The 72,089-nt window shown below is 35.0% G+C and overlaps 3 protein-coding genes across 3 annotated transcripts; all 3 read right to left on the bottom strand.

The window, feature by feature from the left end:
* Positions 1-1,076: 1,076 nt before the first annotated feature.
* Positions 1,077-4,563, bottom strand: LOC18102338 (mitochondrial outer membrane protein porin of 36 kDa). The gene is made up of 6 exons (XM_006378092.3): positions 4,314-4,563; positions 4,164-4,231; positions 3,390-3,500; positions 2,583-2,669; positions 2,106-2,314; positions 1,077-1,653 (listed from the first exon to the last, which is right to left on the bottom strand). The coding sequence occupies exons 1-6, from the start codon at positions 4,360-4,362 to the stop codon at positions 1,347-1,349; spliced, it is 831 nt and encodes a 276-aa protein (XP_006378154.1). The 5' UTR covers positions 4,363-4,563; the 3' UTR covers positions 1,077-1,346.
* An 11,327-nt stretch (positions 4,564-15,890) lies between these two features.
* LOC18102337 (uncharacterized GPI-anchored protein At3g06035) lies at positions 15,891-18,394 on the bottom strand. The gene is made up of 2 exons (XM_006378091.3): positions 18,173-18,394; positions 15,891-16,670 (listed from the first exon to the last, which is right to left on the bottom strand). Exons 1-2 carry the CDS (start codon positions 18,255-18,257, stop codon positions 16,147-16,149), a joined length of 609 nt encoding a protein of 202 aa, XP_006378153.1. The 5' UTR covers positions 18,258-18,394; the 3' UTR covers positions 15,891-16,146.
* Positions 18,395-25,278: 6,884 nt separating this feature from the next.
* On the bottom strand, positions 25,279-39,458 carry LOC127905840 (uncharacterized). The gene is made up of 4 exons (XM_052456294.1): positions 39,205-39,458; positions 38,897-39,101; positions 38,211-38,797; positions 25,279-25,564 (listed from the first exon to the last, which is right to left on the bottom strand). The coding sequence occupies exons 1-4, from the start codon at positions 39,456-39,458 to the stop codon at positions 25,279-25,281; spliced, it is 1,332 nt and encodes a 443-aa protein (XP_052312254.1).
* Positions 39,459-72,089: the final 32,631 nt, after the last annotated feature.

Below are 72,089 nucleotides of genomic sequence, written 5' to 3'. Positions count from 1 at the left end.
CTGTGTGGTAGTTGGTGCTGCACACCGTTTAGCTTTACTTTTTTCTAGAAACAAGAATGAAAAAGACAAAGTTAGTTATTTCGTCTTTTCTTGGGACAATATGAGTTGTCGTATAGGTGGTTGTAACAGAATGAAATAAAGCATGGAAAATGAAAAACCAAAACGAGTAAATGGGAGAGTTGGATTCGGGTGAATCTCTCTAGCAACCGTTTAGTATTTTTATGTATAAACTTTCGATATTGATTATGTTCTTGAATTGATTGCTGTGTTAGTGTGAAATCTTCAATTTAAATCTAGAATCCCACTGGATTCATTGTTAACCGGTGAAATCTCCATTTCACTTGCAATAGAGGGGGAGGGCTGCGGGTAGTGAAGATCAAGAGAGAAGGGGGGGGCGATGAAGGGGGAGGGTGCGTGATGCGAGCAGCAGTAAGGGTGCATTTTAGGGTTTGAGTTTTGAAGAAAACTTTATATTTATACCCTGTTAAGTTTTCTTTAATTTTTGGTTGAACCTGAACAGGTCTATTTTGATTCCGATTTTTTTTTTTTTGGATTTCTAATTGATTTTTTCAGGGTTTTTTTTTTCTTCTCATTTTAATCAGTTTTTGACTCACCCTTAACCGTACACGCATCAAGGCAAACCCAGTGACAGGTATTACCAATAAATTAAGCAATTGATGACAGCCAAGTTTTAACGCAAGCAAATAATAGCATAAGCCACTACAAATTACGAGCGTTAGATGACAGCCAAGTTTTAAAGCAAGCTAGTAAATAGCATAAACCACCTATGTTTCTTTTCACTCCGGCTAATGGTGCACAGCTACTCCCAACTCCTAAATAGCATAAACCACCTATGTTTCTTCACTCCGGCTAATGGTGCACAGCTACTCCCAACTCCGATGAAAAATACAAGCAATTTTCCTCAACAATTATTTATCAAGGGACCAACATAAAGAATAAGTTCCTGCATGACACCGGACCACTAAAAAATGTGAATTCGGGCTACAATGGATCTTTAGAGATCCAACCCCACAGTTTTTGGGGATAAATAAACAGGAAAAGATGCTCGGTGAAACTAGATCAAAAAAATAATTAATCTGGTTAAGCAAATACACAAACGCACTAATTTCAAAATTAAAAAGAACAAATTGGTGATGTTACTGACACCATCTAGAATTATTTTCCAAGAAACCATAACCACCAAATACGTGAAACCCAAGTATATCAAACAAACAGATGAAACGTCCACTTGAAAAGGAGATTTCGTGGATCCTTCCGTACTTTATTGTTCTCTGCTACTAACAAAAGAACCGAGTTCCAGTCACACCCAACAGAAGTTGCTTGTTCTAGGGCTTGAGAGACAAGGCCAATCCAACCTTAGCACTCTTTTCAATTGCCTTCGTATCAACCTCCCCTGAGATTGTGAATAGAGACTTAGGGCGCCACTCATTCTGGATAAGAGCACTCACTTTCCCATAGTTGTTCAACCGAGCCTTCACTGTAGTCAGCGGGTCAAGTGCATGCTGCGTGCCAATGGTCAATATGTTTTCATTGCTTGAAAAGCTATGGGTCAGCTCCGCACCAACAGCTGTACTAGTCAATGGACTCACTGTGTGGTAGTAGGAAGCACTAAGGGTGTCTCCCTTATCATTACTGTGGGCATCAACAAAAATCACTTGCATCAGAAAAGGGGTCTTCATCAAATCAAAAATATGCACAAACAGCAGAAATCACTCCACTTCAATATTTAACCAAGACTCTAATCCTATATTCGAGTAAAATACATTGTCCTGGATGATAAAAGAGAGTAAAACTTCAATAAAAAAACTCAAGAAAAATTTGTTCACTGAGCATCTATAGCAATACTGCCATAGAAAAAAAATTCTTCACCAGCAAATGCCTTCAAAATTAGTCTTTCTCTGCATTGAATCACTACTCAAGCTTTTTAATGGGGTGGTGCCAGCAAAAGAATTCCCAAGCTGGTCTTTATATTTGTAGTGCTCAATGCTCAGTGAACATAATCATTCAAAGCAACAAGAAGTATCCGGTTTTAGAGTAATTATCTTAAGAAATAACTACTTTCTCTGTATTGAACTACTACTCACACTGTTAGGGAAGCAATTAGGTCAGAATTCGTATAACTCAACCCTGCGTTGCATTTAGTGAAGTTCCCAGTGGCAGTATCAAATGAGAGATCAGTCCCCAGAGCAACAACATTGCTCCCAACCACACCTGAGAAGTTAACAATGGGATTGGCAGTCAACCCAAGGCTAGTACTAATTCCAGCATACTCATGCTGGTACTGGAGTTCCACCTGTTACCACAAACAATTAAATCGGATCATAGTAGCAAAAGACCTCATTAACACTGGCATAGCATTAAATACAGTAAGAAGTTCAAAATGGACAAGGCAAGCATGACCCCAAGGTTTAACTTCAACAACAAAAATTCAGACCAGCAATCAACAACCGTAACAGCAAGATATGATGGTCCCATCAATGAAACAGCCAAGCAAATCAGAATGTAGAAACAATTATAAAAGACAAGATGAAGATCATCGACAAGGAAAAGAGCCATTTTACCTTGCCAGATCTCTGATCAGGAACTTTGAAGCTAAAGATTGTCTTGAGCCCAGGAGCAGGTTCGTCAATAGTAATAGTTGTGAGAAGCTACAGATGAACACACCACTATCAACTGGGCAATCAAAGCATCATATTACTAGAAATAAAATTATCCAACGAATGTTCACTGCATCAAAAAATGTTAGTCTGTTAACTTATACAAATGCCATAAGAAAATTTCACATTTTGAAAAGACCATGGGCAAGCTAATTTACAACCTGATATGGGCGTTGGTAACAGTACAGGCATGGGGTGTTGTTCTAAAGAACAATCTAAGAAATAAGACAGCAATGCAAGTAATATAAAACTAATAATTTGCTATCATAGTATCTCACATCTACAGTCAACAGAAAGTAAATACTGTATTTAAACAGAAAAGAAGATATTGAATCATGGTGGCATACTAGAGAATTAATAAGCATATTTAACAGGTATATGGAATTTCCATACGGCAATTCTCCAAACCTGGGATAAGAGACTACATATAATTCAATTTGTCAACATTATGAAATGAAGTGTAGATTTATGATGAATATAAGAGTTCCATCATATCACATTATCTAGGGATTCAAACAATTTTGGCCAGCACTCAAGAAATGAGTGGACTTTGCAGTTCACCAATGACCAACCCAGAGTGCAAAAAAACAAACAGGCACCTCAGAGAGTTACTTGAAGTCTACAAACAGGCACCTCAGATACATAATCCATAAGCACAGATGATTATCATATGTGTCCAAGAAAGAGAGCAGGCAAGCTTTCATGTCTTACATTGGAGTTTGTGTCCACTTTTACATCAGTTGTGATGTTCTTGTTCTTTAGCTGACTGCTGATATCCGCTAAAAACAGCTCCCCTTTCTTGATCCCAGTTGAAGTAATGGCCTGGAATTCGAAATAAATATAATGTCAGAAAATAACATCACAACAGTTTGTTTTCACAAAAAAAATAATAAATAAATAATAATAACAACGTATGCTGAACCAAAATTTACTTGATAGAAAACATTGAAACTAAACATCCAAACAAATGGATTGCACATCCACACATCCAAAACAGATGACCATTCTCGGGTGCAATTATAATTGAGAAAGTGTTCCCATTTTTCCTTTTCTCCCTCCTAGCTTCAGGCAACACATGTACGCTTTTTTCCTTAATTTTACCCAAATGAAACCCATAACAAACGTCTAGGATTGCTAATAAATTCACTAATACGATCAATCGATGATCGAAGCCGTAAATCCTTTTTTACCGTTTGTGAATCGTACAAACAGCACAATTAAATCATCAATGCAGATAAAAATTATCAAGTAAAGAAATCCACATGTTACTTAATCCTAGGAAGTTAATTGTCCAACTCTTAATACTGCAGATTGATCGATTCATTTTATTATTTACTTTTTGAAATAAAACAACTTACTGTTTTTTTAGCCCTAAGATTCCAAAATCAGTACCAAGATTCGAAATAAGACAGAAATATGTTTTAATCCATGGCCAAAAAAATATAATTAAAAATAAGAATAAAAGGAATGGAAAAAGAAAATTACAACTCCAGCGGAAGTGTAAGTAGTGACAGTGAACTTGTGGTCGCTCTGGTAATCCTTGTAGAGAAGATCTGGAAATTTCGAGAAATTAAGGGGAAAACACAAAAATGGAAACAAATTAAAGAGTGCGAAAATAATCATTCGGCGTGTTACCTCTGGCTTTCTTGCCAATATCGAAGTAGAGACCTGGGCCTTTTCCCATGATTTTTTTTCGAATAAACGGTAATCAAGGAAACCACAAAAAGGAGAGAGCTTTTGCTTGCTGCAGTCGTGTATTCTAGAAAGAAAAGGAACCAACAATAAAATATTGAGTGAACCCTACCTCCGCTTTTGTGACCGGTTGATATGGACCGTTGGATCTCGAGAGAAGGAGTGCTACGGTGTTTTCTGGACTAAGTATCAGCATCAAGTATTAAGTATAAAGCTGAAACGTGCAGGATTTTCTATATATTTATATATTTATTAGTACCGTGGATTATAATAATAATTTTTATTTTATTTTTTTTATTTTTTTTGTTATTAATTATTTTAAATTTAGTATATGATGTGTTCATGGAAATTTAGAGTTAATAACTTATTGTTATAATATCAAAAAAATATCCTAGCATCGGATTGGTATCAGAAAAATATTTCAGAATCATGGTATTGTTTCTTTAAAAAAAATTAGTTAAATAAAAAACTATTTTGAAAAAAACTAGGTTTTTAAACTTTGTGGAGTCAATAATCCAGTTTGCGAGTTTGGTAAAGTAACTCAGTTGCCTCAGTTTGTGGGTTTAGTAAGGTACTTTTTTTTCTAATTAAACTCAAGTATATGATCGTCTATTTTTCTTTTTATCATATAGTTAAAAAAATAGATTCAGGAAAAAAAACATGTTATTAAATTTTAGAAAGCTCATGTGCTTGTTAACGGGTATAACAAGTTTAACTTTTAAAAAAAAAATTCATTTTTTTTATTTCTTCATTTGTTATTGAGTTGATTGAGAGTTGAGTTTTATAATTTGTTTTGTTTTTCTTTTTATAAGATTATCATAGTCTTAAAAAACGTTTTAGTATTGATTTGATGCTTGATTTTGTAATTATCTATGAGATTATTATAGTGTTGACTCGGGTTACCCGATTCACGGGTTTAGCAAGTTTACTCATCAAACCTGATATGGTCTTTTAATTTTTCTAATTATTTTTTTATTTCACTCATCTTCAATATTGAATTGGTTGGGAAATGAAATTCATGATTTATTTCTTTCTATTTTCTATAAGATTATCATGATCTCAAATAAATATTTTTTTTAGCGTTGATGCTCGATTTTACAAGCATCTAATGTTATCATAAAATTAAATAAAAATAATTTATAAAATAATAAAGTTATTAAACATATTGAAGTCCATGACCTAGGTCGCAGGGTGATCAAAGTCGATCCAATCCGGCATCGTCTCAATATTAAAAAAAAATGTTGTCTTAAATTTTTTTTTAAAGTTATGTTATGTTTTTACCGGTCATCCAAGTTGTCCTTTGACCTATTAAATTGAATGATTCACTTTGGATCACCTCTCACGTTGTCTAATTAGAAACTCAAGTCAGGCAAGGAGCCGCGTTGACATGTTTCAAGATTGAACCACTTGATTGAATTTAATAATACTACAAAAAAAATCTTCATACTCTTAATATTTTTTTAAGCATAGAAAAAGAATAGCTTGACCCGCAATGGAGTGCAGGCGAATGTACTAGTATTCGGTTATTTGTGGTTATATTTTTATCTTATTTTTTATTTTGAGTTTGACAATATATAAGAACTTTACAAAATCTTACAACTAACTTCATTTAAGAAAACTTATCTACCATATTTTACAAAATAATATTAATTATAGTATTATATAGTAATATTTTTTTAGAAAAATAACAAGATATTCTTAACATAATTAAAAAAAAAATAGCAAGGTTATAAGATTTTTGGAAAAATAATGTTTCAATTTTTTAAAAAAATAGTGTTAAAAAAGGTAAATTGAAATTTCTTGTTTAAAGACAATATTTCTCCATCTAGATTTTTTTTAAAAAAATTGAGTTTGAAAACATACTTTAAAAGTTTTTTTACAGTTTTTCTTTACAAGTTTTTCATTATATTTACTAAAAAATAGAATGGGGTGTGAATAGTTCATTTAATGTAGTTAGATATATTTCAATGTGAATTATAATAGTAAAATTACAATGGTATATCCTAATCAAATATCATTTGGCCACCTTATAGGTGTAATAAGATTTTTTTCATGAACATTAAAAATACTAGAATACAATTGAAGACAAACTAAAAAGAAAATGGGATGGAAACAATTCATTTATTGTAGCACCAAATGCATTTCACTACATATACCAATAGTAAAATTATGAATTTGTCCCTTATTCAAATAACATTTGGCCTATCTTATAGGGGCAATAAGGTCCTTCTCTTTTGTATAAACAATAAAAATACAAAAACAATCCTTAGAGACAAATAAAATATGCATTGGTTTTTTTACTTTTTTGAATGCATAGTAAAATTATTTAAATGTCCTTGAAGTAAAAGTAAAAAAAAAAAAAAAGCCTTGGGTAAAGGGTTTTTTTTGTCTTTTCATGTTGATTTTTTTGTTATTTAATATTTATTGAGGGCATTATGGTCTTTCAATTAAATTAAATAATATTAAAATTGGAAAAGTTATTAGCACGTGGAAGGCACCTGCGCATTTCAGGCGGCGCATTTCAGGCGGCGCCTCCAGGTGATCAAAACTGCTCTTTTGTCATGATGTTAGAAGCGCTGCTACATCTTTTCCTCCTGGTATGGTGCGCGTTGGTGGAGGTTGTGTGGTTTGTCCCTTGTAGATCTTTCCTTTTCTTTTCTCTCTTTCCCCCTTTAAATTGCATGTTGGTCCTTTTTGTCTTAGATTTTTTAGCTTTGATCCTTTTTCTTTTGATTTTTATTTTTTATCCTTAATCCTATTGTAAAATAGCAAAATATTTCTTTTCAATTTGAATTTGTCATAAATTAATTTTTTTTTCAATTATGTCATCATTCTTTTAATTTTTTATTTTTTTTGGTCCATTTATAAAAGTTTTATTGATTTTTAATTTTACCTTTCAATCCAAGTTTATGGTGTATCTTTTTTATTTGGTCTTCATTATTTTGATTATTTTTTTTCAATTTAACTCTCCAATAAAAAAAAATTTAATTTCCCTTTGATTTATTTCTTATTTTGGTTTTCACCCTCTTTCTTTTAATTATCATTTTTTGTTTTAGATCTTTTTATCTAATTATTTTTTTCTTGTTGATATTATTCTTCAACATTTGATTTGTTGCGGATTGTGCTTCACGGTTTTTCCATATATAATGTTTATGGTCTAATGACACAAGTCAAGGGTTTGAAAAGTTATTGTGGGTCGACATATTTTTTTCTTTTCCAATTTCATTATTTGACATTAGTTTTTTTAGAAAAAAAAAATTGTGTTTGTGGTTTTCTTCAATTTTTTTCTGTTGGGTTATCCCCATATCAATACCTAGACCGTGGATTTTGCTGATTAACACAGGTTGACTCGTCTTATTACCCAAATTACATGTTTATCGCATTACCTCGGGTTGACTCGGGCCATTTGTTTTTCTCTTTTTTTTTACCTAATTTTGTACTTTTAGATATTTGTTTTCCAAAGTATCGTGATGTTTTTTAATAAAAATTATCCATTTACTAATGTTGCATATTCTTTTATTTTCTAATTAAAATAAAATCAGCTTATTAAACCCGGTTGGTGTTATAACTCAAGTTGTTGATTTCTCTTATTTTTTTGAAATGCGCTCATGACACCTATACATCATTTTTTATGTAACGAGAAAATGCACGGTATAGCACGAAACCATATCTAGTATTTGCTTATTCATGGCTTTGTTTTTATTTTTATTTTTGTATTTTGAGTTTAACGATATATAAGAACTTCACAAAAATCTTAGGACTAACTTCATTTAAGAAAACTTGTTTACCATATTTTACAAAAATCTTAAGGCTAACCCGACCAACCCTAGTCATGCACTTGGTCAATTGTTTTAAAAATTAATTTTTTATTTAAATACGACACTAAAAAAAGTGACATCCACAAGAAAGCCACCACATAAAATGTAACACCTTGCATTTTCTCATATATTTTTACTTAATCTCTATAACTAAGTACGTAGAAATCCGGGTAATTGTTTTTCCATTCATATATATATATATATATATATATATATATATATATATATAATGTATTATATCTCTTATTAAAGATTACATCCATGTTAACTATTTATAAGTTTTTTTTCCTGAAATTACAAATATCCTTTATGTATAATATTAGGTAGCTTGGTGACCCTGCGAAATGGATGTCATCAAAGGAATTCACCTATAACATACATAAAATAAAATAAAAAATCATATTAAACATTTGCATCATCTCAGTTACTAATGTTTAACAATTATATGATCAAAATCAATTTCATAAATTTTTCTTTAATTAAGAATGTTGACCTCATATCAATTTTCAACATCTTATATTTTTCATTATTCCCTGGAAAATTTTCTTCCCATCATTTTATTCATCACATTATCACTCTTTCATCATGATAATTGTTTCATTTGTAATCTAGTTTAACTTGTCATTATACGATTTATTCCTTACAACTTTAAATTTGACTAGTCTCCTTTAAACACTTTCATACAATGTCTCTTTTCATATCGAGGTTATTTCTTAACTATTTTTACTTCATGAATATATTCAATTTATATTAATATTATTATTTCACAACTTATGAAATTTACCCAATAATTTATTTTCTCAACGCATATAAATCATATGATCTTTTCCTCTCTTAACCACCCTTAACCATCTTAATACATATTATAACTCATTATGTAAGCGTGTCTAATTCACATCGTTATTTAATTCACAACATATTTAATTCATGTCTCCTTTTTTATTTCCCAAGTTTTTATTTCATCTATGATACATCGTACTTCAATCCATATAACACATTTGTTATATTGAGAAATTTTCTCTATTCATTATTCATTTCACTTATTTCAAGTCCATTTGTATTATTTATAATTTATTACATAACCTTCCATTACTTTTATACTTGCAAGACGTGCTCAAATTATCTTTTTTTTTTCCGTTAAACTTTGTTAGTAGGGCTAATTGAATACTCAATCATTAACCTGTCAACACAACCAGACTTACGTACATCTTGCTCCATTACATGTTATTGTTAATACCAAATACATGATCTACAACTCAGCACAATGTTGCGAGGTATTTGAAAACTTATTTAATACCAAATACAATCAGCTTTATACACAATAATTATTTGTTATTATATCTTCTATAAATTTACCACATCAATTTCTAAACAGTTAATTTATTATTTTACCCTTAACCTTACAAATCAGTATAATTAGCATAATTTAAAGACATATCAATGTCCTCTCTTACCCAAATCGAACATTTGTTTCATTACTAAATTAACGAGTTTCTCTAATTGTTCATTTACAAGGGTACTAGTCCCATTAATCAGTGTAACTAGTTTCTCCGATTGTCCATTAACTAGAACACTAGTCTTAGTAACCAGGATAACTAGTTTCTCTAATTGCCTATTAACTAGGGCAGTAGTCCTATGAACCAAAATAACTAGTTTCTCCAATAATCCATTAATTAGGGAAGTAATCTTGTCAATCATAATAACTAAGTTCTTCAATATCCCATTAACTAGAGCACTAATCCCATTAAACATGGTAGCTAGTCCCACCACCCATTACCGGACACTAACCTCATTACCAGGTAACTAGTTCCACACGTATTAATATGAAAATAAGAACACACCATATTTAATGTATTTGCCATTACTTTGCATAATAAATTTGTTAAATAAGGTATCAAGGTGTCAAACACATTTTCCACGATAATATATGTTTACATGTAACCTATCTCACATGTCACAACAATATATGTCACATTTTCCACAACAATATAGTTCCCGTCACTTATATTTTTCGACATTATTTTTTTTCGTTGTTGTGGTCAAATGTAAATTACACGTGATTATTGCTGTTGTGATCAATAATAGTTCATACATAGGGATTCCACTGTTACGGTCAAAAGCCAATTATAAATATTTTACCGTCGTTGCATTCAATCACACTTCATAACATGCTATGTATTTTCGCCTATGCAATTTACTACAAAACACATACCACTTTCTGCCTCAAAGGCATAAGCCTTCAATTAATAATTACAACTAGTATATTGGATCGCACTCCGCAGAGGGTCTATATCTTTTTTTTTATGTAAAAAAATATTAAGATTATAGAGAATGTTTTAAACCCACCCAAGCAAATTAGGTATGGCGGCCATGCTAGACCTAGGAGCCAAACATGATTGTCAAACTCAAGGCTTTTGGGTCTGACATTGTTGCCAGACCCAAAGATCTTGGGTCTGGCATGGTACTCAGACCCAAGTAAACAACAAACAAACAGAGGATAATTGTGCACATTAGTTGTTAAGAGAGAGAAAAGAAAGAAAAAACACAAACAATCGATCACTGACGGCAATCCAACCATGATGTGTCTACATGCGCCGCACCATGTGGAAGAGGGCACGTCTGTGCATCTATCTAGATGGTGAATGACTAGATTTGGCCACTGGAAGGCGTCTCACACGCCTTCTTAATGGCGCGGGTGCTGCCCATGCGCTGGGGCATGTGAAACACGCGCCAACAACTTTTTAAATAAAAAATAGAAAAGACAACGTGAAAAATACTAAAATTCCCCCATGGTTCTCTTAATTATACACCATATCCAAGTAAATTTCATTGTCGCAATTCACAGTAATCTATGTCTAGAATTATAATAAAAACCTCATGCCATTTAGCTTTCTTTATAATAATAATATACAACACAATTATTTACCATTGTAAAATCTAAAAATCATAAAAGCATGTTTAAATAAATAAAAAAGGCAAGGGAAGCTCAATCCCTTACCTTTACTCTTGTTATTCAAGCTCCTAAGAAGTTGGGTTTCTTTCCAAATGTTTCTCTTACAACTCTAGACCAAAGAACCATTACTACTTACACCATAAATTTAATTAAATCGCTAGCATATTTATACATCGTAATAACGTTTCCATGTAAATAAACACACACTAAAATTTTCTAATTTCCTTAATATATGCCCTACACAACATCACAACCTTATAAAATTTCATACTCATGTTTCCTTAACAATGAAACACATCATTTCAGTAATATCACATCATCTTCTATACCTTCCCATTAATAGAATAACTTAATACAATTCCTTAATTCTTTCTAGTTTCTCTAAACTAACAATTTGGTCAATTCGAAAACATCTTTCTCATTTTTCCGTACATCTCAAAATCATTAAAACAAGCATTCAATTCCAAGTCACTAAGATTAATTGCTCCTGGTTCCTTCCATTGACTTTACAACATCATTGCATATGCCTAAAGTTTTGGTATTAAGATTTTTTTTTAACCAATCTCATTTAAACATCATATTCATGCTTGTAGTTTCAGTTATGAAATTACACATTTACTTTGCATCTTATAAAATGACTTATTTCCTACTGTTATTTTATTTTTATTTAGCCAAAACCAAAAGCACCCAAGTTGTTAAGCATTCTTTCCAACTCTTACAACATTTTCCACGTGTTCGAATTAATACAAAGTCTCATAACTTTCTCCATTCGTAGTTCACAATATACTTTGCTCAATTGCACATTCACATTAAAGTTTTCAATCATCCATGTATTTATATACGTAACACAAAATTGGAAAATTTCTCCCCCAAACATCTCATTTGGCCGAAACCTAATACTCCCATATCATCAAATATTCTTTTTAATTTTATTTATTTATTTCTCATTAAATTTCACATGTTTTCAAAATGAAAACCTATGTTATAACTTCTTCTTCTTTTCATTTCTTATCACCTATCACCTATCTTTAATTTCACAACTTGATTTAAAATACCTCAAACGGATTCTCTACATTTAGAGTCACTTATTCATGGTTTGAAATGTTAATTCCATTCATGAGCACACAATTATACAACCAAGAATTTTCTCCGTATTTTTCTTCACTTCACCGAGACCTAATTCCTTGTCCACTTGATATTCTTTTTTTTTTTTAATTCGATTTGAATTTAGAATACTTCCAAGCTCTCTCTCTCTCTCTCTCTCTCTCTCTCTCTCTCACACACACACACACCTAAGAAACCCTTAAATTTTTCCCCATTTGGCCAACACTTGTGGCCTTCCTTTTTCCTAAACTTTCTTCATTAATTTTTTATAATTTTTAAAATTCCATAAAGTATTTCACCTCTATTTCACTAGTTTATTACTTTCTTGCATTTCCCTAAAAAATTGAATTAAGAAACCTAGTAAAATTTTAAAAGTATTAGTAAAACTTAATTGAAATCAAAGTAAGTTTGGTGGATTAAGTACACCTTCCTTGTCATTTTGATGTCAAATTTTAAACTCAAAACCAGATCTCTACCTTGAATCTCTATTTTCCTTCCATTTCTTCACTCTCTCTCTAGTGTTACACCTTCTCTCTCTCCACTATTTATTCTAAGTTTGATGTTTATATTATGGTTTCACTCTTCCAACTAAAGTATTTAAGTTTTCATGGTTTTGTCTCGATAAAAGGGACGAGAGAAGGCTTGAAATGACAACCTATGTTATAACTTCTTCTTCTTCCTTTTTCCATTTCTTATCACCTATCACCTATCACCTATCTTTAATTTCACAATTTGATTTAAAATACCTCAAATGGATTCTCTGCATTTAGAGTCACTTATTCATGGATTGAAATGTTAATTCCATTCATGAGCACACAATTATACAACCAAGAATTTTCTCCGTATTTTTCTTCACTTGACTGAGACCCAATTCCTTGTCCACTTGATATTCTTTTTTTTTTTAATTCTATTTGAATTTAGAATAATTCCAAGCTCACACAACAATACACACACACATACACACACACACACACACACATAATTCACACCTAAGAAACCCTTAAATTTTTCCTCATTTGGCCGACACTTGTGGCCTTCCTTTTTCCTAAACTTTCTTCATCAATTTTTTATAATTTTTAAAATTCCATAAAGTATTTCACCTCTATTTCACTAGTTTATCATTCTCTTGCATTTCCATAAAAAAAAATGAATCAAGAAACCTAGTAAAATTTAAAAAGTATTAGTAAAACTTAATTGAAATCAAAGTAAGTTTGGTGGATTAAGCATGCATTCCTTGTCATTTTGATGTCAAATTTCAAACTCATAACCGGATCTCCACCTCAAATCTCTATTTTCCTTCCATTTCTTCACTCTCTCTCTAGTGTTACACCCTCTCTCTCTCCACTATTTATTCTAAGTTTGATGTTTATATCATGGTTTCACTCTTCCAACTAAAGTATTTAAGTTTTCATGGTTTTGCCTGGATAAAAGGGACGAGAGAAGGCTTGAAATGGTGAAAGAACACTTGTTCTTCTTTGCTGCTACTTTCGGGTGGCTTTAAAATGAGGAACAAAATGTTCTTCTTTAGATTCAACCTCCCATTTAAATAGGAGTTGACATGTTTCTCTTTTTTCTTTTTTTACAATGTGCACCTAATTATACTTCTTAATATTGTTCAAGGCCGATAATTCCATATGATTTTTAATACTGATTGACTAAAAAATTTTATTCTAGATAAAGCAACATGTCAAGAAGTTACTCGTAAAATTTCAGTCTGATTTAATGGTTGTATTGAGTTAAGTTTAATAACATAAAACTAGACATCAAGTAATTTTTATGCCAAAAATCTGAATTTTTCAATGTTTTATTTTCTTAAATCATTAATATTTTTAACTAATTCATTGGGCACTTCTATCCCTATTTATAATACAAATTTTCCCCAAATTTCATTCCCTTCCAAGTTAAAAACTGAAAGATTGCACACATGTTTATATCGACGATCAAAGTCATTGGCGCGTAAAATCATATACTAATTTGTTTTTTTTAAAAGAAATTCCAAAATATTTTTCTAAATATTTTTACCCTGAATTTATAAAAGTTCTCCATATTTATCAATTTTTTTTCCTACAGATCTACATTGTACCTTTTATGTTCACTTAGTTATATTTCTCAGATTTAGACGTATTTTTAATATCGATTTTAAATAGACTAGATCAAATTTCATTAAATTATATCTCAGAACATCGCTTTCTCTTTTTATCTCTTCCATTTGGTTTTTATTTGCTTTTTTTTTTTTTTTACTTTTCCACCATTTTCATATTTTTATTTTTAAGTTAACACATGTAAATTTGATTTCAAATTCCCAACATCCAAAGTTACCTTTTTAATTCCAATACTTGATATACTCACTTAACATAATATTTTTCATTATTAATTTTATGGATTTTATCCATGGTTTACAAAAAATTTCAGGAAAAAAATCTTAAAGGTTATACAAAAAAATGTTTGCTAATATTATAAAAAAAATACTATAATCTTATTTAAAAAAAAGTAAAAATTGAACGGTTTTTAATAAAATAATATCTCAATCATATTTCTGATTAATTTATTTTAATAAACCATAATGTAAATTGAAGGGGAAAAAAAAGCCTAGACCTAGATGATTCAATGCGTATAGTCCATTAAAAAAAAGGATAGGTGCATAGGCTTATAAGTTTAGGGTCGTGTGCTTGTCTTTTTTTTTACTTAGTCAAAGGGAAGGATAATATGTTGTTCTCCCTCTTTTTTTTAAAAAAAAAACAACAACGCGACGTTTGCCTTTCTAGATTTCGATCACTAAACATGTGTTCAGAAATCAAGTTGGGATTTTTTAGATCGAAAAAACCATTTTCAACATGTTTCCATCTAAAAAATCAAACAAACACCCTTGAAACTTCAATAAACTATTTTTTCAACTCAAACACTCATTAATTGGTCTTAAAACACAAAGTTCAAAAAAAAAAAAAAATCTTTTCCAACAAACTAATTATAAAAAAACACATCAACATAACTCATCTAGTCAAATGAAATTCATTAACATCAATAATATTTTTTTTTATTGTTAGAATATGGCCGGCCTACCATTTTCTTCTTTCTCTTTAATTTTTCAATAACTTTTTCTTTTCTTTCTAAAATTTAGAAACTAAAATGTGAAAAAAAAGTTTTATATCAAAATAAAAAATCTCAAAACTAAAGAAACCTAAAACAAAGTAAACATAAAATATGGAGATTAAAGATAATCTTTTCATGCGAATTTCAGTAGGCCACCATGTTTTCTCCTTTTCTTAGTTTGGTATTTATTTTTTTAATTGTCTTGACACCACAAATTAAAAATATATCTCATTAAATTAACCTACAATTAAAAGCTTTAATAGTTTCAAAACCTTCATATTTCAAGGAAACACAAAATATAAATTGTCAACTGAAAAAAAACATAGAAAAAAAAGGATGAAATAAAAAAACTCGGTGATTAAAATGAAAAAAAAAAAAAAACACTATTGTAATCCCTATTGAATTTTAAGAGCACGAAGGACATTACACTTTTGCTATGTAAAATCATCATGATGATGATGATATCATATGGCGATGAGATATACTGAGGATACGATTGAAGAGAGAAGCAAAAAGAATTCCCATAATGTTCGACAGGTAAGAGCACATCAAATATGGTACACAACAAGTTTTATTCTCTTTTCTTTAGCTCTTGTCTCCGTATGAATAAGAAAAAAAACAGTGATACAAATAATCAGTCCACTCTGAAACATTTTTCTCAACGACAGCATTACAAATCAAGTTAGAACCAAGTGAAATCAAAGGGAGCAGGTAAAATTTGCATAAAAGAAAAGAAGCTGCCCTCAGCTGGTTTGTATCCGTGTAAAATCGAATTGCATTCAGGCGTGCTAATGGTAGCCATCCACTTAGTTTACAACAAGAAGAGAGAAGCCGTCAGCAAAAACAGCAAGTAGATTAGACCGATATTCTTGTCTGTCAAATTGGCTGCATTGTAATCCGAACTGTCTGCCTTAGAAGTCACAAAGCTTCCCTCAGGTGTGCTTGTGGTCAGAACAACAACAATCCAGTTACCATCAGAACCTATCCCAGCTCCCGTAAACTTAGCATCATCAAGGCTACCCGAGTATTGAGTCTGCGTGAAGTTAGTTAGCACAAGACTCGGATCCAGGTTGGGAACACAAGCGGGCATCAAAGCTCCATCCCTTGTGTTGGATACATTCAGATGGCATTTGGCTAGAAGGCTTGGGTAATTGGGGAACTGCGTTTCAGTGCCTGGTACTGTGTTGGAGCCCGTGGCATATGTACAGGGTTGATCCTTAAACTGGTCAGCTAATTCCCCAGCAAGGCACTCTGCATTATCATTTTTTGTGAGGGCAGTCAAATTCAAGGATGTCCTATAGTTGTTAATGCTTTGAAGAAGGCCATCCTCCTGATCTGCACATAAATGGTGGAATGAGAAGCTCCGCGTCAACATTTCAGCCGGGGGAGAGAATTTTATCATGGAATAAATGTCAACTTTTTGTTGTTTCTTGGAAAAGAAAGCCGCGGAACACTAAGTACCTCAGAAAATTCCCAAATTCTTGTGCATTCTAAACAAGCAGCAAAAGTAGCTTTTAATAGTATGGGCTTGAACCCAAGGGAACTTAGAGGACACTAACTTTGAAAACCATTTTCTTGATCTTAAGTATCAGCTGCTTGCGTAAAAAAGATTTTGACAGCAAAACAGATAAATGGAAAGAACAATTCTAACACGGAAATAAAATTAACAATGAGAGAAACCAATAGCAAAACAAATATTACTGAGGCAATCTTATCAAAATAAGAGGACATGCATTTGAATTTGTGGAGCAGAAATAGCACAGGAATAGAATCTTACAAGTAAATAGCTGGCTCTAAAACCTTCATAAGTAAAAGCCACATACAAAAACAAAAGTGCTTCATTTTGATGGAAACATACAACTTTTGGGAGAGGATTTTTATTGGCTAAACCCAAAAGATGCGCCTCCTATGATAAGAAACAATTTGTTCTGGAATTCTGAGACTTCTTACTCCAGCTTTCTTGGGACTGCCTAATTATAATTTTCTAGGAGATGGTTAAGAAATCATGAAGATTGTAAGCGAAAGCTTGAAAAACAAAAGATTCAGGGATCAAGGAAAACATAAGCTGGTTACTGATCAAGGAAAATCATGAAAACAATCTTGCAAAGGCAAATTCACCAACGGCCCGTCTGGAAACATTAGATTTGGGGTAGAAATGAAATGAAATGAAATCAATTCAATACCATTTACCAATTACAGGGTTTCGGAAAGTCCTGAGCAATATAAATGAATTCTACATCCCATTAAAACCATATATTTCCATAAGACTTTAAATCTCACCAAGTGGGGTGCGATTTGGGTAGAAATGAAATCAATTCAATTCAATTTATGTGAGAATTGAAATCAAAATCAGAAGAATTAAAGAAAGTAATTTACCAGCAAGTCTTCCTTTTATTCTTTTTAGGAAAGGTCTCCAATCAAGATCCATAAACCACGCTATATTACAGTGGATTAATTGGCCATAAATAATCTTAACTAAATTCAAAAATAATAAAATGTGGGTTGTTTTAGATCAAGTCAGATAAGCAATCTTGTTAAGGTAAATTCAGTAACTAAACTAGAGACCAAGCTAAGAGTTCTAATAAGATGACAGACACCATTGGCAGCAAAATCAATGAAAGAGCATATGGTAAATAAGTCCTGGATAGAGCAATTGACCCAACATGTGCTAGTAACAAATGCTGCAACCCAATTACCAAGTATCCAGATTAATTAATATAACCACCAAGACTAATTAACAGCTAATCAGATCTCGCAAAAATTTGGCAAGATCAAGTAAAAAAAAAACAAATTAGCTAAAGGGCATTTAAGAAAATAAAAGAAAAAGGATAACCTACCGTCACAAAGGACAGGGTGAGAGATGATGCAAAGAAGGAAGGAAACAAAGAATGGGAAGAGGAGAGAAAATCTTGAAGATGCCATTGCTTAATCTGTTGCTGCTGCTAAAGCTACTGTTGCTGTTGTTGTTGAATAATAATATTAATAAGAGAAGGAAGGAAGGAGCGTAGTGGAAGATAGATAGATGGATTGTTGCTTTCTTGTTTGTTATGTAAGGTAATTACTGGTGTAATACTGTTAGTATAGTGCGTCGGCTTGCTATCTTTCTTTTTTACATTATGACATCGTTTGAGTTTGAGCTGCTAAAACATTTTTTAAAAAAAACATTGACCAAGAATAAGATAGATAACTAAAGGAAAAATGATTTCACATGATGGTTTCAAAAAGTTTAATTTTATTTTTACACTTTAAAAATTATATATATTTGGTCTCTTAATATTTTTAATTCAATTTTAATATAAAATTTATTTTTTATTATTTTTAGTTTTTAATTTGAAAGTGGAGGAGAAGTCATCGGATTTTGATGGTAGAAAGAAAAAGATGTTGTTCGCATTGATCTGAACCATCAAATGATTGATTTTTTTTATGTTAAATGGTTCCATTTAATGAAGAAAGTTCATATTAGATGCTATTTTTTTTACTTTGAAAATGCCTCAAAAATATATCTGACTTTAGAAAGATTTTTTATTTTAGGTTAATTTTGGGCTTTCAGATGGTTTTTTGGGTTTTTCTTTAGATCAAAATAGATTTATCAAGATTTTTAGGATGTTTTGGGTAAATAATGAATTGAAAAATGAGTTTTTGGATTAAAAAACCTTTAACCTTAATTTTTTGGCCACTGTAATAATCGAGATCTGAGTGAAATCAGACGACGCATTGTCTGATTTATTTATTTATTTGAAAAATTAGGATGGATAACATGTTGTCTCTCCCAACTGAAATAAAAAAAAATAAAGGCCCAAGCACGCGACCTCTAATAAAATGGGTCAAGTAGGCTAGTCTGACTTCCTTATTTTTTTTAATTTTTAAAATTAATGTTTTTTTTATATTTTTAATTATTATTACTTTATTTATATTTAGATTAATACACATTCTCTCTTTTATTTTATTTATATAGCCTCTTTTAAATAACAATTATTTTTTAGTTATTTTGTGTATATTTAATTTTTGAAGAGATTTGTTTTATTTATCTATTTTTTTAATTTTTTGTATAGATGAATTTTATTTTTTAAAATAAAAAAAATTATTTTTATATAATATTTCTATTATGTACAACCTTGCATAATGTTTTTTTTAATTTAATTTAATATGTGTCTATTTTTATTATCATTTAATTGAATAAAAAATGTATTTTTATAAAAATATTTAGCAAACACAACCACTTAAATGTCCCGTCCAACGAGATTAAATATCTTGATTTAGACTTGTCTTTCAATTTTTTTTAATTTTGTTTTTAGTTATCGTTTATGATTTTTATTTATTTATTAACATATAATTCTTAATTTATTTGATTACAAATATATATATATATATATTTTTTATTTTTACTTAGATTTTTTTAACTACAAAAATATATCGAAAAAATCAATATATATAATTTTTTAATAAAAAAAATCTAACTTACAGCGGCGAAATAATAGTCAAATAACTATTTCACAAGCATTGCCCGACCCCACTTCCATGGCTGTATACGATGCCGTTTTAAAAGTCAATGATGAGGTCTAAGTCACACGATTTTCAGACATTCTACCCACCTATCCACCGTAACCATGTCCTAGCGTGCGCGTCTCTCTTCTCTTTCTTAAAACGACATCGCTTTCTACTCTATATCAGTGCAGTTTGACGTCCAAACTCAAAAGCCGACGCTGTTTTTTTTTTTTTTTCCCTGTTACTTTTCAATTAGTAAAATTGTTAAATAATACGTGAAGCTCGTTTCATTTCTCTCTCTCTCTCTCTGTTTTTTTTTGTAAAGAATTCATGACTTTATTAAAGTTCTCAACATCACGTGATATCCAATAAATTATATATATAAAAAATGATGCTAGCAAGTTTCATGTGATTTAAAGTTCGAATTTTAGGAATTTTGATGATTTTTTAATGAATAAAGAGAAATCACTTGAATTTCATGCCATTACTTAACAATTTTATTAATTGAAAATAAAGAAATAATTTGATTGAGAATTTATTCATACATCAGTGATCTAATTAAGACATAAAATTAGCTGGGTATCTAATTAAGATTGCCCTTAAAGATTAGAGACTCTTACTAGGCTCATCCAAAATTATCAAGGCATGCATCTGTGTATTTTCAATAAATTTTTACTTGTAAAATGTTTATCACTTGCCATTATGAATCAATCAATTGTTGTAGGACACCTAGTCATACAATTTGCTTAACTCTACAAAGTCAATTTAGTGATTTGCTGACTTAGAGCTTTGTTTGGGCTAAGTTAATAAAAAAACTTAATTTTTTTCTATTAAAATAATATTATTTTAATTTTTTTTTTAAATAGAATGTTGGGTTAACTCAAGTCAACACATTGACTTGCAATCTAGGTCTTGAAATAACAACCTATCAGTAAGGTTTCATAGTTATGATTCTAACATATGTTATTTTGAATTTTTTTTTTTAAAAAAAGTAGAATGTTGGGTTGACTTAGGTCTATACTCTGATTCACAATATGAGTCTTAAGCTATCAACTTGATACAAATCAGTCTGTCATGATAAAAGATCCACTAGAGGTGTCAATTGGGTCAATCATAAGGTTAAAGGCCAAAAAGCTAAATGAGGCATTGAATATGCTTGTTCAGAGTATTTAAGCAAAGGCTAACTTCAAGGAGGCTTCAACACATATGAGACAATCTAAAATCAACCTAATACATATGCAAGAAGGGCTCAACTCAACCCCAACTTAGGCTTAGAGCTGACTATATAATTGGGCAAACTTGTTTGAACAACTTTTCATGGCCTACAAAGAAAGATAGGTGGCAACAATTAATCCTAACATTACAAGAATATTTTTGGAGAATATTTTGAGAGTTTCCATCTTCTACAAAAAAAACTAAGGGGCAACATCTATTACAAAGATTTTCATGCTTATTTAGAAGAATTAAAGTTGGCAGCAACAATCCTTATTATTCAAAGACATTATTTAAGTCGGTTTTGAATTGATTTTTTCTAATGCATAGTCTTACGCTAACAAGCATAATCTTTTATCCAATTGTTGGATCGAGCTGAAAGTTTACCATAAGATTACAGAAGCCTAGTTTAATGTATTGTTAAACTTTCATAGCGATTGGACATCTAGAAGGCCTTGTGATAAGGTCCATAAACTACTTTATGAGAATTATATTAATTTCCTAGTTGATTCAAAACTCTTTTTTTATTTTATTTGGAACTCTTTAACTATTTTTTCAGTATTATTTAGGATTTTTTTACTTATTATAAATTTAGTTATTTAGCTTGTGTTTAGGTTTATTTTACTGATTTTGATTTCTGAATAATATGTATGTGTGTGTGTGAGAGAGAAAAAACTCATACTTTTTGGTTCTTAAAAGAATTAAAATTGACTTATAAAAAACTACTATTTTCATTGTGTCTTTCTTATATTTCTCATTCACGATTCATTAATTGTTGGGCGGGGGTTCAAATTCCAATAGTATTGGTGTCTCGGTTCAAGGTAATTGTTGTGTCACGCTTTTTATCTGAAATATGATTTCTAGCTTTTCAAGATTATGTTTAAACTTGCTTGTGGGTTTCTGAGTCTTATATCCATGGGGTTGTATCGGTTGTTATCAGAGCTTGATTCTAAAAATCAAGTTATATCTTTCTGAGCTTTTCAACTTGTCCACATTTAGATTTCAATGTTTTTCATTCTCCTACTCCTTCTTTAGTTGCGTCATTAAAAAAAATTTCATTGATTTCATTTCTGTCAATGAAAATCAATAACCACAAATACAAAAAAAAAGGATGAAGAAAAGTCATTGCAAATTTCAGTTATGGTCGCTAGTTACTTTTACAAGGAGGATTGAATCGAAACTTGATAAAAACACATATAAACTGGTATTCTTGGGGTTTTAGGTACCATAACTTTAGATATTAAGTTTCAGGTCATTTGGACACATTTTCATTTTGGTTTCAATTCTGATTGCGTAAATTACAACCTTTTGAGAAAGATGATGAGTTAATCTCTAAGGGTAAGGAAATGGTTGAACCTAAACATTGCAAAGAAAAGACTGATTCTCCACTAGTACTTCCATTTCCTCATGCAGAAATCGTCAGCGAATCCTGAGTCACTATAGAACGAGAAATTATCATTGAAAATTGAGCGACGGATGACGCATGAAATCGACAGTGAAAAACTAATTCACGGTGGACGCATGAAATCAGTAGAGAAAACAGAGTCCTCGTTGATGCATGGAATCACCAGTGAAAACCTCGTTACTACTGACCAGAAATCGTCAGCGAAAACAGAGTCACTGTAGACCTTGAAATCGTCACTGAAAACTGAGTGACAGGTGACGTATGGTGTCGACAGCGTGAATGAATTCATGACCGACGCATCCAATTGATAACAAAAATAGAGTCATGGCTCACGCATGGAATTGTCAAAAATGCTATGTCACTCTTAATCCATAAATCGTCAGCGAAAATAGAGTCTCTGTAGACCTAGAAATCATCACTGACAACTGAGTGACAGCTGACATACGGAATCGATAGCTTAAATGAATTCCCGACCGACGCATGACATCGATTCCTAAAACATAGTCAGGGTTCACGTATGGAATCGTCAAAAACATTATGTCACTGCTAATGCAAAAACCATCGGCGAAAATAGAGTCACTGTAGAACAAGAAATCATCATTGAAAATTGAGTGACAGATGACGCATGGAATCGACAACAAAAACGAATTCACAGTGGACACATGAAATCAATAGAGAAAACAGAGTCATGGTAGACGCATACAATCGCTAGTGAAAACAGCGTCACTACTGACCAGAAATCGTCAGCGAAAATAGAGTCCTTGTAGACCTTGAAATCATCAATGAATACTGAGTGACAGTTGTCGTATGGAACCGACATCGTCAATGAATTCACGACCAACGCATCAAATCGATAGCAAAAATAGATTCATGGCTGACGCATGGAATTGTAAAAAACGCTGTGTCACTGCTGATCCATAAATCGTCAGCGAAAATAGATTCCTTGTAGACCTTGAAATCATCAATGAATACTGAGTGACAGCTGCCGTATGCCGAATGGAATCGATATCGTCAATGAATTCACGACCGGCGCATCAAATCGATAGCAAAAATAGAGTCATGGCTGACACAAGGAATTGTCAAAAACGCTATATCACTGGTGATCCATAAATTGTCAGCGAAATCTGAGTCCCTGCAGACCTTGAAATCATCACTAAAATCTGAGTCATAGCTGATGTATGGAATGGACAGTGTCAAATAATTCACTGCCTACGCATGAAATCGATAGCAAAAATAGAGTCATGTTTGACGCATGGAATCGTGAACATTTGTTGGGTGATGGATGACACATGGAATCGACAGTGAAAACAAATTCACAGTTGATGCATGAAATCAACAAAGCAAACAGAGTCATTGTTGACGCATGGAATCATTAGTGAAAACTGCGTCACTGCTGACCAGAAATTGTTAGCGAAAACTGAGTGACTCTAGACCTAGAAATCGTCACTGAGAACTGAGTGACGGGTGAGGTATGGAATCTACAACGTCAATGAATTCATGATCGATGCATCAAATCGATAGCAAAAATAGAGTCATCGCTGACGCATGGAATTGTCAAAAACGCTTTGTCACTGCTGATCCATAAATCATCAGCGAAAACAGAGTCCCTGTAGACCTTTAAATCGTCAATGAATATTGAGTGACAGCTACCGTATGGAAGCGACAGCGTCAATGAATTCCCGACCGACGCATGACATCGATTCCTAAAATATAGTTATTGCTGACGCATGGAATCGTTAAAAACACTATGTCACTACTGATGCAGAAGTCGTCAGCGAAAACAGAGTCACTGTAGACCTTGAAATCATCGGCGAAAACTTAGTCATTGTAGAACGAGAAATCATCATTGAAAATTGAGTGACGCATGACGCATGGAATCGATAACAAAAACTAATTCATGGTGGACACATGAAATCAGTTGAGAAAATAGAGTTATCGTTGACGCATGGAATAACTGGTGAAAACCGCGTCACTGCTGACCAGAAATCGTCAGCGAAAACTGAGTGACTCTAGACCTAGAAATCTTCATTGAAAATTGAGTGACAGCTAACGTACGGAATCGACAACGTAAATGAATTCCCGACCGACGCTTGACATCAATTCCTAAAATATAGTCATGGGTGATGCATGAAATCGTCACAAACACTATGTCACTACTGATGCAGAAATCATTGGTGAAAACTGAGTCACTGTAGATTGAGAAATTATCATTGAAAATTGAGTGACGGATGACGCATGGAATCGATAGCGAAAACTAATTCATGGTGGACACATGAAATTAGTAGAGAAAACAAAGTCATCGTTGACGCATGGAATCGCCGGTGAAAATCGTGTCAATACTGACTAGAAATTGTCAGCGAAAACTGAGTGACTCTAGACCTAGAAATCGTCACTTAAAACTGAGTTACAGCTGACGTATGGAATCGACAGCGTGAATGAATTCATGACCGACGCATCTAATCGATAGCAAAAATAGAGTCATGGCTGATGCATGGAATTATCTAAAACGCTATGTCATTGCTGATCCATAAATCGTCAGTGAAAACTAAGTCGCTGTAGACTCACTGAAATCTGAGTCATAGCTAACGTATGGAATTGACAGCGTTAAATAATTCACTGCACACACATGAAATCGATAGCAAAAATAGAGTCATGGCCGACGCATGGACTCGATAGCAAAATTAGAGTCATGTCTGATGCATGGAATCGTGAATTGTTGTTGGGTGACAGATGATGCCTAGAATAGACAGCGAAAACAAATTCACAGCTGACACATGAAATCAATAGAGAAAACAGAGTCATTGTTGACGCATGGAATCGTTAGTGAAAAGTGCGTCCCTCCTAACCAGAAATCGTCAGCGAAAACTGCGTGACTCTAGACCTAGAAATCCTCACTGAAAACTGAGTGACAACTGGCGTATGGAATCGACAACGTAAATGAATTCTCGACCGATGCCTCACATCGATTCCCAAAATATAGTCATGGGTGACGCATGGAATCGTAAAAAGCACTATGTCACTGGTAATGCATAAATCGTCGGCAAAAACTGAGTCACTGTAGACCTTGAAATCATCATTCAAATCTGAGTCATAGCTGACATATGGAAGCGACAACGTCAATGAATTCCTAACCGACACATCAAATCAATAGCAAAAATAGAGTCATGGCTGGCACATGGAATCGTCAAAAACATTATGTCACTGCTGATGCAGAAATCGTCGGTGAAAACTGAGTCACTATATAAGAAGAAATCATCATTGAAAATTGAGTGACGGATGACGCATGGAATTGACAGCGAAATAATTCACGGTGGACACATGAAATCAAGAGAGAAAACATAGTCATCGTTGACGCATGGAATCGCCGGTGAAAACCGCGTTAGTACTGACCAGAAATCGTCAGTGAAAACTGAGTGACTCTAGACCTAGAAATCGTCACTGAAAACTAAGTGACAACTGATGTATGGAATCGATAGCGTCAATGAATTCATGACCGACACATCTAATCGTTGCAAAAATAGAGTCAATGCATGAAATTGTCAAAACGCTATGTCGCTACTGATCCATAAATCGTCAGCGAAAACTAAGTCGCTGTAGACCTTGAAATCATCACTGAAATCTTAGTCATAGTTGACGTATGGAATCGTTGCAAAAATAGAGTCATGGCCGACACAGAGATTCGATTGCAAAATTAGAGTCATGTATGACGAATGGAATCGTGAACTGTTGTTGGGTGACGGATGACGCATGGAATAGACAGCGAAAACAAATTCATAGTTGTCACATGAAATCAACAGAGAAAACAAAGTCATTGTTGACGCATGGAATCATTAGTGAAAACTGCGTCACTGCTGACCAGAAATCGTCAGCGAAAACTGAGTGACTCTAGACCTAGAAATCATCACTGAAAACTGAGTGACAGCTGACGTATGGAATCGAAGGCGTAAATGAATTCCCGACCGACGCCTGACATCGATTCCCAAAATATAGTCATGGGTGACGCATAGAATCGTCAAAACACTATGTCACTGCTGATGCAGAAATCGTCGGCGAAAACTGAGTCACTGTAGAACAAGAAATCATCATTGAAAATTGAGTGACGGATGATGCATGGAATTGACAGCGAAAACTATTTCATGGTGGATGTGATTAGTACTTAAAAGTGCATTTTTATCACGGTTTTATATCATCATTTTGCACTTGAAGTATCAATAACCCCGTAACTAAAACATGTCTTATAATAACAAGTCTGATACCAAAAGATACCTTTAATTTATGGTAAATGTTCATCTTAAATGCAGGCTTATCATATAAATGAAAGGATTGATTGATGAGTTTAAGTACTGAAATTGAAAGGACAAAGAGAGGGCCAAACTTAGAAAAGAGATGCTGGTTCAGTCCAAACTGGAACACTGTTCGGTCATTGGGTCATATCTGGAGTTGTAGATCTTGGATTTAAGTATGCTTTTATATGGATGGAAAGCTAAGACATAGGCCTAAAACTTTCATGGGGAGTCCAAGATTTAAAAAGGCCGTTTTCAAGTCCAAATTGTAGCAACAACGGAGAAGTCCGAATCTGTTCTGCAGCCCAGACATTGTTTAGTGTTTAGCTCATATCTCGAGTTCTAGAAGTCCAAATGACTTCAATTTTTTTCCTAGTAAGTTGAGACAATTTCCTAGAACTTTTATGATTCAAGTCTGTTCGAATTTTAATGTTAGCAATAACGTTTAGTTTAGACAAGAAGATAAGGATTGTCACCAAGTCAAGAGTTGGCCACCCACTCAACAATCAGTCATCAAATCAATAGTTCCAAATTTTGGCCTATAAAAGGAGGCATTTTCCATGTATTTAGGAACTTGGTTGTTCATATCAAAATCTTGCTCTTGCTCTTGCTCTTGCTCTCTCTCTCTCTCTCTCTCTATTTTTGTAATGCTTAAGTTTTGCTTTCATTCATATCATGTTTATGCTTTTCATTTTCTTTTCTTTACTTAGTTAACTTGTATCTTATTTATGTTCTTATCTTGTTTATTTATGTTTCTCTTCTTCATTATGTTTAGCTAAGTTTATTATGTCAAGGTGAAAAGGTTACACTAATGGTGTAAGAATAAGTATAATACAAACTCAATATGGACTTCAATGCTTATATCCTAAACAACTTGCTATTAACATGTCTTATCATTTTTACCTTATTAATTCTTAATACCTTGCTTGTTAAATGGTTAATCTAGATTTGTGTTATATAACACTTGGTACAACAAATGCTTGGCACTTTCATAGCCCAACCGTATGGTATAACTTACACATGTGCTATGAAAGGAACTTGATTTGTTGTTAACATAAGTTAGCATTATGAATTCCTGACAATATTTAAAAGTTTGGTGTTACTTAAATAAGATAATTAATATGATCATGTTAACAATTTATAATGAGCTATTAATGACAAATCATCCTATTGGAACCTCCTTTGTGTGTGGTTTCCAGTTGAGTAATAAAAAAAGTTTATACTATACTTGTTTGAAATACCATAAGTGGATCCTCTAACCTTGACATTTGTTTTTATCAGTGTTTAATCCTCACATTAATCTTACATCTCAAAGTCCTCTTTAACTTATTCTTATTGTTGTTGTTGTTGTTGTTATTTATAATTTATATAGTTAACCTCCCTGTGGTTCGACCTCGGTCTTGCCGGGGGTTATTTATTACTTCGACACTCCTACACTTGGGAGAAGACATCAATCTTTTGGTCATGTCAAGTTTTTGGCGCTGTTGCCGGGGAGGAAAATTCTTGTACAAATTATAATATTTATTTTATTTTCTCTTTTCACTTTTCGTGTATCTAACTTTGTTTCTTTTTCTTTTGCTTTCTTCTTCATTTTATTCTCTTCCTACACGTGCATGAGAGTTTGGTCACGTACATTAAGTGGTAGACTTTGTAGGGTATGCTCATCATTTTCAGAAAATATGGCCGAAGAAGATAACCAGTCTCTTCATAATGAGAATAATGAGAATAACCGTGTTAGAACACTTAGAGACCACATTAATCTCACAAGAACAAGTGCACCCTCATGTATAGTTTTTCCTCCTGATGCATCTCTTTTTAATTTTAAGCCAGACATTATTCAACTTTTACCTTCTTTCATGGCTTAGATCTAGAAAATCCATACTTGCATTTGAGAGAATTTGAAGAAGTTTGTAACACCTATAATGACTTAAATTGTAGCATGAATACCATTAGATTAAAGCTTTTTCCTTTTTCATTAAAAGATAAAGCTAAATCATGGCTACAAAATCTTAGGTCAGGATCTATTCGTGCTTGGGATGAAATGCAACAACAATTTTTAAAGAAGTTTTTTCCATCTCATAGAACAAACTCTTTCAAAAGACAAATCACCACTTTCATTCAAAAACCAGGTGAAACATTTTACAAATGTTGGGATAGGTATCGAGACTTGATTAATACTTGCCCTCGTCATGGTTTTGGAACATGGAGATTGATTTCACAATTTTATAAAGGGTTAACACCTAAACATAGACAAATGGTGGAATTGATGTGCAATGGAACTCTTGAAAATAAAGTCCCTGATGAAGCAATGGAGTACTAGATTTGCTAGCTGAAAATGCCCAAAATTAGGACACTACGCGCACTTATGAGGCACCGGGTAAAACTTAATCTCATATATCTAGTAGAGGTATGTACAACCTTAGGGAAGATCATGACCTCCAAGCCAAATTTGCATCTTTAGCTAGAAAAGTCGAGGCACTTGAATGTAAAAAGAGTGGTCAACTAAAATCTGTTCAAGATATTGTGTGTCAAATCTGTGAAACAAATGAACATGCAACCAATGACTGTCCAACTTTGTCTTCTTTCAAGGAATGCCTACATGAACAAGCCCATGCTTTAAACAGTTTTCAAAGGCCCAATCATAACCCATACTCGCAAACATACAACCCTGGTTGGAGAAATCACCCAAATTTCTGTTGGAAGAGTGGTAACAATAATGCACAAACTTCACAGCCACCGTTTTAAGCACACCACACTTTCCAAAATTCTCATGGATATGCACCTCCTTATGCTCCACCTCTTAAAAGAAATCTTGAAGAAACATTGCATGCATTCATTGAAAAGCAGGAGACAATCAACACTCAAAATGCTCAAACCATGGCAGATCTTAAAGATACTCTTGCAAAGTTCACATCTGCTCTTAGTTTTCAAGAGAAAGGTAAGTTTCCATCTCAACCACAGCAAAATCCCAGGGGGTAATACAATGCAAATGCAAGTAGTTCTAGAAGCCAACACATGGATCAAGTCAAATCAGTCACTACTCTTCGTAGTGGTAAGGTTATTGAAAAACCCACTCTTGAACCTTGTGAGAAAGATGATGAGTCAATCTCTGAGGGTAAGGAAGGGGTTGAATCTGAACATTGCAAAGAAAAGACTGATTCCTCGCTAGCACTTCCATTTCCTCATGCCATGACCAAACAAAGGAAAGTTAATCACAACTCTAAAATCTTTGAAGCTTTCAAACAGGTAAGGATCAATATACCTTTGCTGGATGCTATTAAACAGGTACCTTCACATGCTAAATTTTTGAAAGATCTGTGCATTGTGAAGAGAAAACTGAATGTGAAAAAGATAGCATTTTTAGCCGAACAAGTAAGTGCTATTCTTCAGAACAATAATGCTTTGAAATATAAAGACCCTGGTTGTCCTATAATTTCTTGCTTTATTGGAGAACATAAAATTGAAAGAGCTTTACTTGATCTTGGAGCTAGTGTGAATTTACTTCCATATTCGGTTTTTCAAAGTCTCAATCTAGGTGAGTTAAAACCAACTTCTATAACTCTTTTACTTGCTGATAGATCTGTAAAAGTTCCTAGAGGAATAGTTGAGGATGTGTTAGTACAAGTTGATAAATTCATTTACCCTGTAGATTTTGTTGTCTTGGATACACAACCTGTTGAAGCATGTAATTCAATTCCTGTCATTTTAGGACGTCGATTTCTTGCAACTTCTAATGCATTGATTAATTGTAGGAATGGACTGATGAAACTATCATTTGGAAACATGACATTGGAGATGAATAATTTCAACATTTGCAAGCAACCTGGAGATGATAATGATTTACAGGAAGTGGACTTTATTGAAAAATTAGTTCATGATCAATTTCAAAGCACTTCCAGTGAAACTGAGATTGATGAATCTGGCGATGTGCAAATGTTTTATTTTCAAGAAGAATCAAAGGCAAATAGTTGGAGACTAAAAATTGAAGAATTGCCACCACGATTAATTGAGTCCATACCTTCAAGTGTTCAACCACCAAAACCTGATTTGAAGCCGTTACCATTCAATCTCAAATACTCATTTTTGGGAGAAAATGAAACTTTTTCGGTAATAATCTCTTCAAAACTTAATGCACATCAAGAAGGTAAGTTATTATAAACTCTGAAAATGCACAAAAATGCATTAGGATGGACCATAGCTGACATAAAAGGAATTAGTCCTTTGATTTGCACACACAGGATTTATTTGGAGGAAGATGCTAAACCCTCTAGAGAAATGCAACGAAGGCTTAATCCTAATATGAAAGAAGTAGTGAAAAATGAAGTCATTAAACTTCTAGTTGATGGAATTATTTATCCTTTTTCTAACAGCAAATGAGAAGTCCTACCCAAGTTGTACCCAAGAAGTCTGGAGTCACTGTGATAACAAATGAGAAAAATGAGTTAATTCCAACTAGGACTATTACTGGTTGGCGCATGTGCATTGACTATAGGAAACTTAATTCAATGACTAGAAAAGATCATTTTCCTTTACCATTCATGGATCAAATCCTAGAAAGAGTTGCAGGTCATGAATTTTATTATTTCCTAGATGGCTATTCAGGTTACAACCAAATTGAAATTGCATTGGAAGATCAAGAGACGACTACTTTTACATGTCCATTTGGTACTTTTGCATATCAAAGAATGCCTTTTGGATTATGTAATGCACTAGCCATGTTTCAAAGATGCATGCTTAACATATTCAGTGATATGGTTGAACGTTTTCTTGAGATTTTTATGGATGATTTTTCTGTTTTTGGTGATTCATTTGATGATTGTTTAACTAACTTGGAAAAGGTTTTGAACAGGTGTGAAGAGAAGACTCTTGTACTGAATTGGGAAAAATATCATTTTATGGAAACAAACGACATTGTACTTGGTCACATTGTTTCATCAAAAGAAATTGAGGTTGACAAATCTAAAATCGAGTTAACTGCTAACTTGCCAACACCAAAATCTATTAAAGATGTTAGATCATTCTTAGGACATGCTGGTTTGTACAGAAGGTTCATCAAAGATTTTAGTGTAATATCTAAACCATTGTGTAACCTTCTAACAAAGGAAAATGTTTTTGAATGGACTGAACAATGTGAAAAAGCCTTTATTAAACTTAAAAGCTTGCTTACTTCTGCTCCTGCCATTCAACCTCCTGATTGGTCATTACCTTTTGTTATAATGTGTGACGTTAGTGATTATGCCGTGAGTAATGTATTGGGACAAAGAAAAGATAAGAAACCTTATGTAATTTACTATGCAAGTAAAACTTTAAATTGTGCTCAAATGAATTACACCACCACTGAAAAAGAATTACTTGCAGTAGTATTTGCATGTGAAAAATTCAGGTCTTATCTTGTTGGCTCACCTATTGTTGTTTTTAGTGATCATGCAACATTGAAATATCTCCTTTCTAAGAAAGATTCTAAGGCTAGATTGGTACGGTGGATTTTGTTACTTCAAGAATTTGATATCACAATCAAAGACAAGAAAGACACCGAAAATGTTGTCGCAGATCATTTGTCAAGATTGACAACAGATTCAAGATCTGACATCACACCAATCGATGACTACTTTCCTAATGAATCTTTATTTTCTGTCTCTACAATGCCTTGGTTTGCTAATATTGTTAATTTTCTTATTTCAGGATAATTGCCAGCTCATTGGAGTACCCAAGACAAAAGAAAGTTCTTGAACGAAGTGAAGAATTTTTATTGGGATGACCCTTATTTATTCAAATATTGTCCTGATTAAATATTTCGAAGATGCATTCCTAACAATGAGGTAAGTAGTGTTATTAAATTTTGTTATTCTAAGGCATGTGGGGGTCATTTCTCATCAAGAAAGAGTACTGCAAAAATCTTACAAAGTGGATTTTACTGGCCCAGCATGTTCAAGGACTCACATGCATTCTGCAAGACTTGTGAAAATTGTCAAAAGTTGGGATCTATTTCAAAACATCACATGATGCCTTTAAATCCTATTCTTGTCATTGAAATCTTTGACTGTTGGGGTATAGATTTCATGGGTCCATTTCCTCCATCATTTGGTTTCTTGTACATATTAGTCGCAGTAGATTATGTTTCAAAATGGATAGAGGCAATTCCAAGTCGAAACAATGACCACAAAACAATGATAAAGTTTTTAAAAGAAAATATTTTGAGTCGATTTGGAATCCCTCGAGCCATGATAAGTGATGGTGGAACACATTTCTGCAACAAGCCATTTGAGTCTTTAATGAAGAAATATGGAATCACACACAAAGTTGCCACCCCTTATCACCCTCAAACAAGTGGACAAGTAGAGCTTGCTAATAGGGAGATCAAACAAATCTTGGAAAAAACAGTGAACCCTAATAGGAAAGACTGGTCTTTAAGACTTAATGATGCACTTTGGGCTTATCGAACTGCTTATAAAACATCATTAGGTATGTCACCTTATAGACTAGTCTATGGAAAACCTTGTCACTTGCCTGTGGAACTTGAACATAAAGCTTATTGAGCTATTAAAGCTTTCAATTCAAACCTTGATGATGCTAGTCAGTTGCGTAAGTTACAAATAAATGAGCTTGAGGAAATAAGAAATGATGCATATGAGAATTCAAAAATTCATAAAGCAAGAATCAAAGAATTTCATGACAAGGGAATCTTGAGAAAAACATTTGATGTTGGTCAAAAAGTTTTGCTTTATAATTCTCGACTCCATTTATTTCCTGGAAAGCTAAGATCAAGATGGAGCGGTCCTTTTTTGTGAAACATGTGTATCCATATGGGGCCTGTGATATCAAGAATCCAAAGAATGGTAATGTTTTCAAGGTAAATGGACATCGTTTGAAAGTTTACTTTGACAATTTTTCAGTTGAAAATGACTCTATTCAATTGAGTGATCCTGTATATAAAGAATGATTCTTTTTCTCACATTGTTTTGTGTTTCGTTTTGGTGTGAATTTTGTTTTGCTAGTCTCTCTCACCCTGGTCAAATGGTGGATAACGGTACTCCGTGACTTCAGTTGGTTCTTTCAGTTTCCCATAATAACTGATATGTGTATATATTTGTGCAATTCTTTGCTCTTTCTCTCTTCTTTGAATCTTTTCTCCAATTCTCATTTGAAAATGGACACCACTCTTGAAAAATTGAAAAAGTACTTTCCTGCTCTGCCTCAGAATGCGATTACAAAAATTTACCGTGCTAGGTGTGCAAGATTGAGGTTGTTAATGAATCATGGAATTCCTGAAGATATTCGTTGGTTGATCGAAGCAAAGGTCTGATTATCAGGTGAGTCCTCCAATTCTTTCATCTCATACATGCCTGGGACAGGTAAAAGCACTTTTGCAAAGAAACGTCATGCAAAACGACTGAAAATCTGTCACAGATGTGCCAGATGGACTTGTAATGCAACATGTCATTCTTTAGGAATGATATCTGTAAACCGTGAAGATAAAATACAATTCATTAAGGATGGCCTGAGTAAGGGGTCTTTAAATAATCTTCTATTAACCCTTGAGACGCATTCTAGTGGAGATGTGCATCGTGCAATTCATGATTTATGGCCACAATTCCATAAAGAACATGATCGATTTAGTCTTGGGAATCTGACTATAAAAGACCCTGTTTGCCAGTTTTTAAGAAAACTAGATGGGAAGCCTATCCCCGACCCATAGAGGGCGTTTAAGTCATTTTTGGACGTAAAACCAAGGGAAGATGTTAGCCACAATCACAACTACCTGTACATACACATGCTTTTTCAAAATAAATAAATAAATAAAGAGAGAGAAAGAGAGAGAGAGAGAGAGAGAGAGAGAGACTCCAGCTGACCTATATATAGGTGGTATGATTGCATCTTCAATTTCTCATATATAAAATCTTTTCTTCCTTCCCTTCATTTCTACTCAACCTATACATTTAACAAATATAGAAGTGTGTAGAAATGACAGGTTCCTCAAGTCATCACATCAGAAATATTTGTGTTTTCGGCGGATCCAGTCCTGGGAAAGAAAAAGAGTTTTTAGAATCAGCAAATCATCTTGGTCAGGTATTAGTTGAAAGAAAGATTCATTTAGTGCATGGAGGAGGCAACCTTGGGTTAATGGGGAGGGGGGTGTGTCAATAACTGCATTTTTAGGAAGAAGTCAAGTTTTGGGGGTCGTCCCCAAAGCTTTAGCAAAAGGGGACATCATTGGAAAAACAATTGGAGAGGAACTACAGGTCTCCACAATGTTTGATCGAATGAATGCAATGTTTAACCATGCTGACGCCTTCATTGCCTTACCAGGTGGTCTGGGCACATTGGAAGAGATCTTTCATATTTCCTCTTGGGCCCAACTTCACATTCACCATAAACCTATAGGTTTGCTTAATGTTAATGGTTTTTATGATAATTTGTTGTCTTTTCTTGATCAAGCTGTGGATTAGGAATTTCTAACATCTTCGGCATGACAAATCATAATCTCTGCGGCTACTGCTGAACAATTGATTGACTAACTACAATCTTTCATCCCTGTAATTGATCCCTCAATGAGTCGCATAAATTGGTCAACTAAGGAAAGCCGTAAAAAGCTTAGATTGGATTTGAGCCTTCATTTGTGAAACCTTATGTCTTTTGGTTTTATTAATAGCATATTATTTTGTGTTGTTATTTCTTATATTTGTTTAAGTGTGTTTCAGGTTTGTCAGTGTTCGCTGTTTTAGGTGATGTCTTCTATACTCTATCTTTCTACCTTATGACATTGAGGACAATGTCTCGTTCTGGTTGGGGGGAGAGGGTAGTAGTTGACATTAAAAAAAAATAACTTACTAACTGTTTTTGCTATTATTAAAACCATTTGACAAAACTGTTATTAGGATGACAGAGTAAGGAGGAATTTTATTGACTCTTGAGATGCATCTTAGTAAATAGTCTTATCAAGGTCTATCATAATACTTCTTGAAATAGTCAGGTTTACAAGCTCTCGCATTGTTATCACTTGATTCTGCTCATATACTCATTTAACAAATATTCTTAAACTTTCATTTTCACACACACACTTTAACATATGATTGTGGGTTGCACATTGGATTATTACATTAATTATGTTCTTTTGTTAAAGGTAACAACTAAGGGAAAGGGTTAGTATATAATTTTTTTTTAAAAAATTGATAATATTGATGATAATAAAAACGTAGATAAGTTTGGTTTCGTAGCCTCCCTAACCTAAGCAATTAAGCCCAAATGGGTGTTTTAACACCTAATACCCTAAAGTCAACTGACTTGGGAGCTATTGGCCCAAAGCTTGTTACATGGGTTAAGGAGAAAAGCTTAAGGGAATCAAACATTGCACTATCTACGTATCAGTCAGTATCTGCAACCCGAGTTACTAAGCTTGTAGGGGTGTCTCAACACCTAATGCCCTAAAACCAACTGGTCTGGGAGTAATTAGCCGAAAGCTCGTTACATGGGTTAAAGATGCGTTGTGTTTTAAGTATATGTATATAGATAATAATCCCAACCCAAGGACGTTAACCTTAAACATTAGAAAAAAATATTGTTTTCTTCCAATAAAAGCCCCAACATCTATGTTTTCATACATTGAGCACATAAAAAGGAAGGTTTATTAATATCTTGTTTAAGAGGTATTGAGCAGATATATAAACTTAATGAGAGTTTGTTTATCTGGATAGATTAATGGAAGTTGAATGATGAATGCCTTGCTTTGTGGAATTTGCAAATTGTTTTTCTATTTTAACACTTTGATTACTAGGGACTAGTAATAAGCTGGTTGGGGGGTGTGATTAGTACTTAAAAGTGCATTTTTATCAAGGTTTTATATTATCATTTTGCACTTGAAGTATCAGTAACTCCTTAACTAAAACATGTTTTATAATAACATATATAATAATATAAGATACCTTTAATTTATGGTAAATGTTCATCTTAAATGCAGGCCTATCACATAAATGAAAGAATTAATTGATGAGTTGAAGTACTGAAATTGAAAGGACAAAGAGATGACCAAACTTAGAAAAGAGATGTTGGTGCAGTCCAAACTGGAACATTGTTTGGTAATCGGGTCATATCTCGAGTTGTAGATCTCGGATTTAGGTCTACTTTATATGGATGGAAAGGTAAGACATAGGCCTACAATTTCATGGGAGTCCAAGATTTAACAAGGCCGTTTTCAAGTCCAAATTGTAGCAACAACAAAGAAGTCCGAATCTGTCCTGCAGCCCAGACACTGTTTAGTGTTAAACCCATATCTCGAGTTCTAGAAGTCCAAATGATCTCAAATGTTTACCCTGGAAAGCTGAGACAATTTCCTAGAACTTTCATGATTTAAGTCTGTTTAAATTATGATGTTATCAATGATGTTTTTGGCAGACAAGAAGATAATAATTGTCACCAAGTCAAGATGTGGCCACCCACTCATCAATTAGTCAACAAATCAATAGTTCCGAATTTTGGCCTATAAAAGGAGGCATTTGCCATGTATTTAGGCATCTTGGTGTTTAGATTAAGATCATGCTCTTGCTCTCTCTCTTTTGTAATACTTAAGTTTTGTTTATATTAATCTCTTGTTTATGCCTTTCATTTCCTTTTCTTTACTTAGTTAACTTCTTTCTCATTTATGTTCTTATCTTGTTTATTTATGTTTCTTTCTTTCATTATGTTTAGCCAAGTTAATTATGTCAAGGTGAAAAGGGAACACTAATGGTGTAAGAATAAGTATAATATAAACTTAACATGGACCTTAATGTTGGATACTAACATGCTTTATATTTGTTATCTTGTTCACTTTTAATACTTTGCTTGTTAAATGCTTAATCTAGATTTATGTTGTATAACACTTGGTACAACAAATACTTGGCACTTTCATAGCCCATACTGTATGGTATAATCGACACCTGAGCTATGAAAGGAACTTGATTTGTTGTTAACATAAGTTATAATCATGAATACCTGACAACATTTACAAGTATTAGCATTATTCGAATAAGATAACTAATGTAATCATGTTAACAATTTATAATCTGATTGGAACCTCCTTTGTGTGTGGTTTCCAATTGAATAATAAGAGTTTATACTATACTTGTTTGAAATACCATTAGTGGATCCTCTAACCTTGACATTTGTTGTTATCATTGTTTCATCCTTACGTTAATCTTCCATCTCAAAGTTCTCATCAACTTCTTCTTCTTCATCATCTTTATTATTATTATTATTGTTGTTGTTGTTGTTGTTGTTATTGTTACTATTGTTGTTGTATTATTGTTGTTTATAATTTATACAATTAACCTCCCTGTGGTTCGACCCTGGTCTTGCCGGGTTATTTATTACTTCGACACTCCTGCACTTGAGAGAAGACATCAATCTTTTGGTCGTGTCATACTACATACCTTATTGTTGATTAGGCATCTAGTATGGAAGATGTTCTCCCTTTGTTGCTCCACATCATCCTCCTTAGTCTGAACACTGAGCGACCTTCTAATCACCAAAACTTTATAACCAATAGCATACTCTAAATCACTAGAATTCTCAAGTGATGGCATGTCATCAAAAACAGATTCCTCACTAGTGGACACAATCTTTCCATCATCCCTTAGAATCATAACTCGACGATTTGCACACTCTGATGCATAGTGTCCCAATCCCTGACACTTGAAACACTTTATATCACGATTATGCTTCGGTTGGACTTGTCCCTTGAGTTTTTTATCATTGGACGAAACCTGCTTCTTCATAGAGGTAGGTTCGACGACTTTAGAAGTGACTAAGGGCTTCGATGGCGCACTACCCTCTCTCTTATAATTCAACTTCCAACCTGAAGAAGACCCCGAATAAGCTTCAGGTTGTGTACTACCTTTCCTTTTCAATTGTCTTTCAACCTTAATGGCCAAATGCACTAACTCTTCCAATTCAACATAAGATTGTAACTTAACAACATTACTTATATCTCTATTCAAGCCATTCAAAAACCTAGACATAGTAACTTCCTCATCTTCATTAACATTATCTCTAATCATAGCCACCTCTAATTCTTTCTGATACTCCTTCACGCTCTTACTACCCTGTGTAATCATATGTAAACGATTAAACAACCCCCTATAATAGTGTTTATGGACCTACCTCTTCTTCATTATTGTCTTCAACTCCTCCGACGTGCTAACTGGTCTTTCTCTATTCCTTCTTCTTTCTACCACCAATCTCTCCCACCAAACCATGACATAATTAGTAAACTCCACTACAACTAACTTAACCTTTTTTTCTTCAGAGTACCTATGGATGTTAAAAATCATCTCCACCTTTTTTTTCCAGTCTAAGTAAGCTTCCGGATCAGTTTTTCCCTTAAAGGCTAAGATTTTTAACTTAATACTACCCAAATTTTGGTCTACATCACCCAAATCATCAAAATCCCCTCTATACTCAAAATCCCTATGTGGCCGAATATGTCCCCTCCTTGGCCGATTAAGATCACCTCTCTCCCCTATGTCCACGGAACCCACTACCACGGTTAAGATCATCCTCGACTTCATTTGTAGAGTTTTCAGCAACACTCTCCTCCTTCCTAGCTTCTCTACCCTTTTTACTACGTCCCTTATCAGACTTAGTCTCTAATTTTTCAATCATAGTCATCAGCTTACCAAACATAAATTCCAACTGTTGTTGTATTCTCAAAAGCTCTTCTTTTGGGATTAAGCCCTTCTTCTGTGGCATACTGTTAGAAGACATTATTTCTTTTTTAAAAAAACCTGCATGAAAATCATTAGCAATACAAATAACACCTCACACGCTTGTGTTTCATATAAATTTATAGGCTTTTCACTCTAATATGCTCCCTACGCCTTTTTCCACTCAAATTGCTTTTCTTTAGTTCTTAAAATCACTTAGCAACAATTCAGAAAAAAACAATCAACTACATAGTTAATTTATAAATTTGATATAGACTCAAGAAGTAAGAAATTTATGAAACTAACAAAACAAAACTACGAGGACAAATTAACGAGTAGCAACACAAATTTGTGCGAGTAATATGATGATTCAAAGATGCAAAATAAACTAAATGGAAGCAATAATACTAAAGAGATTTACTATCCTAACTGAAAATTAAATCAAATAATGATACAGCCTGGAAAAAAAAAGAGCAACACAAATTCCCAATGAGCAATTTTCTTTCCCTAGCTCTTGGCCAACTCCAGAATGTTGATTTTCTTCTCTCTTTTTGTGCGGCACCAATCAAAATTTTCAAGATCAAGCCCCCTTTTTTTGTATACCAATTCAGGAATCAAGAAAAAAAATATTCAAGAACACAGTTTTTTTATGTATATATTGCGACAAGATCAAGAATTCAACAAGAACACTACCTTATGATTTTGTGTTCAACAATTTAAGAGGATGAAAAAACCCTAAACTTTATTTTTTTAATATATGTGGCCGAAACTAATCAAGAAAAAAATCAAGAAACAAAAGTGATTAGTACTTAAAAGTATATTTTTATCAAGGTTCTATATCATCATTTTGCACTTGAAGTATCAATAACTCCTTAACTAAAACATGTTTTATAATAACAAGTCTGATACCATAAGATACCTTTAATTTATGGTAAATGTTCATATTAAATGCAGGCTTATCACATAAATGAAAGGATTGATTGATGAGTTTAAGTACGGAAATTGAAAGGACAAAGAGAGGGCCAAACTTATAAAAGAGATGCTGATTCAGTCCAAACTGGAACAGAAAAAACAGAATCATTGTTGACGTATGGAATCGTAAGTGAAAACTGCATCACTGCTGACCAGAAATTGTCAGCGAAAACTGAGTGACTGTAGACCTAGAAATTGACTCTGAAAACTGAGTGACAATTGACGTACAGAATCGACGACGTTAATGAATTCCCGACTGATGCCTCACATCGATTCCAAAAATATAGTCATGGGTGTCGCATGGAATCGTCAAAAACACTATGTCATTGCTGATGCAGAAATCGTCGGCGTAAACTGAGTCAATGTAGAACGAGAAATCATCATTGAAAATTGAGTGACGGATGACGCATGGAATCGACACCGAAAAATAATTCACGGTGGACGCATGAAATCAGTTGAGAAAACAGAGTCATCGTTAACGCATGGAATCGCTGGTGAAAACTGAGTCAGTACTGACCAGAAATCATCAGCAAAAACTGAGTGTCACTAGACCTAGAAATCATCACTGAAAACTAAGTGACATCTGACGTATGGAATCGACAGCGTCAATGAATTCATGACCGACGCATCTAATCGGTAGCAAAAATAGAGTCATGGATGACGCATGGAATAGACAGCGAAAATAAATTCACAGTTGACACATGAAATCAACAGAGAAAACATAGTCATGTTTGACGCATGTAATCGCCGGTGAAAACTGCGTCACTACTGACCATAAATCATGAGCGAAAATTGAGTGCCTCTAAACCTAGAAATCATCACTGAAACCTGAGTGACTGCTGACGTATGGAATCGATAGCGTTAATGAATTCAAGACCGACACATCTAATCGGTAGCAAAAATAGAGTAATGATTGACGCATGGAATTGTCAAAAATGATATGTCACTGCTGATCCATAAATCATCAGCGAAACCTGAGTCATTGTAGACCTAGAAATCGTCACTGAAAACTGAGTGACGACTCACGTACGGAATCAACGACGTAAATGAATTCCTGACCGACGCCTGACATCGATTTCCAAAATATAGTCATGGGTAACGCATGGAATCGTCAAAAACAATACGTCACTGCTGATGCAGAAATCGTCTGCGAAAATTGAGTCATTGTAGAACAAGAAATCATCATTGAAAATTGAGTGACGGATGACGCATGGAATCGATAGTGAAAACTAATTAACGGTGCACGCATGAAATCAGTAGAGAAAACAGAGTCATCGTTGACGCATGGAATCGCGTGTGAAAACCACGTCACTACTAACCAGAAATCGTCAGTGAAAACTGAGTGACTCTAGACCTAGAAATCGTCACTGAAAACTGAGTGACAGCTGATGTATCAAATCAACAACATCAATGAATTCATGACCGACGCATCTAATCGGTAGCAAAAATAGAGTCATGGCTGACGCATGGAATTGTAAAAAACGCTATGTCACTGCTGATCCATAAATCGTCTGCGAAAACTGAGTCGCTGTAGACCATGAAATCATCACTGAAATCTGAGTCATAACTAACGTATGGAATCGACAGCGTCAAATAATTCACTTTCAACGCATGAAATCGATAGCAAAAATGGAGTCATGGCAACACATGGATTCGATAGCAAAATTAGAGTCATGTCTAACGCATGGAATCGTGAACTGTTGTTGGATGAGGGATGACTCATGGAATAGACAGCGAAAACAAATTCACAGTTGACGCATTAAATCAACAGAGAAAACAGAGTCATTGTTGGCACATGGAATCGTTAGTGAAAACTGCGTCACTACGGACAAGAAATCGTCAACAAAAACTGAGTGACTCTAGACCTAGATATCGTCACTGAAAACTAGTGACAGCTGATGTACGAAATAGGCAACATAAATGAATTTCTGACCGACACCTGACATCAATTCCTAAAATATAGTTATGGGTGACGCATGGAATCATCAGAAACACTATGTCACTTCTGATGCATAAATCTTCGGTGAAAACTGAGTCATTGTAGAACAAGATATCATAATTTAAACTTGAGTGACAGATGACACATAGAATCGACAACGAAAACTAATTCATGGTGGATGCATGAAATCAATAGAGAAAACAGAGTCATCGTTGATGCATGGGATCGCCGGTGAAAACCGCGTCAGTACTGACTAGAAATCGTCACTGAAAACTGAGTGAAAGCTGACATATGAAATTAACAGCGTCAATGAATTCCCGACCGATGCATGACATCGATTCCCAAAATATTGTCATGGGTGATGCACGGAATCATCAAAAACACGATGTCACTACTGATGCAGAAATCGTCGGCGAAAACTGAGTCACTGTAGAAAAAGAAATCATCATTGAAAATTGAGTCCTAGATGACGCATGGAATCGACAGCGAAAACTAATTCACGGTAGACGCATGAAATCAATAGAGAAAACAGAGTAATCATTGACACATGGAATCGCCGGTGAAAACCGCGTCAGTACTGACCAGAAATCGTCAGTGAAAACTGAGTGACTCTAGACCTTGAAATCGTCAATGAATACTAAGTGACAACTGACGTATGGAATCGACAACATCAATGAATTCCGGACCAACGCATCAAATCGATTGCAAAAATAGAGTCATGGCCGACGCATGGAATTGTCAAAAACGCTACGTCACTGGTGATCCATAAATCCTCAACGAAAACTGAGTCGTTGTAGACCATGACATCGTCAATGAATACTGAGTGACAACTGTCGTTTGGAAGCGACAACGTCAATGAATTCCTGACCGACGCATGAAATCGATGGCAAAAATAGAGTGATGTATGACGCATGGAATCGTGAACTGTTGTTGAGTGAGGGATGATGCATGGAATAGACATCGAAAACAAATTCACAGTTGACGCATGAAATTAACAGAGAAAACAGAGTCATTGTTGGCTCATGGAATCGTTAGTGAAAACTGTGTCAAAGCTGACCAGAAATCATCAGCGAAAACTGAGTGACTCTAGACCTAGAAATCATCACTGAAAACTGAGTGACATTTGACATACAGAATCCACAGCGTCAATGAATTCCCGACCGACACACGACATCAATTCCCAAAATATAGTCATGGGTGACGTATGGAATCATCAAAAACACTATGTCATTGCTGATGCAGAAATCGTCGGTGAAAACTGAGTCATTGTAGAACTTGAAATTGTCACTGAATACTGAGTGAAAGCTACCGTATGGAAGCGACAACGTCAATTGACACGACCAAAAGATTAATGTCTTCTTCCAAGTGCAGGAGTGTCGAAGTAATAAATAACCCGGCAAAACTGGGATCGAACCACAGGGAGGTTAACTATATAAATTATAGATAACAACAACAACAACAATAATAATAAGTTAAAGAGAGCTTTGAGATGTGATATTGATGTAAGGATTAAACAAGGATAAAATAATTGTCAAGGTTAGAGGATCCACTAATGGTATTTCAAATAAGTATAGTATAAACTATTTTTATTACTCAACTGGAAACCACACCCAAATGAGGTTCCAATCGGATTATAAATTGTTAACATAATTACATTAGTTATCTTATTCGAATAATGCTAATACTTGTAAATGAAAACAAATTCACAGTTGACGCATGAAATCAATAGAAAAAACAGAGTCATTGTTGACGCATCGAATCATTACTGAAAACTGCGTCACTGCTGACCAGAAATCGTCAGCGAAAACTGAGTAACTCTAGGCCTAGAAATCGTCACTGAAAACTGAGTGACAACTGAAGTACGGAATCAACAGCGTCAATGAATTCCCTACCGACGCACGACATCGCTTCCCAAAATATAGTCATTGTTGACACATGGAATCGTCAAAAACACTATGTCATTCCGAATGTAGAAATTGTCGGTGAAAATTGAGTCACTATAGAACGAGAAATCATCATTGAAAATTGAGTGACGGATGATGCATGGAATCAACAGCGAAAACTAATTCATGATGGACGCATGAAATCAGTAGAGAAAACAGAGTCATCCATGACGCATGCAATCGCCGGTGAAAACCCCGTCAGTACTCACCAGAAATCGTCAGCGACAACCGACTCTAGACCTAGAAATCTTCACTAAAAACTGAGTGACAGCTGACGTATGGAATCGACAGCGTGAATGAATTCCCGACCGACGAATCAAATCGATTGCAAAAATAGAGTCATGACTAACGCAAGGAATTGTCAAAAACGGTATGTCACTGGTGATCCATAAATCATCAGTAAAAACTGAGTTGCTGTAGACCTTGAAATCATCACTGAAATCTGAGTCATAGCTGACATATGGAATCGACAGCGTCAAATAATTCACTGCCCACGCATGAAATCGATAGCAAAATTAAAGTCATGGCCGGCACATGGATTTGACAACAAAATTAGAGTCATTGCTGACACCTGGAATTGTCAAAAACGCTTTGTCACCGCTGATCCATAAATCATCAGTGAAAATAGAGTCCTTGTAGACCTTGAAATCGTCAATGAATACTAAGTGATAGCTAGCGTATGGAATCGCCAGCGTCAATGAATTCACGACTGACGCATCAAATCGATTGCAAAAATATAATCATGATGGATGCATGGAATTGGCAAAAACACTATGTCACGGCTGATCCATAAATCGTCAGCAAAAACTGAGTCGCAGTAGACCTTGAAATTGTCACTAAATGCTGAGTGACAGGTGACGTATGGAATCGATAGCGTCAATGAATTCACGACCGACGCATCAAATTGATAGCAAAAATAGAGTCATGGCTGACGCATGAAATTGTCAAAAACGATATGTCACTGTTGATCCATAAATCGTCAGCCAAAAAAGAGTCGTTGTAGACGTTGAAATCGTCAATGAATAGTGAGTGACAACTGGCGTATGGAATCAACAGCGTCAATGAATTCACGACCGACGCATCAAATCGATTGCAAAAATAGAATTATGGCGGACACATGGAATTGGCAAAAACGCTATGTCACGGCTGATCCATAAATCGTTAGTGAAAACAGACTCCCTATAGACCTTGAAATCGTCAATGAATATTGAGTGACAACTGCGTATGGAATCGATAGAGTACTTGAATTCACAACCGACGCACAAATTCAATAGCAAAAATAGAGTCATGGTTGACACATGGAATTGTCGAAAATGCTATGTCACGACTGATACATAAATTGTCAGCAAAAACAGAGTCACTGTAGACCTTGAAATCGTCTGACGACAGCTGACGTGTGGAATCGACACTGAAAATGAATTCACGATCGACACATCAAATCTATAGCAAAAATAGAGTCATGACCGACACATGGAATTGGTAAAAATAGAATAATGGCGGGCGCATAGAATTGGCAAAAACGCTATGTCACGGCTTATCCATAAATCGTTAGGGGAAACAGAGTCAGTATAGATGTTGAAATCATCATTGAATACTAAGTGACAACTGGCGTATGGAATCGACAACGAAAATGAATTCACGATCGACGCATCAAAGCTATAGCAAAAATAGAGTCATGGCTGACGCATAGAATTGTCAAAAGCGCTATGTCACTACTAATCCATAAATAGTCAGCGAAAACTGAGTCCTGTACACATTGAAATCATCACTGAAAACTGAGTTACAGCTGACGTATGGAATCGATAGCGTTAATGAATTCATGACTGACTCATTAAATCGATAGCAAAAATAGAGTCATGGCTGACGCATCGAATGGTAAAAAATGCTATGTGACGGATGATCCATAAATCATCAGCGAAAACTGAATCACTGCAAACCTTGAAATCATCACTGAAAACTGAGTACCAGCTGATGTATGGAATTGATAGCAAAAATAGAGTCATTGTTGACGCATGAAATTGTCAAAGACGCCATGTCACGACTGATCCAAAAATCGTCAGCGAAAACAGAGTCGCTGTGACCCTTTAAATCGTCACTAAATACTGAGTGATAGGTGACGTATGGAATCGAGAGCGTTAATGAATTCACAAAGGACATATGAATTCAATAGCAAAAATAGAGTCATGGCTAACGCATGGAATTGTCAAAAACGCTATGTCATTGTTAATTTATAAATCGTCAGCGAAAACAGAGTCAGTATAGACGTTGAAATCGTCAATTAATATTGAGTGACAACTGGTGTATGGAATCGATAGCGAAAATGAATTCACGATCAACGCATCAAATCTATAGCAAAAATAGAGTCATGGCTGACACATGGAATTGTCAAAAACGCTATGTCACTACTAATACATAAATAGTCAGTGAAAACTAAGTCTTGTAGGCCTTCAAATCATCACTAAAAAATGAGTGACAGCTGATGTATGGAATCGACAACATAAATGAATTCATGACTGACACATCAAATCAATAGCAAAAATAGAGTCATGGCTGACGCATGGAATTGTCAAAAACGCTATGTCATCGCTGATCCATAAATCGTTAGCAAAAACATAGTCCCTGTAGACCTTGAAATCATTAATGAATATTGAGTGACAGCTAATGTATGGAATCGACAACGTCAATGAATTCAAGATCGACACATTGATAGCAAAACTAGAGTAATTGCTGACGCATGATATTGTCAAAAACGTTATGTCGCTGTTGATCTATAAATCGTCAGCGAAAAATGAGTAGCTGTAGACCAAGAAATCATCACTGAAAACTGAGTGATAGCTAATGTATGGAATCCACAGCGTCATTGAATTCATGATCGATGGATCAAATCGATAGCAAAAATAGTGTCATGGCTGAAGCATGGAATTGTCAAAAATGATATGTCACTACTTATCCATAAATCGTTAGGAAAAACTGAGTCACTGCAGACCTTGAAATAGTCACTGAAAACTGAGTGACAACTGATGTATGGAAGCGACAACGTCAATGAATTCACGATTGACGCAACAAATCGATAGCAAAAATAGTGTCATGGATGACGCATGGAATTGTCAAAAGCGTGATGTCACGGCTGATCCATAAATCATGAGCAAAAACTTAGTCGGTGTAGACCTTGAAATCGTCACTAAATACTGAGTGACAAGTGACGTATGGAATCAATAACGTCAATGAATTCACGACTGACACATCAAAACAATAGCAAAAATAGAGTCATGGCTGACGCATGAAATTGTAAAAAATGATGTCACTTGTGATCCATAAATAGTCAGCCAAAACAGAGTCGCTGTAGATGTTGAAATCGTCAATGAATACTGAGTGACAGCTAGCATATGGAATCGACAGCGTGAATGAATTCACGACCGACACATCAAATCGATTGCTAAAATAGAATCATGGCTTACGCATAAAATAGGCAAAAACGCTATGTCACGGCTCATCCATAAATCGTCAGCGAAAACAGACTCACTGTAGACCTTTAAATCGTCAATGAATATTGAGTGACAACTGTGTATGGAATCGATAGAGTAAATGAATTCACGACTGATGCACGAATTCAATAGCAAAAATAGAGTCATGGTTGACACATGGAATTGTTGAAAATGTTATGTCACGGCTGATCCATAAATCGTCAGTGAAAACATAGTCACTATAGAACTTGAGATCGTCACTGAAAACTGAGTGACAGCTGACGTGTGGAATCGACAACAAAAATGAATTCATGATCGATGCATCAAATCTATACCAAAAATAGAGTCATGGTTGACGCATGGAATTGTCAAAAACGCTATGTCATTGCTGATCCATAAATCGTCAGCGAAAACTGAGTCGCTGTAGGACAAGAAATCATCATTCAAAACTGAGTGACAGTTGACGTGTGGAATCCATAGTGTAAATGAATTCACGACCGACGCATCAAACCGATAGCAAAAATAGAGTCATGGCTGACGCATGGAATTGTCACAAACACTGTGTCACTGCTGATCCATAAATCATCACCGAAAATAGAGTCCTTGTACTCCTTGTAATCGTCACTGAAAACTGAGTGACAACTGACGTGTGGAATCCACAACGTCAATGAATTCACGACCGACGCATCAAATCGATACCAGAAATAGAGTCATGGCTGACGCATGGATTTGTCAAAAACGCTATGTCACTACTGATCCACAAAATCATAAGTGAAAACAGAGTCCTATAGACCTTGAAGTCATCACTGAAAACTGAGGGACAACTTACGTACGGAATCGACTGCGTAAATGAATTCATGACAGGGACATCAAATCGATAGTAAAATAGAGTCATGGGTGTCGATTCCATACGTCAGCTGAAATAGAGTCATGGCTGACAAACGCTATGTCACTGCTGATCCATAAATCGTCACTAAAAACATTGTCCCTGTAGACCTAAAATCGTCAATGAATACTGAGTGACAGGTGACGTATGGAATGGACAACGTCAATGAATTCACGATCAACGCATCAAATCGATAGCAAAACTAGAGGAATGCTTGACGCATGGAAATGAAAAAAACGCTATGTCACGGCTGATCCATAAATCGTCAGGGAAAACATAGTCACTGTAGAACTTGAGATCGTCACTGAAAACTGAGTGACAGCTACCGTATGGAATCGACAATGTCAATGAATTCACGACCGACCCATTAAATCGATTGCGAAAATAGAGTAATGGTTGACGTATCGAATTGTCAAAAACGCTATGTCACTGCTGATCCATAATTTGTCAGCGAAAACTGAGTCGCTGTAGGACAAGAAATCATCATTCAAAACTGAGTGACAACTGACGTGTGGAATCCATAGTGTAAATGAATTCACGACCGACGCATCAAACCGATAGCAAAAATAGAGTCATGGCTGACGCATGGAATTGTCACAAACACTGTGTCACTGCTGATCCATAAATCATCACCGAAAATAGAGTCCCTGTACTCCTTGTAATCGTCACTGAAAACTGAGTGACAGCTGACGTGTGGAATCCACTGCGTCAATGAATTCACGATCGACGCATCAAATCGATACCAGAAATAAAGTCATGGGTGACGCATGGAATTGTCAAAAATGCTATGTCACTACTAATCCACAAAATCATCAGTGAAAACAGAGTCCTATAGACCTTGAAATCATCACTTAAAACTGAGGGACAACTGACGTACGGAATCGACTGCGTAAATGAATTTATGAAAGGGACATCAAATCGATAGTAAAAATAGAGTCATGGCTGTCGATTCCATACGAAAATATAGTCATGGCTGACGTATGGAATTGTTAAAAACGCTATGTCACGGCTTATCTATAAATCGTCAGTGAAAAACAGAGTCACTGTAGAACTTGAAATCATCACTAAGAACTGAGTGACAGCTGACGTTTGAAATCCACAGCGTCAATGAATTCACGACCGACGCATCAAATTGATAGCAAAAATAGAGTCATGGCTGACGCATGGAATTGTGTAAAACGATATATCACTATTGATCCATAAATCGTCAGCGAAAACTGAGTTATGTAGACCTTGAAATTGTCACTGAAAATTGAGTGACAGCTAACATATGGAATCGACAGCGTCAATGAATTCACGACGGACGCATCAAATCAATTGCAAAAATAGAGTCATAGCTTATGCATGGAATTGTCCAAAACGATATGTCACGGCTTATCCATAAATCGTCAGTGAAAACGGAGTCCCTGTAGACCTTGAAATCGTCACTGAAAACTGAGTGACAGCTGACGTGTGAAATCCACAGCGTCAATGAATTCACGACCGACGCATCAAATCAATAGCAAAAATAGAGTAATGGTTGACGCCTGGAATTGTGAAAGACGGTATGTCACTACTGATCCCTAAATCATCAGCGAAAACTGAGTCGCTGTAGACAAAGAAATCATCTCTGAAAATGGAGTGACAACTAACGTTTGGAATCCATAGCGTCAATGAATTCACGACTGACGCATCAAATCGTTAGCAAAATTAGAGTAATGGATGACGCATCGAATTATAAAAAACGGTATGTCACTATTGATCCATAAATCGTTAGCGATAACTGAGTCGCTGTAGACCAAGAAATCATCATTGAAAACTGAGTGACACCTGATGTATGGAAATGATTACGTAAATGAATTCACGACAGACACATCAAATCGATAACAAAAATAGAGTCATCGCTGATGCATGGAATTGTCAAAGACACTATGTCACTACTGATCCATAAATCGTTAGCGAAACGAGTCGTTTTAGACGTTGAAATCGTCACTGAAAACTGAGTGACAGCTGACGTGTGAAATCCACAGCGTCAATGAATTCACGACCGACACATCAAATCAATAGCAAAAATAGAGTCATGGTTGACGCCTGGAATTGTGAAAGACGGTATGTCACTACTGATCCCTAAATCATCAGCGAAAACTGAGTCGCTGTAGACAAAGAAATCATCTCTGAAAATGGAGTGACAACTAACGTTTGGAATCCATAGCGTCAATGAATTCACGACTGACGCATCAAATCGTTAGCAAAATTAGAGTAATGGATGACGCATCGAATTATCAAAAACGGTATGTCACTATTGATCCATAAATCGTTAGCGATAACTGAGTCGCTGTAGACCAAGAAATCATCATTGAAAACTGAGTGACACCTGATGTATGGAAATGATTACGTAAATGAATTCACGACAGACACATCAAATCGATAACAAAAATAGAGTCATCGCTGATGCATGGAATTGTCAAAGACACTATGTCACTACTGATCCATAAATCGTCAGCGAAACGAGTCGTTTTAGACGTTGAAATCGTCACTGAAAACTGAGTGACAGGTGACGTATGGAATCGACAACATCAATGAATTCAGGACGGACACATCAAATCGATAGCAACAATAGAGTCATGGTTGACGCATGGACTTGTCAAAAACGCTATGTCAGTGCTGATCCATAAATCGTCATCGAAAATAGAGTCCATGTAGACCTTGAAATCATCACTGAAAACTGAGTGACAGCCGACGTATGGAATCGACAAAATCAATGAATTCACGACCGACGCATCAAATTGCTAGCAAAAATAGAGTCATGGTTGACGCATGGAATAGTAAAAAATGTTATTTCATGGCTGATCCATAAATCTTCAGTGAAAACAGAGTCCCTGTAGACCTTGAAATCATCACTGAAAACTTAGTGACAACCGATGTATGGAATCGACATCGTCAATGAATTCACGACCGACGCATCAAATTGATAGCAAAAATAGAGTCATGGCTCATGCATGTAATTGTCAAAAACGCTATGTCACTACTGATCCATAAATCATCAGCAAAAACTGATTCCTTGTAGAACTTGAAATGATCACTGAAAACTGACTGCCAGCAGACGTAAGGAATTGATAGCAAAAATAGAGTCATGGCGGACGCATAGAATTGTCAAAAATGCTATGTCACGGCTGATCCATAAATCGTCAGCAAAAACTTAGTCGCTGCAGACCTTGAAATCATCAATGAATACTGAGTGACAGCTGACGTATGGAATCGACAGTGTCAATGAATTCACGACCGACACATCAGATCGATAGCAAAAATAGAGTCATGGTTGACGCATGGAATTGTCAAAAACATTATGTCACGGCTGATCCATTAATCGTCAGTGAAAACCGACACATCAAATCGATTGCAAAAATTAAGTCATGGCTGACGCATGAAATTGTCAAAAACAATATGTCACTGGTGATCCATGAATCGTCATAAAAAACAAAGTCGCTGTAGATGTTGAAATCGTCAATGAATACTGAGTGACAGCTGGCGTATGGAATCGACAGCGTAAATGAATTCACAACCGATGCATCTAATCGAATGCAAAAATAGAATCATGGAATTGGCAAACACGGCTGATCCATAAATCGTCAGCTAAAACAGACTCACTATACACCTTGAAATCGTCAATGAATATTGAGTGACAACTGCGTATGGAATCAATAGAGTAAATGAATTCACGACTGATGCACGAATTCAATAGCAAAAATAGAGTCATGGTTGACGCAAGGAATTGTCGAAAACGCTATTTCACGGCTGATCCATAAATCGTCAGCGAAAACCGAGTCACTATAGACCTTGAGATCGTCACTGAAAACTGAGTGACAGCTGACGTGTGGAATCGACAGCAAAAATAAATTCACGATCGACGCATCAAATCTATACCAAAAATAGAGTCATGGCTGACGCATTGAATTGTCAAAAACACTATGTCACTACTGATCCATAAATAGTCAGCAAAAACTGAGTCCTATAGACCTTGAAATCATCACTGAAAACTAAGGGACAACTAACGTGTGGAATCCACAGCGTCACTGAATTCACGATCGACGCATCAAATCGATAGCAAAATTAGAGTAATGGCTGACGCATCGAATTGTCAAAAATGCTATGTCACTGCTGATCCATAAATTGTCAGCGAAAACTGAGTCATTGTAGGACAAGAAATCATCATTGAAACTGAGTGACAACTCACGTGTGGAATCCACAGCGTAAATGAATTCACGACCGACGCATCAAACCAATAGCAAAAATTGAGTCATGGCTGACGCATGGAATTGTCATAAACATTGTCATTGCTGATCCATAAATCATCACCGAAAACATAGTCCCTATACACCTGTAATCGTCACTGAAAACTAAGTGATAGCTGATGTGTGGAATCCACAGCGTCAATGAATTCACGGTCGACGCATCAAATCGATAACAGAAATGGAGTCATGGCTTACGCATGGAAATGTCAAATACGCTATGTCACTACTGATCCACAAAATCGTCAGTGAAAACAGAGTCGTCTAGACTTTGAAATCATCACTGAAAACTGAGTGAAAGCTGACATATGGAATCGACTGCGTAAATGAATTCATGACAGAGACATCAAATCGATAGCAAAAATAGAGTCATGGTTGTCAATTCCATACGTTAGCTAAAATAGAGTCATGGCTGACAAACGTTATGTCACTGCTGATCCATAAATTGTCAGCGAAAATAGTCCCTTGATTAGTACTTAAAAGTGCATTTTTATCAAGGTTTTATGTCATCATTTTGCACTTGAAGTATCAATAACTCCTTAACTAGAGCATGTTTTATAATAACAAGTCTGATAATATAAGATAGCTTTAATTTATGGTAAATGATCATTTTAAATCCAGGCATATCTCACAATTCAAAGGATTGATTCATGTGATTAACTATTGAAAGTGAAAGGACAAAGAAAAGGCTAAACTTAGAAAGGAGATACCGATTCAATTCAAATTGGAACACTGTTCAGTTATTGGGTCATATCTGGAGCTGTAGATCTTGGATTTCAGTTTGATTTATATGGATACAAAGCTAAGAAATAGGCCTACAATTTTCATGATACTGGAAGACCCAAATCTGCCATTTTCAAATTCAAAGTTTGGCCATAAAAGAGAAGTCAGAATTTGTTCTGCAATCCAGCCCAAACACTATTCAGAATGTTACCCATATCTGGAGTTCTAGAAGGCACAATGACGTGAAATTTTGTGGGTGGAAGGAAAAGACAATTTCCAACAACTTTCATGAAGAAACCCTACTCAAATTCTAATGGTAACAATGACATTGCATCCAGACAAGAGCTTGAGGGCTATCCACCACGTCAACCAGCATCACTACTCAGTATTTTAGCCATATCTCGAGCTCTAGTGATCCAAATGCTCTGAAAGTGTTTGGGTGGAAAGATAAGATGATTGTAAACAACTATCATGAAGAACACTTTGTCATATTCTGATTGCATCAATGTCATTTCATCCAGCCAAAATGCTTGAGTGCTGCTGTCCACCAAGTCCACTAAATCAATAGTTGGCCACTACATCAATAATCAATTACCAAATGAATAGTTTTGAATTTTAGCCTATAAAAGGAGGCATTTGCCATTCATTTAGGGATCTTGGTTCTTCAGATCAAGATCATGTTCTTGCTCTCTCTCTTTATATTTTTGTAATGCTTAAGTTTTGCTTTCATTAATCTCTTGTTCATGCTTTTCATTTCCTTTACTATACTTAGTTAACTTATATCAGGTTTATGTTCTTATATTGTTTATTTATGTTTTTCTTCTTCACAATGTCTAGCTAAGTTAATTATGTCAAGGTGAAAAGGTTTCACTAATGGTGTTAGAATATGTATAATATAAACTCAACATGGACTTTAATGTTTATATCCAAGAAAGTTTGCTATTAACATGTCTTATCATTTTTATCTTATTAACTCTTAATACCTTGCTTGTTAAATTGTTAATCTAGATTTGTGTTGTATAACACTTGGTACATCAAATACTTGATCCTTCATAGTCTTCGGCCGACATCGTTGTTATGAGAGGAACTTGATTTGTTGTCAACATAAGTTAGCATCATGAATATAAGTATGGTGTTACGTAAATAAGATGATTAATATGATCATGTTGATAATTTATAAAGAGTTTATACTTTACTTATCTCTAATACTATTAGTGGATCCTCTAACCTTGACATTTGTTTTTATCATTGTTTAATCTTTACATTTATCTTACATCTCAAAGTCCTCTTTAACTCACCATCACCATCATCATCATCATCATCATCATCATCGTTGTTGATGTTGTTGTTGTTCTTATTATTATTATTATTATTATTATTATTTATAATTTATATAGCTCACCTCCCTGTGGTTCGACTCCGGTCTTGCCGGGTTATTTATTACTTTGACACTCCTGCACTGGGATAAGACATCAACTCTTTGATCGTGTCATCCCTGTAGACCTAAAATCATCAATGAATACTCAGTGACAGCTGACGTGTGGAATCCACAGCGTCAATGAATTCACGACCGACGCATCAAATCGATAGCAAAATTAGATTAATGGCTGACGCATCGAATTGTCAAAAACGGTATGTCACTGTTGATCCATAAATCGTCAGCGAAAACTGAGTCCCTGTAGACCAAGAAATCATCATTCAAAACTGAGTGACAGCTGACGTGTGGAATCCACATCGTCAATGAATTCACGACTGATGCATTAAATCGATAGCAAAACTAGAGTAATAGTTGACGCATGGAATTGTCAAAAACGCTATGTCACTCCTAATCCAAAAATCGTTAGCGAAAACTGAGTCGCTGTAGACCAAGAAATCATCATTGAAAACTGAGTGACAACTGCCATATGGAATCGACAGCGTAACTGAATTCACGACCGACGCATGAATTCAATAGCAAAAATAGAGTCATGGTTGACGCATGGAATTGTCAAAAATGCTATGTCACTACTCATCCATAAATCGTCAGTGAAAACTGAGTCCTATAGACCTTGAAATCGTCACTGAAAATTGAGTGACAGGTGACGTATGGAATCGACAGCGTCAATGAATTTAGGACGGACACATCAAATCGATAGCAAAACTAGAGTCATGGCTGATGCATGGACTTATCAAAAACACTATGTCTATATAGATCCATAAATCATCATCAAAAACAGAGTCCATGTAGACCTTGAAATCGTCACTGAAAACTGAGTGACAGTCGGCATATGGAATTGACAGCGTCAATGAATTCACAACCAAGGCATCAAATCGATAGAAAAAATAAAGTTATGGCTGACGCATGGAATAGTAAAAAACATTATGTCATGGCTGATCCATAAATCTTCAGTGAAAACAGAGTCACTGCAGACCTTGAAATCATCACTAAAAACTAAGTGACAGCCGACGTATGGACTCGACAGCGTTAGTGAATTCACGACCGACGCATCAAATGGATAGCAAAAATAGAGTCATGGCTGACACATGGAATTGTAAAAAATGTTAAGTCAGTGCTCATCCAAAAATCGTCAGCGAAAACAGAGTCCCTGTAGACCTTGAAATCGTCACTGAAAACTTAGTGACAACCGATGTATGGAATCGACAGCATCAATGAATTAACGACTAACACATCAAATCGATAGCAAAAATAGAGTCATGGCTTACAAATGTAATTGTCAAAAACGCTATGTCACTACTGATCCATAAACGTCAGAGAAAACTGAGTCACTGTAGACCTTGAAATCATCACTGAAAACTAAGTGCCAGCAGACGTATGGAATCGATAGCAAAAATATATTCATGGCGGATGCATGGAATTGTCAAAATGCTATGTCACGGCTAATCCATAAATCGATACCGAAAACATAGTTGTTGTAGACATTGAAATCTTCACATAATACTGAGTGATAGCTGACGTATGGAATTGACAGCATCAATGAATTCACGACGGACGCTTCAAATCAAAAGCAAAAATAGAGACATGGCTGACGCATGGAATTGTCAAAACGCTATGTCACTGCTGATCCATAAATCATCAACAAAAACTTAATCTTTGTAGACCTTGAAATCTTCAATGAATACTAAGTGACAGTTGACGTATGGAATCACCAGTGTCAATGAATTCACAACCGACGCATCAGATCGATTGCAAAAATAGAGTCATGGTTGACGTATGGAATTGTCAATAACGTTATGTCATGGTTGATTGATTAGTACTTAAAAGTGCATTTTTATCAAGGTTTTATATCATAATTTTGCACTTGAAGTATCAATAACTCCTTAACTAAAGCATGTTTTATAATAACATATCTAATAATATAAGATACCTTTAATTTATGGTAAATATTTATCTTAAATGCAAGCCTATCACATAAATGAAAGAATTGATTGATGAGTTGAAGTACTGAAATTGAAAGGACAAAGAGATGACCAAACTTAGAAAAGAGATGTTGGTGCAGTCCAAACTAGAACATTGTTTAATAATCGGGTCATATCTGGAGCTGTAGATCTCGGATTTAGGACTACTTTATATGTATGGAAAGGTAAGACATAGGCCTACAACTTTCATGAGGAACCCAAGATTTAACAAGGCCGTTTTCAAGTCCAAATTGTAGCAACAACAAAGAAGTCCGAATCTGTTCTGCAGCCCAGACACTGTTCCGTGTTCAGCCCATATCTCGAGTTCTAGAAGTCCAAATGATCTCAAATTGTTACCCTGGAAAGCTGAGACAATTTCCTAGAACTTTCATGATTTCAGTCTGTTCAAATTATGACGTTATCAATGATGTTTTTGGCAGACAAGAAGATAAGAATTGTCACCAAGTCAAGATGTGGCCACCCATTCATCAATTAGTCAACAAATCAATAGTTCCGAATTTTGGCCTATAAAAGGAGGCATTTGCCATGTATTTAGGCATCTTGGTGTGCAGATCAAGATCATGCTCTTGCTCTCTCTTTATCTTTTGTAATACTTAAGTTTTGTTTACATTAATCTCTTGTTTATGCCTTTCATTTCCTTTTCTTTACTTAGTTAACTTCTTTCTCATTTATGTTCTTATCTTGTTTATTTATGTTTCTTTCTTTCATTATGTGTAGCTAAGTTAATTATGTCAAGGTGAAAAGGGTACACTAATGGTGTAAAAATAAGTATAATATAAACTTAACATGGACCTTAATGTTGGATACTAACATGCTTTATATTTGTTATCTTGTTCACTTTTAATACTTTGCTTGTTAAATGCTTAATCTAGATTTATGTTGTATAACACTTGGTATAACAAATACTTGGCACTTTCATAGCCCATACTGTATGGTATAACCGACACCTGAGCTATGAAAGGAACTTGATTTGTTGTTAACATAAGTTATAATCATGAATGCCTGACAACATTTACAAGTATTAGCATTATTCAAATAAGATAACTAATGTAATCATGTTAACAATTTATAATCTGATTGGAACCTCCTTTGTGTGTGGTTTCCAATTGAATAATAAGAGTTTATACTATACTTGTTTGAAATACCATTAGTGGATCCTCTAACCTTGACATTTGTTGTTATCATTGTTTAATCCTTACGTTAATCTTTCATCTCAAAGTTCTCATCAACTTCTTCTTCATCATCTTTATTATTATCATTATTAATAGTATTATTGGTATTATTATTATTACTACTACTACTACTATTACTATTACTATTACTATTACTATTATTATTATTATTATTACTACTACTACTACTAGTATTATTATTATTATTATTATTATTATTGTTGTTGTTGTTGTCATTGTTATTGTTGTTACTATTGTTGTTGTATTATTGTTGTTTATAATTTATACAATTAACCTCCCTGTGGTTTGACCCCGGTCTTGCCGGGTTATTTATTACTTCGATACTCCTACACTTGGGAAAAGACATCAATCTTTTGGTTATGTCATTGATCCATTAAACGTCAGAGAAAACTGAGTCACTGTAGACCTTGAAATCATCACTGAAAACTGAGTGCCATCTGACGTATGGAATTGATAGCCAAAATAGAGTCATAGCGGATGCATGGAAATGTCAAAATGCTATGTCACGCCTAAATCATAAATCGATACTGAAAACAGAGTCGTTGTAGACATTGAAATCTTCACATAATACTGAGTGACAGCTGACGTATGGAATCGACAGCATCAATGAATTCACAACGGACACTTCAAATTGAAAGCAAAAATAGAGACATGGCTGACGCATGGAATTGTCAAAAATGCTATGTCACGGCTGATCCATAAATGGTCAATGAAAACAGAGTCACTGTAGACGTTGAAATCGTCAATGAATACTGAGTGACAAGTGATGTATGGAATTGATAGCGGAAATAGAGTCATGTCTGACACATGGAATCGTGAACTGTTGTTGGGTGACGAATGACGCATGGAATAGACTGTGGAAACAAATTCACAGTTGACACATGAAATCAACAGAGAAAACAGTCATTGTTGGCGCATGGAATCGTTAGTGAAAACTGCGTCATTGCTAACCAGAAATCGTCAGCGAAAACTGAGTGACTCTAAACCCAGAAATTGTCACTGAAAACTGAGTGACAGCTGACAAACAGAATCGACAGCGTCAATGAATTCCCAACCGACGCATGACATCGATTCCCAAAATATAGTCATGGGTGACGAATGGAATCGTCAAAAGCACTATGTCACTGCTGATGCAGAAATCGACGGCGAAAACTGAGTCACTGTAGAACGAGAAATCATCATTGAAAATTGAGTGCGAAAACAGAGTCACTGTAGACCTTAAACTCAGCAATGAATACTTGAGTGACAGTTGACATATGGAATCGATAATGTAAATGAATTCACGACCAACAAATAAATTCAATAGCAAAAATAGAGTCATGGCTGACGCATGGAATTATCAAAAATGATATGTCATGACTTATCTACAAATCATCAGCGAAAAACAGAGTCACCGTAGACCTTGAAATCATCACTGAGAACTGAGTGACAGTTGATGTGTGAAATCCACAACGTCAATCAATTCACGACCGACGCAACAAATCAATAGCAAAAATAGAGTCATGGCTGACGCATGGAATTGTCAAAAACGCAATGTCACAACTGATCCATAAATCGTGAGCAAAAACTTAGTTGGTGTAGACTTTGAAATCATTATTGAATACTGAGTGACAGTTGGCGTATGGAATCAACAGCGTCAATGAATTCACGACCGACGCCTCAAATCGAATGCAAAAATAGAATCATGGCTGACGCATGGAATTGGCAAACACGCTATGTCACAACTGATCCATAAATCATCAGCGAAAACAGACTCACTGTAGACCTTGAAATCATCAATGAATATTGAGTGACAGCTGCGTACGAAATTAATAGAGTAAATGAATTCACGACCGATGTACGATTCAATAGCAAAAATAGAGTCATGGTTGACGCATAGAATTGTTGAAAACGTTATGTCACGGCTGATCCATAAATTGTCAGCGAAAACAGAGTCACTGTAGACCTTGAGATCTTCACTGAATATTAATTGCCAACTGACGTGTGCAATCGACAGCGAAAATGAATTCATAATCGACGCATCAAATCTATAGCAAAAATAGAGTCATGGTTGATGCATGGAATTGTCAAAAACACTATGTCACTCCTGATCCATAAATAGTCAGCAAAAACTGAGTCCTGTAGACCTTGAAATCGTCACTGAAAACCGAGTGAAGGCTGACGAGTGGAATCCATAGCATCACTGAATTCACGATCGACGCTTTAAATCGATAGTAAAATCAGAGTAATTGCTGACACATTGAATTGTCAAAAACGTTATGTCATTACTGATTCATAAATCGTCAACGAAAACTGAGTCGCTGTAGGACAAGAAATCATCATTCAAAACTAAGTGACAGTAGACGTGTGGAATCGACAGTGTAAATGAATTCACGACTGACACATCAAACCAATAGTAAAAATAGAGTCATAGCTTATCCATAAATCATCAGTGAAAACAGAGTCACTACAAACCTTGAAATCGTCAATGAATACTGAGTGACAACTGCCGTATGGAATCGACAGCGTCAATGAATTCACGACCGATGCATCAAATTGATAGCAAAAATAGAGTCATGGCTGACCATGGAGTTGTCAGAAACTTTGTGTCACTGCTGATCCATAAATCATCACCGAAAACAAAGTCACTGTACACCTTGTAATCATCATTGAAAACTGAGTGACAGTTGACATGTGGAATCCACAGTGTCAATGAATTCACGACTGACGTATCAAATCGATAACAAAAATAGAGTCATGGCTGACGCATGGAATTGTCAAAAACGCTATGTCACTACTTATCCACAAAATCTTCAGCGAAAACATAGTCCATTAGACCTTGAAATCATCACTGAAAACTGAGTGACAGTTGACATTTGGAATCGACTGCGTAAATGAATTCATGACAGAGACATCGAATCGATAGCAAAAATAGAGTCATGGCTGTCGATTCCATACGTCAGCTAAAATAGAGTCATGGTTGACAAACGCTATGTCACTGCTGATCCATAAATTGTCAGCGAAAACAGAGTCCTTGTAGACCTAAAATCATCAATGAATATTGAGTGACAACTGACGTATGGAATCGACAACGTCAATGAATTCACGATTGACGCATCCAATCAATAGCAAAACTAGAGCATTGGTTGACGCATGGAAATGTTAAAAACGCTATATCAATGCTGATCCATAAATCGTCAGCGAAAACAGAGTCGCTGTAGACGTTGAAATCGTCAATGAATACTGAGTGACAGCTGCCGTATGGAATCGACATCGTCAATGAATTCACGACCGATGCATCAAATCGATTGCAACAATTGAGTCATGGCTAACGCATGAAATTGTCAAAACCACTATGTCACGACTGATCCATAAATGGTAAGCGAAAACAGAGTCGTTGTGGACCTTTAAATCATCACTGAATACTGAGTGATAAGTGACATATGTAATCGACAACGTCAATGAATTCACGACCGACACATCAAATCGATAGCAAAATTAGAGTCAAGGCTACGCATGGAATTGTCAAGAATGCTATGTCACGGCTGATCTATAAATCCTCAGCGAAAATAGAGTCACTGTAGACCTTAAACTTGGCAATGAATACTGAGTGACAGTTGACATATGGAATCGACAGTGTAAATGAATTGATGACCGACGAATGAATGCAATAGCAAAAATAGAGTCATGGCTGACGCATGGAATTGTCAAAAACGCTATGTCATGGCTTATCTATACATTGTCAGCGAAAAACAGAGTCGCTATAGACCTTGAAATCGTCACTAAGAACTGAGTGACAGCTGACGTGTGAAATCCACAGAGTCAATGAATTCACGACCGACGCAACAAATTGATAGTAAAAATAGTGTCATGGCTGACATATGGAATTGTAAAAAAACACGATGTCACGACTGATCCATAAATCGTGAGCAAAAACTTAGTTGGTGTAGACCTTGAAATTGTCATTGCATACTGAGTGACAGGTGACGTCTGGATACGACAGAGTCAATGAATTCACGACCGACGGATCAAATCGATTGCAAAACTAGAATCATGGCTGACACATGGAATTGGCAAAAATGCTATGTCACGGCTGATCCATAAATCGTCAGCGAAAACAGACTCACTATAGACCTTGAAATCATCAATGAATATTGAGTGACAGCTGCGTATGGAATCGATAGAGTAAATGAATTCACGACCGACGCACGAATTCAATAGCAAAAATAGATTCATGGTGATGCATGGAATTGTTGAAAACGCTATGTCATGGCTGATCCATAAATCATCAGTGAAAACAGAGTCATTGTAGACCTTGAGATCTTCATTGAAAACTGAGTAACAGCTGACGTGTAGAATCGACAGCGAAAATGAATTCACGATCGACGCATCAAATCCATAGCAAAAATAGAGTCATGGCTGACGCATGGAATTGTCAAAAACGCTATGTCACTACTGATCCATAAATAGTCAACGAAAACAGAGTCTTGTAGACCTTGAAATCGTCACTGAAAACTGAGGGACAGCTGACGTGTGGAATCCACAGTGTCACTGAATTCACGACCGACGCTTCAAATCGATAGCAAAATTAGAGTAATTACTGACGTTTTAAATTGTTAAAACGCTATGTCACTGCTGATCCGCAAAAACTAAGTCGCTGTCGGACAAGAAATCATCATTCAAAACTGAGTGATAGCTGACGTGTGGAATCCACAGCGTAAATGAATTCATGATCGACGCATCAATCCGATAGCAAAAATAGAGTCATAGCTGACGCATGGAATTGTCTGAAATGCTATATCACTGCTTATCCATAAATTGTCAGCGAAAACAGAGTCACTGCAGACCTTGAAATCGTCAATGAATACTGAGTGACATCTGCCGTATGGAATCGATAGCGTCATTGAATTCACGACCGACACATCAAATCGATAGCAAAAATAGAGTCATGGTTGATGCATGGAATTGTCAGAAACGATGTGTCACTGCTGATCCATAAATCATAACCTAAAGTAGAGTCACTGTCCACCTTATAATCGTCACTAAAACTGAGTGACAGCTGACGTGTGGAATCCACAACATCAATGAACTCACGAATGATGCATCAAATCGAAAACAAAAATAGAGTCATGGCTGACGAATGGAATTGTCAAAAATGCTATGTCACTACTGATCCACAAAATCATCATTGAAAACAGAGTCCTATAGACCTTGAAATCATCACTGAAAACTGAGTACGGAATCGACTGCGTAAATGAATTCATGACATAGACATCGAATCGATAGGAAAAATAAAGTCATGACTGTCGATTCCATACGTCTGTTAAAATAGAGTCAAGGCTGACAAACACGATGTCACTACTGATCCATAAAGCGTCAGCGAAAACATAGTGCTTATTGACCTAAAATCTTTAATGAATACTGAGTGACAGCTGACGTATGGAATCGACAACGTCAATGAATGCACGATCGATGCATCAAATCGATAGCAAAACTAGAGTAATGGCTAACGCATGGAATTGTCAAAAACGCTATGTCACTATTGATCCATAAATCGTCAGCGAAAAGAGAGACTTGTAGACCTTGAAATCATCAATTAATATTGAGGACAGCTGACGTGTGGAATCCACAGTGTCATTGAATTCACGACCGACGCATCAAATCGATAGCAAAATTAGAGTTTGGTGGACGCATGGAATTGTAAAAAACGTTATGTCACTAGTGATCCATAAATCGTAAGCGAAAACTTAGTCCTGTAGACCTTGAAATTGTCACTGAAAACTAAGTGATAGCTGATGTATGGAATTGACAGTGTAAATGAATTCACGACTGACGCATGAATTCAATAGCAAAAATAGAGTCATGGCTAACGAATGGAATTGTCAAAAACGCTATGTCAGTGTTGATCCATAAATCTTCAGCGAAAACAGAGTTACTGTAGACCTTTAAATCGTCAATGAATACTAAGTGATTGCTGACATATGGAATCGACAGCATAAATGAATTCACGACCGACACATGAATTCCATAGCAAAAATAGAGTCATGGCTGACGAATGGAATTGTAAAAAACGCTATGTCAGTGTTGATCCATAAATCTTCAGCGAAAACATTGTTATTGTAGACCTTTAAATTGTCAATAAATACTAAGTGACTACTGACATATGGAATCGACAACGTAAATGAATTCACGACCGACACTTGAATTTCATAGCAAAAATATAGTCATGGCTGACGAATGGAATTGTCAAAAACGCTATGTCAGTGTTGATCCACAAATCATCAGCGAAAACAGAGTTACTGTAGACCTTGAAATCGTTAATGAATACTGAGTGACAGTTGTCATATGGAATCAACAGTGTCAATGAATTCATGACCGACACATGAATTCGATAGCAAAAATAGAGTCATGGTGGACGCATGGAATTGTCAAAAACGCTATGTCAGTATTGATACATAAATTGTCAGCAAAAATTGAGTCCTGCAAACCTTGAAATCGTCACTGAAAACTAAGTGACAGCTAACGTGTGGAATCGACAACGTAAATGAATTCATGACCGACACATCAAATCGATAATGAAAATAGAGTCATGGCTGACGCATGGAATTGTCAAAAACGCTATGTCATGGCTAATCCATAAATCTTCTGCGAAAACATAGTCACTACAAACCTTTAAATCGTCAATGAACATTGAGTGACAGGAAACGTATGGAATTGACAACATCAATGAATTCACGACCGACGCATCAAATCGATAGCGAAAACAGAGTCATGGCCGGCGCATGGCATTGTCAAAAACGCTATGTCATGGCAGATCTATAAATCATCAGTGAAAACGTAGTCACTTTAGACCTTGAAACCGTCAATGAATTAAGGACAACGTCAATGTTTCTCCTGGTTTTTAAGTAAAAGTGATGATTTTGTAAGCCAAGTGCACCCTCATGCATAGTTTTTCCTCCTGATGCATCTCATTTTATTTTTAAGTCAGACATTATTCAACTTTTACCTACTTTTCATGGCTTAGATTTAGAAAATCCATACTTGTATTTAAGGGAATTTAAGGAGGTCTGTAACACCTATAATGACTCAAATTGTAGCATGAACACCATTAGATTAAGCTTTTCCTTTTTCATTAAAGGATAAAGCTAAAACATGGCTACAAAATTTGAGACCAGGATCTATTCGTGCTTGGGATGAAATGCAACAACAATTTTTAAAGAAGAAGTTTTTTCCGTCTCACAGAACAAACTCTTTCAAAAGTGAACAAGATAACAAATATAAAACATGTTAGTATTAAACATTAAGGTCCATGTTGAGTTTATATTATACTTATTCTTACACCATTAGTGTAACCTTTTCACCTTGACATGATAAACTTAGCTAAACATAATGAAAAAGAGAAACATAAATAAACAAGGAAAGGAAATGAAAAGCATAAGCAAGAGATTAACATAAGCAAAACTTAAGCATTACAAAATATAAAGAGAGAGCAAGAGCATGATCTTGATTTGAAAACCAAGATGCCTAAATACATGGCAAATGCCTCCTTTTATAGACCAAAATTCAGAACTATTGATTTGTTGACTAATTGTTGAGTGGGTGACCACATCTTGACTTAGTAACAATCCTTATCTTCTTGTCTGCCAAAAACGTCATTGATAACGTCATAATTTGAACAGACTTAAATCATGAAAGTTCTAGGAAATCGTCTCAGCTTTTTAGGTAGAAAATGTTGAGGTCATTTGGACTTCTAGAACTCGAGATATAGGCTAAACACTGAATAGTGTCTGGGTTGCAGGACAGATTCAGACTTCTCTGTTGTTACTATAATATGGACTTGAAAACGACCTTTTTAAATCTTGGACTCCCGTGAAAGTTTTAGGCCTGTCTTAGCTTTCTATCTATATAAGGCAGACCTAAATCCAAGATCTACAGCTCTAGATGTGACCGAATGACCGAACAGTGTTCCAGTTTGGACTGAACCAACATCTCTTTTCTAAGTTTGGCCATCTCTTTGTCCTTTCAATTTCCATACTTAAACTCATCAATCAATCCTTTTATTTTTGTGATAGACCTGCATTTAAGATGAACATTTACCATAAATTAAAGGTATCTTATGGTATCAGACTTGTTATTATAAAACATGTTTTAGTTAAGGAGTTATTGATACTTTAAGTGCAAAATGATTATATAAAACCTTGATAAAAATGCACTTTTAAGTACTAATCAGTGTTCATGGTTCAGTTCGGCTCGGTTTAGACTCAAAAAACAAACCGAACCAAATTACAGTATTTTTGTAAAAAATTAACTGAACCGGACCGGAAACCAGTTTAAACCGAACCGGTCCGGTTCGGTTAAATCCGGTTTTTTAGGAAAAAACCGGGAAACATAATCCCATCATATATGGGTTTTTTTTTTTGTTTTTTTTTAAATTGGCTTAGCCTTACATTAAATTAAGCTTTAAAATTTAAAGCAAACTGATGTTCAGCTTTTAAAAATTTACAATGTTAAGCTAATTCACATGCCTGACTTTTAATATGAATAGACTAACTTTTAATATGAATTAAAATCTAGACATGAATTTGGACATCAATTAAAATCCCATAGAGATGTAAATTGACTGACTTTTAATATACTTCCCAAAGTGCTAAATCAATGCAAGATGCAAGATGCATGATCAAATTTAAACACCTCAAATTAAAAGTCTGTTCGCACTAGAAAAGTTAACATTAACAAGCGGATACATTAGCAACCAGCAATACATTATCATAAACATCCAGCATAGTTTGAACTTTGACGAAAAAAACCCAGCAACACCAGCATCCAAAAATTCCAGCAACGACAACATCCAAAAATTCTAACAAGGATAGTGCTATAAAAAAACACTAGCAAATTAGCAACTTATTAGAGTTCAACTATTGAAAGAATTAAGTGTGCAAAATTTTAAGGGGAATTAACAAGGTAAAGTAAATTAATTACCCAAAAAAATTATATTCCAAGATTGCACCAAGCCACCAATACTACTTACAAACAATCAGTTGAGATTTTTAAACTTTCACCAAATTCTACAAAAACATAAATTAAAATGTTAGATTAAACATATGTAAATAAACAATATTATAAAATAACTATATTTAAATTTGTAAGAGAAATTACCTGACTCAATCATCTTAGAATTTTCAATATAATCCATGAAGGTTCTAATGTTGATTGGAATTGGTGCTAAACTCAACCAATTCTGACAACAAACAAGTGCTTGCACTGTCGATGGAGATAAAGAGCTTTAAAATAGATCTAATATACAACCGCCAATACTGAATGCTGCTTCAGAAACAACTGTAGATACCGGGATGGCTAACACGTGTTGTGCCACCTTAGGAAGAATCTTGTAGTTTGTAGCATTACACCTCCACCAACCCAAAATATCTAATTTAAAATCATTCGGATCCTCACAATCATCACCCAAATACCTCTCAACCTCATTTTTTTTGGACACCGCCTTCTTCCTCTAAATGTTTTTTGAATTGAGAAGCTAAGTCATCCAACATATCAACATTTACCACCATTAAATCAACATTAACATTTTCATTTATACTAGTTCCAACACTATGAACAACCTCAACATTCTCATCAACATTCATGCAATGCTCAAACAACCTTAGCAAAGTATCTTTAACCTTAATTATAAAATTTTTAGCCTCTTCAACTTCATACAATCTTCCAAAACAAAATCTCATATACTTCAATGTGAAACATGGATCTAACACAACAGCCACATACAACAAAAAGTTTTGTGCATCTTGATCCCCTCAATATTTTTTATACTTTGCCATCATATTCTTCGCCATTTTACTTACATAAACATCTTCACTTCTACAAAGTTGAGATATGCTTGTGTGCATGGAAATCAATTCATGGAAGAAAGAATTAGATGTCACATACAACGAGCCAGAAAATCTCAGTGTAACCGTGTAAAACAATTTCAAGAACTTGACAAAAGATCTAACCTTTTCCCAATCTTCTAAAGCAGGAGGACCTAAGTTTTTTTTGTTTCCCTTTTGAATCAACCTCAAAGTAACTCAAATACCTAGGATCGGTTTCTTCTAACCTCATAAAAACCACATCAAATTTAACAGTCGCATCTAGCATCATATATGTAGAGTTCCATCTAGGTGCAACATCCAAGCAAACAGATTTTTTACTCCCAATTTTCAACCTCTCCGCACATTGGTTAAAAACAAGTTGTCTAGAAGGAGAAGATCTAACAAACCTTACTGCATTCCTAATTTTAACCACTGAATCATCAATATCTTTCAACCCCGCACATACAATAAGATTAACAATATGTGCACAACATCTAACATGCATGAAGTCATTTGACAATATATTAGTTGCCCACCCAATTGTTATTCTTTTCAGATATTTTATTGTCAAATTATTTGAACTTACATTGTCTATAGTAACTGTTAAAATCTTATCAATTCCCCATTCCAATAAACAACTCTCAATCGCTTGGCCAATGGTTTCACCTTTATGATTAGAAACTTGACAAAAGTTTAGAATTCTTTTATTCAAGTTCCAACCTTCATCAATCCAATGAGCAGTCAAACACATATAATTAATATTTTGGATTGATGTCCAAGTATCAGTTGTTAAACATAAATGTTAATCCTTAAGAGCTTTCTTTAATTTCTCCTTCTCAACTAAATAAATCTTCAAACAATCTCTCCAAATCGTCAAACGAGAAGGAATATCAAATCTAGACTGCATTACTTTACAAAATGATTTAAATCCTTGGTTTTCTATAAAGTTAAAAGGTAGCTCATCAAGTATAATCATTTTTCCAAGGGCTTTCCTACACTCTTCATAATTATAACCCACTGCCTTAACAATCACCAAATTTTCCTCTCCATTATCACCCCCCTCAATTTTAGGCTTAGGTTTTAAAACTAGAGTTTTTTGTTTTCGATCAATGACAAAAGGAAATTTTTTGCATACATCTAGATGACTCTATATGTTACTAGTCCCATTAAGTATAGTATGACATGCATAGTCTTTTCCACAATACTTACATGCAGCCCTAGGAGTTTTAGAATTACCATCTAGTTTTTTAAAGTGATCCCAAATTTGGGATGTTTTTCTTTTATTACATCTAGAAGGTGGATTACCTTCTTTAGTGTTGCTGTTTGTACTGGAGGTAGTAACTGGAACTGGAATAGGCAAAGAATTTGGTTCCGAACTTGAAGGATTTGACTCATTTGATGTAGGATCTTCACCATTATCCATCTAAAATTAAGAAAACAACAACATGAATCAACATCTGACTACAATTGAGAATCAAGCAGAAGTTGAGCATTATGTTAGGTTTATATAATTGCAAAAAGGCATCTATCACCTCTTTATTCTAAAAAACCTGCATACTGTAATGGACCTCGGTTCCATTAACTTATTCAGATTTTCATTGAATTATTTCACTCCCTCATATGGATTCTCACACAATCTCTCTCTTATATAATTATTAGCACTTAGCAGGACTAAGCATTTACACTAGTCGGTATTTCTACATTTGATACCAACACCTAATTACCGAATTCTAATAGTGGAGGGAGCTGTGGAGTTCTTTTTTCTTTGTTCCTCTTCTTATTATTATTTCTACATTTGATACCAACGTCTATTACAATTAACATTTAACAGATCATACATGAACAAAATGAACTTATTGCCAGAATAAAACAGAATGAACTTACTGCCAGCAGCCCAGAATTAATACGACAGAAAACAGATTGATAGCTAAACAAAGCAATCAAGATAAAACAGATTGATAGCTGATAATACAGATAAAAAAACCAATAATATAGATCAAAGCAATCAAGATAAACCGATACATATTAAAGTTAACAATGCTAAACAAAGCAATCAAGAACTCAATATCAACACAAATCAACAGAAAGGAGAGGGGGGCGAACCTGAAGAAAGATGTAAAAACCCTAGCTACAAGAGGATAGAAAAAGAAGAAGCAGAGGTCAGAGATCTCTAATGGAACAAATGTTACAAGTACAACTTACAAGCACACGAAGGCTAGAATTAACACATGGATAAACAGTAAACTGTAACTCTTTGACTCTTTCTGCTGCAAGTGAAGAGAGACGCCAAGGGGTTTTGTTCGGGTTTTTTTTCCGGCTACAAGTATACTAGATGGATGCGGAGATGTGGGTTATTTATTTATTGATCGGCTTGAGAAGAGACAGATGCAGGGGGGAAGAGGTAGAGAGGATGAAAGTTGAAGGGGAAAGGAAGAAGGCGATGAGACTCTTTGGTCTAGTGTGGGCGGCGGCTTCAAAAGTAAATTGTAATGTCATTTAGGTTTAGGTTTACTGTACTATTTATACTAGGTCGTTTTTAACTTTATTTTATGGGTGGCCGGTTCGGTTCACCGGTTTTCGTGGTAAAACCGAAACCGAACCGAACCGGAAAGATTTCTGGTTTTAGTAATCGGTTTAATCAGTTTTTCATCTCGGTTCGGTTTTCTCGATTAATTTTCCATCGGTTTTCTCAGTTTTTTCGGTTACTCGGTTTTTTTGAACACCCCTAGTCACGGCTGATCCATAAATCGTCAGCGAAAACAGAGTCATCGTAGACCTTGAAATCGTTTATAAAAATTGAGTGACAGCTGACGTGTGGAATCGAGAGCGTAAATGAATTCATGACCGACACATCAAACCGATAGCAAAAATAGAGTCATGGTTGACGCATGGAATTGTCAAAAACGCTATGTCACTAATGATCCATAAATCGTTAGCGAAAACTGATTCACTATAGAACTTGAAATCATCACTGAAAACTGAGTGCCAACTGACGTATGGAATCGATAGCAAAATAGAGTCATGGCCCACACATGGAATTGTCAAAAACATTATGTCACGGCTGATCCATATATCGTCAGCGAAAACAGAGTCATCATAGACCTTGAAATCGTCACTGAAAACTAAGTGACAACTGGCGTGTGGAATCCACAGCGTCAATGAATTCACGACCAAGGCATTAAATCAACAGCAAAAATAGAGTCATGGCGTACGCATAAAATTGTCAAAAACGCTATGTCACTACTGATCCATAAATCATCAACGAAAGCTGAGACTTTGAAGACCAAGAAATCATCCCTAAAAACTGAGTGACAACTGACAAGTGGAATCCACAGCGTCACTGAATTCATGACCGACGCATCAAATCAATAGCAAAAATAGAGTCATGGCTGACGCATGGAAGTGTCAAAAACGGTATGTCATGGCTGATCCATAAATCTTCAGCAAAAACAGAGTCATTGTAGACCTTAAAATCATTAATGAATACTGAGTGACAGGTGACGTATGGAATCGACAGCGTCAATGAATTAACGACCGACGCATCAAATCGATAGCGAAAATAGAGTCATGGCCGACGCATGGAATTGTCAAAAACATTATGTCATAGTAGATCTATAAATCGTTAGCGAAAACAGAATCACTGTAGACTTTGAAACTGTCATTGATATTGAGTGACAGCCGCCGTATGGAATCGAAAGTGTCAATGAATTCAAGACAGACACATCAAATCGATAGCAAAAATAGAGTCATGGCTGACGCATGGAATGGTAAAAAACGCTATGTGACTAATGATCCATAAATCATCAGTGAAAACTGAGTCACTGCAGACCTTGAAATCATCACTGAAAACTGAGTACCAGCTGACGTATGGAATCGATAGCAAAAATAGAGTCATGGCTGACACATGGAATTGTCAAAGACACTATGTCACTACTGATCCATAAATCTTTAGCGAAAACTGACTCGCTTTAGACGTTGAAATCATCAATGAATATTGAGTGACAGCTACCGTATGGAATCGACAGCGTTACTGAATTCACGATCG

Source organism: Populus trichocarpa, chromosome 10 (genome assembly GCF_000002775.5).
Source record: "Populus trichocarpa isolate Nisqually-1 chromosome 10, P.trichocarpa_v4.1, whole genome shotgun sequence".
Taxonomy (NCBI): Eukaryota; Viridiplantae; Streptophyta; class Magnoliopsida; order Malpighiales; family Salicaceae; genus Populus; species Populus trichocarpa.
This window is presented reverse-complemented; position numbering and strand designations above follow the sequence as displayed.

Excerpts from the sequence above, each read along its gene's own strand:
- LOC18102338 (XM_006378092.3), bottom strand. The coding sequence starts at position 4,362 with ATGGGAAAAGGCCCAGGTCTCTACTTCGATATTGGCAAGAAAGCCAGA. Across the intron at positions 4,232-4,313 it reads TATTGGCAAGAAAGCCAGAG|ATCTTCTCTACAAGGATTAC; the intron begins GTAACACGCCGA and ends CGAAATTTCCAG. Across the intron at positions 1,654-2,105 it reads CTAATTGCTTCCCTAACAGT|TAATGATAAGGGAGACACCC; the intron begins GTGAGTAGTAGT and ends TGATGCCCACAG.
- LOC127905840 (XM_052456294.1), bottom strand. The coding sequence starts at position 39,458 with ATGTCTTCTAACAGTATGCCACAGAAGAAGGGCTTAATCCCAAAAGAA. Across the intron at positions 39,102-39,204 it reads CGTGGACATAGGGGAGAGAG|TATTAAGTTAAAAATCTTAG; the intron begins GTGATCTTAATC and ends AAATTTGGGTAG. Across the intron at positions 38,798-38,896 it reads GAAGGAATAGAGAAAGACCA|GGTAGTAAGAGCGTGAAGGA; the intron begins GTTAGCACGTCG and ends ATGATTACACAG.
- LOC18102337 (XM_006378091.3), bottom strand. The coding sequence starts at position 18,257 with ATGGCATCTTCAAGATTTTCTCTCCTCTTCCCATTCTTTGTTTCCTTC. Across the intron at positions 16,671-18,172 it reads TCACCCTGTCCTTTGTGACG|ATCAGGAGGATGGCCTTCTT; the intron begins GTAGGTTATCCT and ends ATTTATGTGCAG.